Source organism: Ursus arctos, unplaced genomic scaffold (genome assembly GCF_023065955.2).
Source record: "Ursus arctos isolate Adak ecotype North America unplaced genomic scaffold, UrsArc2.0 scaffold_34, whole genome shotgun sequence".
NCBI lineage: Eukaryota > Metazoa > Chordata > Mammalia > Carnivora > Ursidae > Ursus > Ursus arctos.
Genome location: NW_026623030.1, coordinates 20047192 through 20117187, shown reverse-complemented (window position 1 = coordinate 20117187; position 69996 = coordinate 20047192). Strand labels below are relative to the sequence as shown.

The 69996-nt window shown below is 51.8% G+C and overlaps 1 protein-coding gene and 1 long non-coding RNA gene across 3 annotated transcripts; one reads left to right on the top strand and one right to left on the bottom strand.

Annotated features, from left to right (window-relative positions):
- Positions 1–18850: 18850 nt before the first annotated feature.
- On the bottom strand, positions 18851–31876 carry TBX3 (T-box transcription factor 3). 2 transcript variants are annotated; one of them, XM_026514948.4, is made up of 8 exons: positions 31312–31876; positions 29415–29682; positions 28372–28431; positions 27955–28101; positions 25946–26022; positions 24737–24894; positions 22646–23322; positions 18851–20927 (listed from the first exon to the last, which is right to left on the bottom strand). In XM_026514948.4, the coding sequence occupies exons 1-8, from the start codon at positions 31698–31700 to the stop codon at positions 20466–20468; spliced, it is 2238 nt and encodes a 745-aa protein (XP_026370733.1). In that variant the 5' UTR covers positions 31701–31876; the 3' UTR covers positions 18851–20465. The 2 variants fall into 2 exon arrangements, with proteins under 2 accessions (XP_026370733.1, XP_026370734.1); XM_026514949.4 differs by lacking the exon at positions 28372–28431.
- A 513-nt stretch (positions 31877–32389) lies between these two features.
- LOC113267003 (uncharacterized) lies at positions 32390–49085 on the top strand. Its single transcript, XR_008957033.1, has 4 exons — positions 32390–32473; positions 38563–38732; positions 45509–45571; positions 47958–49085. It is a non-coding gene; the product is annotated as an uncharacterized LOC113267003 (long non-coding RNA).
- Positions 49086–69996: the final 20911 nt, after the last annotated feature.

Genomic DNA, 69996 nt, shown 5'->3' with positions numbered 1-69996 from the left:
AAGGGAAAGAAATTTGATTGCAAAACAACAATATCTTTACTAAAAATAAACTGCCAGACTTGTGCTAAGCGCTTTCTGATGCATTATTTTATTAAATCTTCTTTTTGTCTTCAGATTAAAAAGAAAGATCCTGAATTACATTTTAATGACAACAAACGGGGAAGTTATCGGTAAGGCGTTCTGATTTTGATCGGAGCCCTTCCCCTGGCTGTCTTTTGTTGTGAGATGCCATGGCCAATGTCATCTCCTCGAGGCCCTTCTGCGGGCTCGGCCCCTCCCTGCCCCCGTCGGTTCCTGCCTTTGCATGTACCACAATCAGTCTTTATCAAGTGCATTTTTCACTTGGTAGTTCTCTCTCCTGCCCCCTTCTGCAATGTGAGCGCTGACCTTGACCGTCTTGTTCGTGCCCTCTGTGCCCTGAACAGCCATACATAACATATAATGTGATGAAGGGCAGTTGGTTAACTCTTGTAGAAGAAAGAAGTGGATGAATGCATGCACGAGCGAGTGCATGAGTGAGTGAATGAAATTGGACTTGGTGGGAAGGACCCTCTAAGCATGACTCAGCAATGTTGGACTCTCCCAGATGCGGTCGCCGTATATAGGGATGGTCAGAATGTGAGTGACAGATGGACATCCCAAGAGTCTGGAGGCCACCTCCCCAAGCCCGTCCCCCCTCTCAGCTGACCCTGATGGAGTAATGCCAGCAAAAGTGGGTCTCTGGCCCCAGGGAAGGACCTCTCACGAGTGTGTGGCCTACACCACCTCACCTCCTTTGGCCCTTCACGACGACCCTTGGGGACAAGTATTATCATCCCTGTTTCAACTGATGAGGATACAGAGACCCAGAGGGGCAAAGTGTTTTGCTCCCGTTCACAGAACCAACATAGGTACTCCAGGCCTCACCCGCCTCTCGGGTCAGAAGGAGGGAAGGAACAATTTTCCAGAACCTTTGTCTCATCCGATCCGCACAACAGGACCTTCGCTTTCCAGCCACATTCTGGACGGAGCGGGGGAGAGGCAGTGAGGAGCCAAGAAAGAAAATCTCAGGGAGGGAGCTGTTAGAAGCTCACAGTCTGTGAAATGCTCAGGACAGGTTTGCTTGTAGGGAAAATGAACGGACAAAGGAATGAACAGAGGGAAGCGATCAGGAGTGTGCACTCAGGGGGTCGGCCTGGACTCACGCCCCGGCTTACCCACGCGCCTGCTCCCGTGTGATCATCGGCGAATGACTTTTAATTTGTCTGAGCCTCAGTTTCTCCCTCTGAGCAATGAAAACCAAAGGCTCGCCATGGTAGTTCACTATCATGGCGCTCACCGGGGTTCAGCACGTCTGAAGACTTGGGGGGGTCTGTCTGGAGTGGCGGTCAGGAGCCCTGTGAGTTGCTGCAAGGGAGTTATTTTCATTTTTGTTAGACTAGCTCATTAAGAGCCTGTCTACGCAAGACACCGTGGTGTAGTGAGGGAGGAATCCGGGAAACCCAGGTTGAAATCTCATTCGCTGTATTAGCTGAGTGACCGTGGGGGACAGCGGGGGGGGGGGGGGGGGGGCTGCCACCTAGCTTACCAGACCCGTGTCCTCATCGGCAAGGTGGGGAGTACCCCTCACAAGAAATGCTCAAGCTTCCCCGGGATCATTTCCAAGGTACCGCGCACATCTCCGTAGGTAGTGAGCTATGGGACTGGGTGCATACCTGTGCTTTATACATCCGGGAAGAGTTTTGCCCCCACACCCCACCCCGAATCAATCAGCCATCGCCCCTTCTGAGAACGCATGCCAGGAGCTCACTCCCTTCACTCTTGCTCTAATGCAAGAGTGGGAGGGGGGAATATCATGGCTGCCCTGCCCCCCCCGCAAAGGTACAGACCATGGTTCGAGAAAGGTCCCATCCTGAAGACACACTGAACCCTCTCTGTTCCGTAAATGCAGTTTGTCCCTAATCCCAGACATTTATCATTTCTGAGTCTGTTCCTTGGCCCAAACACTTCACGTCTTGAGATTTCAAGGGTGGGGAAGGGTGGTCTTTTTTTTTTTTTTTTTTTTTAAGAGTGAACAGTGTGGATGCTTCTTGATTCCCCGTCAAAGCCTCACGCCCTACCTCCTGGGGAGCCCCGCCCCACTTCCCCCTTGCCTTTCACTCATCTCTGGAGACTCAGGGGTCTGTCTGAAGTGGTTGTCAAGAGCCCCGTGGCTGGGGAGGTGGCCCAGGGGGCCCACTTGAGCCTCCCCAGCACGGACAAAGGCCCTGCATTCTTACCCCATTTCCGCCCAGCCAGCGCTCTCTCCTGACCCTCAGAAAAGGGACTGAACACAAGCCCCTTATGGGGGGGGGGGCTGACATTGTCATGCCAGCCTCTGTGGCCTTCCCAGTGTCAGCGGGATCTGCTTCCCCCCACCCCCACCCCTGCTCTGGGGCACTTCCTCCCCACTCCCATTAACTGATGTCAGTTCAGAAAGGATGGATTGTTCTCTGCCCGCCCCGCGGCAGAGTGCACAATCCAAGCCTGGGAGAGAGAGAGAGAGGGTGTGGAAGCAAGGAAGCACCCACCACCCCAAGACGGAAAACTCATTAAACGTCCTGCCAAAGACGCCCCCATGTGCGGGCGCCGATCCCGCCATTCCACAACAAAGCCAGGCCTGGCGTCCCTCATGAGGGAGGGGACCCGTGTCGTCCTTGCTGAGCTCGTAAAATGAATACTGCCACGGAAAGGAAATGGCACCGGGGGTGTTTTTGAAGTCAAGAGGAAAGAGCACAGGATCGTTACGGGGTTCCTTGGCTATAAATGTGTGCCTTCGTTTTTCTGTCGGAGCTCTCATGGTGGGCAGCCAATGAAACATGGAGCTCCATTGGTGAGACCAGAGTTTGGGGCTAAATATAACCAGCCTTCTAGAAGCAGCAGCTCACTGATGTGGGCACGACACTTGGCCTTGAATCTTACCGTGATGCTGTCGCCAAGAGCTTTGGGAATCCTACTGGTCGGGCGTGCCCATCTCGCAGGGACAGCAATGGAGGCTCCAAGGAGAGGAAGGGCTTCCTTGAGGCTGCCTCCCTTAGCTGCACTTAGTAGATTCTGGTCTCCTAAGGTGCAACGGCTGCTTCTGCCAACAGGCTCCTTCTACCCAAAGCTCTCTGTCACACTTCATGTTCTCTGTAGAACAAATCTGGGGTTCCGTCCGATGGTGATGGTGACACACGGGGACGCAGGGTGGAGCAGGGGCTCTGAATTTTAAGCTGCTTTATAACCATGTGACTTTGGACAGTCGATCTGGCTCTCCCAATTCCTGTCTTCCCACGTAGACAAGAGAGCTGCTCTCCCACCTTCGCAGGGTCATTGGGAAGGCTAAGGGTGGCGTTGTGACAGGTGCACCCAGCACCCCGCGTGTTCATTCACGAGGGCTGCCGTCACAAAGTGCCATAGACTGGGCAGCTTATGCGACGGGAATCTAGCATCTTGCAGCTCTGGGGGCTGGAAGCCCAAGGTCAAGGAGTTGGCAGCATCGGGGTCTTCTAAGGCCTCTCTCCTGGGCTACTAGACGCCCACCCTCCTGCGTCCCCACGTGGTCTTCCATCTGTGTGTATCTGTGTCCTAATCTCTTCAAACGCGGACAGAGTCCTACCAGAGTGGGATGCAGCCTACTAACCTTATTTTCACTCGGTCACCTCTTTAAAGGCTCTACCTTCAAATAAGGTCACATTCTCAGGTACTGGGGGCCAGGACTTCAACACTGGGATGTTAAGGAGACACAGTTCAGCCCATAACACTCAGAAATCCCTATAATTCAATAATTCTTTTTTTTTTTAAGTAGTTTCCATGCCCAGCATGGAGCCAAATGCGGGGCCTGAACCTACAACCCTAAGGTCAAGACCCGAGCCGAGATCAAGAGTTGGGGGCTCAACTGACGGAGCCACCCAGGCACCCCTAATTCAATAATTCTTGAGACACCCCCAAATCACTTTACCATAAAGCTATCATTCAGAGATGTGACAGTGCTTTTGAAATGTTACCACAAAAGAGCTAATTCCATCCTCAAAATGTGGATTCTTCTAGAAAAGTTTGTCGAACTAAAATAGGCATCATGGGGGCCCCTGGGTGGCTTAGTCGGTGAAGTGTCTGCCTTTGGCTCAGGTCGTGCTCCCGGGGTCCTGGGATCGAGCCCCACGTCGGGCTCCCCGCTTAGCAGGGAGTCTGCTTCCTCTCTCTCTCTGCCCCTCCCCACCACTCATTCTCTCTCTCTCTCTCAAATAAATAAATAAAATCTTAAAAATAAAATAAAATAGGCAGCATGCCACCAATTTGACTATGACCTGCTGGCTGAGAATGGTCCTTACTTTTTTTTAATGTTTGGAAAAAGTCAAAAGAAGAATAATATTTCATGACATGTAAACATGATATGTAATTTAAACTGTATGCCTATAAATAAAATTTTGTGGGAACACAACCACAACTGTTCATTTACATGCCGTCTACACCCGCTTTTGCAACAGCATCATTGAGTAGTTGTGTTGCAGGCTATGTGACCCACCAAGCCTAAAATACATGTACTCCCTATCTGGACATTTGCAGAAAACGTCTGCAGACGCCTGATTCTGAGAATCACCAAAGGCACTAATTTCAAATTCAGATCTTCAGGATTCCTGTGAAGAAATGCTGACACGGGCTTTGAACGAGGCCCTGGAATTAGCATTTTTGTAGTGGGGAATATATCTATGAGAAGGGACTGACTCGCAACCCTGCTGAAGTCAGACGTGTCCACAGAAATCCACATTATCGGGGCGCCTGGGTGGCTCAGTCGTTGAGCGTCTGCTTTCGGCTCAGGGCGTGATCCCGGCGTTATGGGATCAAGCCCCACATCAGGCTCCTCCGCTGGGAGCCTGCTTCTTCCTCTCCCACTCCCCCTGCTTGTGTTCCCTCTCTTGCTGGCTGTCTCTCTCTGTCAAATAAATAAATAAAATCTTTAAAAAAAAAAAAAGAAATCCACATTATCAATCCACAAGGAACTTCACAGGTGCCAAGGAAAGAAATCTCTCAGGTCTCCCTGAGCAAAGCATCCTCTTCTTGGAAAAACTCATGGGGGAAGGTGGGATCCTTTCAGCGAGTTGAACGGATGAAGTTGTCCAGTAATCACACACTCAGAGCATGGAGTCAGGTGGACAAGTTTAGACGGCACCACGGCTCACAGGGTGACAGCCTGGGTCATCACTTTCACCTTAGAGATATCCTCTAAGTCCAACAAAGCTCTTAAGCATCTTTCTTTTTCTTTTTTTAAGACTTTATTTATTTGAGAGAAAGAGAGAGAGAGCACAAGTGGGGAAGACAGGGAGAAGCAAGCTCCCTGCTGAGCAGGGAGCCCCACATGGGACTCGATCCCAGGACCCTAAGATCATGACCTGAACTGAGGCAGACGCTTAATCGGCTGAGCTGCCCAGGTGCCCCAGGAAGCGTATTTCAATATACTTAATCAAGTATTTGATTTCCTTTGAAATCCTATGTATTCCATTCCATGTAGGTTTATACTCATCTGTGTGTTTTCTTGCTTAATGACTGTCTTCTGTAGGCTGTAAATGCCATGAGAGCAGAGATATATCAGCTTGGGGCATCTCTGGATTCCTAACCCTTAGCTTAATGCCCGGCACAGAGGAGGGGTCCGGTAGGTAGCTGCTGGAGGGCTGGAAGGACAGATGGCTATCAGTCAATGATACAGGGAATATGGAAGTGGACGTGCTCAGCTTGGGGCAGTGGGGAGCAGGGATATTGGATTCAGGTTGAATCTACCGCTATTAAGTTATGATTGAAATGTCTAGGTAAAGACACTGAGTAGGTCCATGAGCCTGGATCTCAGAAGAAAAGTCTGCCCAGAGAGGGACCGGTTTCGAAATGGCCAACATGCGAATGACTAGGGAACCCTGGGAACAAGGAAAAAAGCAGAGGAGGGCTGAGGGGGAAACTTGCGAGGCTGCATCGTATAACAGGTGGGCGAAGAGGAAGAACTCACAGGTGCACACAGCCCGAGGATGGGCGGAGATGGAGGGGGGAACCAGAGGGCCGTGGGGTCAAGGGACCAGAGGGGCTTCAAGGAGGCATGGGGCCAGGACCATCAAAGAAGGTAAGGCCATGGCCTAGAGCAGGTGGGCCCCGTGTTGGACATGACGGCAGTGGATTTGGTGGCATGAGACAGGGTTTGAGCCCCCTCCCCAATGTCTTTCCTGCAATATATCCGGTTTGACTTCCTTTTGGCGCAGTGATTTTTAAGCTTTTAAGCTATCCACTTGCTTTGAGCATTTGATGAAAACCGTGAGTCATCTTTCTAGAAAAATGGACATCTACACATCATCAGCAAACTCTGCAAAGGACTCTAAGGCATCAGGGACCCACTGAAGATAGACCCCAGGGAAGAAAATTAATAAATGTTAGGGCTGGGGGCTTAGGTCTTCTCCCTTGTTCTTTTCAATGCATCTTTTGCCTCGAAAAGCAGAAAAGATTAGTTTTCAGTTTTTCACTCCTAAAAAAATACCGAGGCCAGGGCCTAAACCCCCAAGCCCCGATGCGGCCAGTGTGGGGTGGGTCCTCTAAAAGCTCCCCAGGGTGAATCTCATGGCCAAGCAGGATACGCGCGTGTGTCCGGAGTGGGAGGCTGGCATGGCCACAAGGGATCAGAGACAGTACACCTGTGTGAGTTTACCACGAAAATGTCTTTATCCACAATCAACATTTTCCTACTCCCCTTTGCTTGCTGCGTTGGCCTTGTGTTTACGGAACGCGGGGTTCTGTGGTCCTGACATGAAGCCTTGACCCTCCCGGGACTTCATTTCCTTATCTCTCACCAGGAGCGAGCCTGCCGACCCCCTGCTGCCCCGACCAGGGCTGGGGGGACGGTTGCAATAAAGGAGAACAGAAACAAGAAGCTTTATGTACGCGGGGCTCCTGCTTGTACTTGATGTCATTGGACACCGGTTTGCTTTTCTCCAGAGCCTGTTTCGTTTGAACTAGGCTACTGCAGTCTATAAAACTTTAATGCACGGATTTGCCATTGTTCGGGTGTCCGTGGGGGCACATGCTTTCCTGTTTCGTCGGTGGTGTGCTGACCAGGAAAGAAGCCGGCTGGGAGGTCCCGGGAGGTGCTTGCCTTGTTTCTAGAAATGCATGTGATTACGTTCGCGGTAGCAGCTGGGACCTCAGACCCCATCGGTAATAGCAGCAGGCACGCATCAGCCTTCCTGTGTGCCAGTCCCGGGCTCTCTGCTGGATCTGTATTCGCCTCCAACAACCCTATAAAGCAAGGGTCATTATCAGCCCTGTTTTAAGAGGAGGGAAGTGAAGGCTCCAGGAGCTTAAGCTTTTCTCAGGGTCACGGAGCTCGTAAGGAAATTGGAAGCATGGGTCTGGGTGGGGGAGAAAGGGGGGGAATCGTAAGTACCTGACTCCAAAATTCATTCTCTTTTTCTAGAAATTATAGAAGACCTCATTTCGGTGTTTAAAAAAACAATTCTCCTTTAGCTGCTTGATTTTTTTTTTTTTTAATGCAGACACACATGTGAACACCCACACTCACTATGGCTTCTTTGATGTTTCCTACGTTGGGAGCGTGTTTGGGGAATAGAACGGCTAGGGATTGAGTGTGCCTCCTGGATGGGGTTTTTATGGAAACACAAAGGTTATTGACCTCAAACACAAATTGGCTCGGCCCTCCAGAGTTCGCCCCGCCACCCGGCTCTCCCGGAGTTTTGTTCAGCCCTCTCTCCTTAGCTACCAGCCTTGTTCAACCCGGACAAAACAAACAGGGGTTGTCGGGGGCGAATTGCCTCTTCAACCTCACAATGAGAAGTAGGAGTGGAAACAATTACTCCAATAATTCAGACATGGATGTTAAAACACTCACCACACAACCCCAACGTTTACCTAAATTATCTGGGTAATTGCCTCCATTTTCAGCTTGGATTTGGGCTCTGTAAATCCTGGGGCTTCAGATGATAAATAAGGAGACTCTCGTGAAGGCCGAAGCGGAGAGGGAGGCAAGGCATCGTTAGAGAAAGGACACAGAAGGGGAGGCCCCGGCTTTGTGACTCAGTCCCGCCTTGGATGCAGAACCTTGGGGGAGTCTTTTAGGTTCTCTGCTCCCCGGAGTGAAGGATGTTACCTGGGATAGGAAGGGGAGGAAGGAAGGAAGGAAGGAAGGAAGGAAGGAAGGAAGAAAGGAAGGAAGGAAGGAAGGAGAAACAAGGAAGGAAAGAAAGAAAAGAAAGGAAGGAAGGAAAGAAGGAAGGAAGGAGAGAAAGGGGAGAATGGGAGAGAAAAAAGAAGAAAAAAATTCGAGAAGAAAATTGTTGCAGCCTCTTTTGTGCTCTGAATTGCTAAAGCATTAGTGAAAGAATAAACATGACTTTATGTTTCCTCCTTTCAGCGAAAAGAAAAGCAAATCCCCCCAAAAGTCATCCCTGGCGTCTCGGTGGCTTCATCCTGCAGCTTTAAGCACTCTGCTTTTACTTCCTTGAGAATGGCATCGACTGCAAAGCCGCTTCCACCTTGAGCCTGCACAGAGCCCCCCCCCATTCACTGTCCTCCGACTCCTACGATCTGTTGTTTAACCTCCGTCTTGCCTCTTCTCCAAGATTCTGGGCTCCTGCCCTCAGAGGCGACCTTTTGTGAATGAACAACTATTTTATTTTACTTTATTATTTTTTTAAGATTTTATGTATTTATTTGTCGGGGAGAGAGAGTGAGAGAGCACAAGCAGGGGGAGGGACAGAGGGAGAAGCAGTGGGAGCCCGACGACGCTTAACGACTGAGCCACCCAGGCGCCCCTGAACAACTATTTTATTGAGGCCCTACTAAGCGCTGGATGTCTTCACATCCTGGAGCTTGCTTGCATTTTGGGGCAACTTTTAAATGATTATTGGCTTCATTTAACCCATTTGGAGTCCAGCCTTCAAGTAACTGCACCCCCTGTCTACACTTCCTGTTCCCCTTTGACGTAACAGAAACTGGACTCCAGACTTCCTTGGGATGGGTGGCTGTTTTCCAATCGGAAAACTGGGAGCAGTAGCCATGCCTCCCTTTAGACTTGGGGTGGGAAAGCATCTTCCGCCGAAGGACACACAGTAAATATTTTGGATTCTGTGGGTCATACCACTGACTCTGGCCTCGGAGCGAGCAAGCAGCCGAGGCTGGTATGTATGTGAATGGGTGTGGCTGGATTCCAATAAAACTTTATTTATGAACACTAAAATTTGAATAGTGAGTCATTTTCACATGTCACTCAAAGGAGTTTGAGTTTTTTCTTTCTAACCATTTAAAAAATACAAAAACCCTTTCAAGCTCCCAGGCCATATGAAAGCAGGTGGCAGGGTTGGACTGGGCCTGCAGGCCAGAGTCTGTGGACCTGGTTGACACCTGCTTTAGACCATCGAAGCCTGGAAGGACATCGGAGAGAGGCTGGAGTGACAAGTGAAAAGGTCCCAATTGCCCTTAAAGTGTCCAGCAGGTGAAACTCGGCAAAACCAAACTTTGAGACCAGCCTTAATCAATAGCACATAATCATACCAGAAGCCTTTATTAATTGCCTATTATTTGCAAGGCCTCCTTCTGCTGGGGAGCTCAGTGAGTAAGACCCAGAAGCTCAGTAAGGCCCTGTACCTCTGGTGACTTCCATTCTCTTAGGGGAGAGAAACATGAAAATAAAATTCATTATCTATGTATAATTGTTTTCTGCTCAATGGAAGGGGCATTAGGGGCTCTGAACCCCTGCCACTGGGGGATCTAATCTGGTCTGGGAGGTCAGGAAAGGCTTTATGGGAGAAGCGGCATTGATCTAGGTGTTGAAAAGAAACCAAGGAGAGGGGCACCTGGGTGGCTCAGTCGTTAAGCGTCTGCCTTCAGATCAGGTCATGATCCCAAGGTCCTGGGATCGAGCCCCACATGGGGCTCCTTGCTCAGCAGGAAGCCTGCTTCTTCCTCTTCCACTCCTCCTGCTTGTGTTCCCTCTCTCCCTGTCTCTCTCTCTCTCTCTGTCAAATAAACAAATAAAATCTTTAAAAAAAAAAAGAAAAAGAAAAAGAAAAGAAACCAAGGAGAAAGATGGCAAAGGCATTCTGGCTGAGGCAGTGGTTTTCAAAGAGGGGTGATTTCAACCCTACCACCCCACCCCAGGTCACTTAGCAATATCCGGAGACATTTTTGACTGTTCTGACTGGAGGACAAACAGATAATTATTCAATTCAAAACATCAGCAGTGAGGGGCGCCCGGGTGACTCAGTCGGTTCAGCGTCTGCCTTCGGCTCAGGTCATGATCTCACGGTCCTGGATCACACAGAGTGGTACTCCCCTGCTTCTTCCTCTCCCTCTGCCCTTCCCCCACCCCGCCCCTCACCCCACTCACTCGTGCTCTCTCGCTCTCTCCAATAAATATATAAAATCTTTAAAAACAAAACAAAGCAAAAAAGCCAAATGTCAGTAGTGAACGAGATAATTCACTATTAGGGAACAGGGTGTGCAAAGACCTTCAGCTGGATAGAAGAAGTAGAGTGACTTGGCCATTATAACTTGATTTTCAAGAACAGGGCAAAGTGACGTTGGAGAAATGGGTAGGAGTCAGACCGACCAGACATGTCTCTTGGTGCTATGGGCCAGGCCGTGGGCATCACCGAAGCTGAAGCCGATGAGGGTCGTGGGGCCAGCGGATATGAGGGGAGGCGGGCAGGAGCAGGATTACCGCAGGTGAGGAGGGATGGTGGCCGTCGCTGCATTTGCGATGGTCATTGGGAACTACTCTCCGTACCTGTGTGAGCTGCAGGAGGGCCCAGAAAGATCTGCCTCATCTCGTTCTCCTTGGACTCTTTTAAACCCACACCCAGAATATTCACTCAGTAAGTATTGGTTGAATTCCACTGCTGTTGATTGTGTAGTAGAGGTGAAGGGAGCAGTATTCCAGAACAATCCAGAGGGAAGAAAAACTACCTACATGAACTCTGCTTGTGTTGAAATTTAGTCACATGATTCCAAAAAGGGAAGATAATGGGAATATTGATGGTGCAAGTGCTTTGCAAATATTATTTGTCCTTTGCTCTGCCCAGCACACCTGCCTATGCGTGTCATTATTCCAGTCTTACTTTAAGGAACTGAGACCCAGAAAACTGGAGCTGCCTGGCCAAGAGACACCCAGCGAGTAGAGGGCAAATTCAGAATTCTAGTCCCACTTCTCTGCCTCTAAATTACCTTGCTCCCTCTGTATCTTACTTTGAAGGAATGGCCATGAAGCTTGCTTTACTGGAATGCAAATCTCATGAGAACTGAGATCGTGTCACAGCCACGACTATTTGCTGGATGAATTAAGAATGGAAGAAAGGAAAAGAAGAAAGGAAGGAAGGAAGGAAGGAAGGAAGGGAAGGAAGGAAGGAAGGAAGGAAGGAAGGAAGGAAGGAAGGAAGGAAAGAAGGGAAGAAAGAAAGAAAGAAAGAAAGAAAGAAAGAAAGAAAGAGAAAAAGGAAGGAAGAAGGGAGGGAGGGAGGGAAAGAAAGAAAGAAAGAAAGAAAGAAGAAAGAAAGAGAGAAGGAGAGGAAGGAAGGGAGGGAGGAAGAAAGGAAAAAAGAAAAAGAGAGAGGAAGGAAGGGAAAAAGAAAGAAAGAGAGAAGAAAGAAAGAAAGAAAGGAAAGAAAGAAAGGAAAGAAAGAAAGAAAGAAAGAAAGAAAGAAAGAAAGAAAGAAAGAAAGAAAGAAAGAAAGAAAGAAAGAAAGAAAGAAAGAAAGAAAGAAAGAAAGAAAGAAAGAAAGAAAGAAAGAAAGAAAGAAAGAAAGAAAGAAAAAGAAAGAGGAAAGTCTCCCAGAAGTCCTGGAAAGCGCGTGCACTTCCCCAAAGAACCAGCAGATGGCGGCAAAGGAACGGCCAAGCAAAGGTGCGGTAGGAAGTTGGAGTTCGCTGCTTTTATTGACGCATCCTCCCTTCCCGAGCTCTGCAAAACAGGTAGCTCGATTTTTTTTCTTTTTTCTTTTTATCTACCCCCCACCCCAAACCCTGGGAGGAACCTCGCGTTAGTGTTGATGGACTGCAGTTCCCCTTTCCTGTTTACGCTCTCACCTCAGATCTCTGATCAGAGACCAGGATGGATCAAGAAATCCGGGAAATAACGCCAAAAGGGCTTTCATGTCGAATAAAACGAGAGCAGAAATGGCCCGTTTATCAACAGAGAAACAGCGCCACGTCCTCTTCTCCCTGAGACAGATCCAGGTTGCGGTCACGCACTGGCCTCACCATCATCCTCCTGTCGTCTTGTGATCTGCCTGGGGGGGGGGTAGTTTGGCTGAAATAGAGGCTGGAGAAGGATTTGCTGATTTGGGGGCTGAGATGGTGGCGGCGAGAGTAGTAGGGAGCCCCAGCTTACAACGCCTTGTTTGAAATCAATCTTGTCTTGACGCCAGGAAGAAATCCATCCCCAAGTGGCCAAGGACGACCAAAGAGGATTTATTTAGGCAGGACTAGGGGTGATGAGGGGCTTTCCCTGGGGATCCTATTTTATCAGAGGAGAGGAAGGAGGAACCGTTCCCTCTCCCCTTGAATATTTTGCAATGTCTAGGATGTTCCTTAGAGTGCTTGTGAATTTTCCTGTGCCGTGCGGTGTTTGCCTGAGTAAACAAATGAAAGAAATCAAAGAGGGACATATGATAGACATGCAGGGGTCTTTTAAAAATATATCCACTCCAACCTCTGCCTTCCAAACTAGTGGGGTCCCTGAGCATGTTTAGATTTGACCCACACACATGATCTGGGTAGATGTCTACGTTGTTCTCGGCTGTGCTGGGCACTAAAGTTAAAAAGAATTCTCAGCATTGAATGAGGTCCCAGCCTTCACCTTCTTAATTTTTGCCCTGAAAAAATAAAAGGTTCAGTCAACCCTCAGACTCCAAAGGATCCCCCTCCAACTCACACATCTATATTCCAAAATTCAAGCCCCCCCCCCATTCCACCAGATGTGACTTTAATGAAAAAGCGAAGTAAATCCTTCTGGCGATTCCAACAAAGATGAAATCTGACCATATAGACCACGGTATCACTGTGATGTAGGGGGAGGCAGCCAACGAGGGGGTATAGAGGTCTCGGAGCCCCCAACCTGGACCCCAGCAGTCTCTCCGCAAAGGGCACCCCCCCTACTGCTCCCCTCACCCTAGATCCTGAGGTGGGAGGGATGTAGTAAAAACTAATTGTTTTATGAAAAGTGGTTTCCTTTTATTGCCCGTGAGAGTGCAGTGGGGGTAAGCCTAGCAACAGGAGATGAAACACAGAATTCATTAGGGGTGATAATGATTGTGCATAATCATTTGGCTGATGAGTTAATATCATTAATTAGCCAACTAATTAGACAATGCCTGGCTGGGGCCCTGGGGGTCTGGAGGCTTAGCTTCAAAATACGCAAGGGAAAAGTGTCTTTCTAGAAGGTAAGAGATGGAGCTAGTCGGGAAAGCTAAATTCGACCTGGCTAAGACACAAGTCTCCAGAGACCACCCTAAAACGTCCTATCATTTCTTTTTGCCCCCAGAGCAGTGACAGGGTCCTAATTTGGTCGGGCTCACCCATCTCTGAGAATCTGAGCATAATTGTAGGGTTCCCCTTGCCCCCAGATCCAAACGTATGCGCGGTAACAAACTTCTGTGTAGGATTTCCGCAGATTCACTGAAGTCCTGAGCTCTGGCCTTGGTTAGAGCACCCACCCTAGGGAATCTCCCAGTAGCTCACCCGTGCTAGCCTTCGGGGGAGTGGGGCACCCCAGGGAAGGCCGGGCGGTGACCAGGATGATGGGTACACTATTTGGCTGGGTCCCCTAACAGGCTCGCACCTCTGCTCTCAGCCTGTCACTGGGAGCCTGGGGGCACGGGGGTGACTAAAGTAACGCCCCCAAGACAGCGGGCGCTCTCCTGGACCTACCAACAAAGTGAGTTAAAGATGCCTGCGCTGTGGACCGGGGCGAACCGCACTGCAAAAGTGGCAGAAAAGAAGTCGGCGCACGCGTGTCAGTGCCATGCTTGGGTGTCCGTGACGCTTTGGGGACCTCGCAGGGGCGGGGGGGCGCACCCTCCGGTGCCCACCGCACGGGCGGGAAGAGTGCCTAGGCGAGCGTGGGCTGGCGCGGGGCTTGAGGAAGCAATCCTGTCCTCCCGATGCGACTCCCCAGCCCGAAACCAGAGCCCGGGTCATTAGCGGGAAACCGAAGTGGCTCGGGGATCGCATTTCAAAAGCTCAAATAGACTGGCTGACTCGGGACGTTGGACTGGGCGGGGGTTGGGGGGGTGGAGAACCGGACAGCTCTGGATGGTACCAATGTCCCCCTCGCTAAGCCCTCACCGCCCCCCATTCCAGGGACTGCACCCAAGCCGAGCAATCCAACACTCAGAGGCCGTTTGACTTCACCTCAGCTGCCCGGGCAGAAAGCGCTTTGCGACTTGGGCCAAAGAAAAGGGGTCCCTACTCCCTACCCAGGCAGCATGTTGTGTCACCCCTGCCCGACCTGCAGCCCGCCCCGGGCCCTGGCTCTCCAGGTGCGTGGGGCCTACAGCTGCCCAGGCCGCAGGAAACTGGGCCGCACCGCACCCGGGCACCCTCTTTCCTACGCAGGGCTGTGTGCTCTCCACACCCCTTCTTCTGGCTTCCCAGCAGAATCTGGCTCCCCACTGGCCTAGCTCCCAGCTGAGGCCAGAGAGTTGAGAGTAAGAGGGCAGGAAAAACTGAATTCGCTTAGGGTCCTGGAAGCTGGGCAGGGTCGAAGCAGGAGAGAAGAAATGGTCCTTGGGCGGCCCGAGTCCCCACTGCTGTCCCTGGCCTTTGCGCCTGGACAGATGGAACACAGCAGTGGAGGGATGAGGATTCAAGGCGAGGGGAGAGGGTGGGGGGTGTCCGAGTCCCCTCTCCCACCCCACGGGAAAGGGACCCTCTGGAGTTAGCGGGGTCGCCCTGCCCACACTGGCACATCGCCGCTGCCTCCCGACTCAGATCCAGGAGGAGAACACGCTAACTGCCCCAGCGCCCCGCCGCAGGCATTTTTAAATAGGGGTATTGTCCCCAGGCCACCTCTCGATTCCTCCGCCTGGGAACAAAGGCCCCAAGCCTCGGGTCTTCGCCCCGACGGGTCCTTCGGGGGAGAAAGGGCCGGGGACTGGAACTCCAAAGTAGGAGCAGCACTCTCCCACCGCATGACCGATGCCGGGAGAAACGAAAGGGTTCTCCTATGAAGAGCGCGTGAGACACACACGAAAACCCGGAACACGCCCCTAGATTTCTCTACATCCGGGACATATGTATTCCAGGTACGTACACCTCCACCTGAACCAGGTATGGCGACTAAACGCGGCTTCTGGAGGCCCCACTTCGGCTGGAATTCTGGCTTTCCCTGCTGCTCTCGGTTAAGTGCCTTAACGGTTCTGTGCCTCAGTTTCCTCCTCTGTAAAACAGGGGTAAAAGTCATACCCACCTTATCGGGTGAACTGTGAGCATTCAAAGAGGTCACTTCCGTGGGGTGCCTAACCGAGTGCCTGGCACGTGCGCGTGCCTCTTCTACGCCAGCTGTTTTTATTATTGTTGCTACGTGTACTTTGAACGCCGACATCTGCAACATACACATCTTGATTATACGCATCTTGATTGTAAAACAACCAAATGCATCTGCATCCGGAATGTCTGCAGCATGCACTTCTAAATCTCGCACAAGTACCCCCACACACGCATCTCCTTCTGACACCTGCAGGTCCTCGCCCCGGCAGGGAAGCACCCAAAGCGCTCCCCTTAGGTGCGCACATCGACAGCTCTGTGTATGAGAGCCCACCACGCGGCCTGGCACCCACGCCCAGCAGCCTGTCTCTTGGCTGGTTGCCGCGAGGTCGAATTTGGAAACCGGCGAGGCAGAAAGCGCGCGGACGCCAAGCGTGTCAAGCCTCTTGCAGCGCCCGAAGGCGGCTGCCTGTCTGCTGGCTTAGGGGAAAGGTCAGAACAAGGGTTTTCCTTCTTGGATGGAATTTTTCTTTTGAGGGCCTACGCGCCGGGAACTTTCCCCACAAAGAAAGAGTGGGTTCCGGCACCGCGCAGACCCAGAGGGAGGGGGTGCGCGCGCGCGCACACACACACACGCACACACTCCCGCACGGCCGCGTGCACACACCCCGCTCCTTGGGGCTTGCTGGACCCGGGAGGAGGGAGCGCACAGGGTCGTGACCCCTGCCTCTGCCGGAGCGCGCCCTTCGGCCCCTGCAATTAGCGCCGGGAGGTCAGCAGGAACCCGGACGCCTTTACCCGCGGCTCAAAGCACAGCAAAAGGCGACCCCACCCCCGCCCCTCCGCCGGCCTCAGACGCCAGGGCGCAGCCGGGCTTGGAGCCGACCTCCTCCAGGGGCGGGGGCCGGAGGACTCAGGCCGGCACCCGCATTTGTCACCTTAAATCTACAAATCACGGAGTCGCTCGGCCCTGCAGGCTGCCGCAGCTGACCCCCGCCGGGGGCCTTATGGAGTGCTGCTCCCTCGAGCCTCGGCCTTTGTCCCTGTAGACGCGGCCAGTGTAAAAACCGAAACATTCCAGAGTTCTAAAGTAAGAAAGAAAGAGAGCGCATCCAGGCAAAGAGAAGTCGCATCCAGGGTAGAATTTGAATTATGTAATTTGGGGGGGCAGGGAATCCTTCCTCCTTCCATCTGCCCACCAAGAACGCGCAGGTTATCCCCTGCCCCATGGGTCGGGGGAAGTGCTGGGGATTTCTACGCCAAGCAGCAGGGTGCTTGGCCAGAAAATGATGAGAGGGTCCCCTCCCGGAATTTCCTTACTCTCTTTGGAAACCCAAAGACGGGAAGGACTGTTTTTCTCATCTGGGGCCCAAAGAGGAGTGAAAGTGATATCCAGGAAAGAGACCACTGCTTCTTCCGATGCCGAGGGGTGGGGAGGGGGGTGTCCGAGAAGGAGGGGCGCGTCGGCTGGGGTGGAGAGGATGACAAGGGGCAAAGGTGAAACGCCCAAGTTCCGGAACCCGGGAGGCGCTGGAATGCCGAGCCAGCGGCGGCGACCTGGGCGCATTCGTGGGCCAGACAGATAGGTGGCACTCGAAGCCCGGAAAAAAGCCCAAGGCGCCGGCCCCGAGTGGCCTCCGCGGCGGCCGCCGCCACCATAAAGCCCGCGGCGAGATTGCGACCGGCGCCAGGTGAGTAATAGGCAACGAAATCCAGAGAGATTGCGAGCGGTTCACCCCCCGTCCACCAGCGCCGCAAGAGTTACTCATTAACTTCACTACATACAAATAAGATACACAGGAGATTAAAAGAGGGGGCAAGCGGTGGGAGAGGCTGGCCACACGTCTGAGCACTGTCCGAGAATTTGGGGGGGGGGCAGATGTGGGCTGAGAGAGAAAAGCCTTCCCTCCCTCTCCCAGGCCGAGGCTCTTTGCTCCCCCACTCGAGAGGGAGAGCGCGCCGGGCACACCCTGCCCACGGCCACCTTCCAGGGGCGCAGGCTCGGCGCCAGTGGGCGCGCGCCCTGCAATTCTCCCGGCCCTCGGGGGAGCTAGCGCCCCAAAGGGCCCGGGCCCTGCAAGCCCCCCACCCACCCACGCAACCCCCGCCTCCGACCCTGGCTGTTTGACCTCTCATCCGGGGAGACAGCCCTGGAGAGGGTGTGGGGCTCCCCACGTGCCTGGCTGCAGATGCGAGGGACTCGGCCCCCCTCTCCAAAAGGTCCCGACCTCGATCCCCTTCCAAGTACGGGATGAGGGAGGGGAGGAGGATCCTCCTCGCCGGCCATTCAAGAGGCCCGAAGGTGACAGGGACTTGGGGCCGGGCTGGCGGGCTCCAGGGAGGGGGGGAGGGAGGCAGCCGCCAGGCAGGCTCCGGCTAGGTCCTCACGTCACGGCCCCCAGGGCAAGAAAAGGCCTCGAGAACCTTCCCTTGCCCCCTCCCCTCCCCCCCCCCCCCACAAATACACCTCCGCTGGGGGTGGGGACGCTAGGAGACCAAAAGACGACGGTCGAGGCCTCACTCTTTTTTATTGAATGTTTCAAAAATAAATTGAGCTTCAAAAGGCAACTCCCCAAATAGCCTGGAGGCTGGCTGGAGGGGAGGGCCGGAGGAGGGTGTCAGCCTCCTGGGTGACTTTTCCATGGGAGGGGGTCAACTACGCGCCCTGGAATTACCTTTCCCTTGCGGGGAAAACCTGCCTCCTCCCTCGCGAGACACAGCTAAGTGTGCGCGGAGCTGGCCGCACTCCGCACGCGCGCTGGGGCGTCTCGGGTCAGCAGGGTCCGAGCGGAGGCACCGGGGACCGCGGGGGGACCTTCAGGCCCGGCCGTCTCTCCCACAACCCGGAGGCTCGCTGCCTTGCCAAGCCGGGTCTGGCGGCGAGGAGATCCTTTTTTTTCCTACCCCCCCTCTTTTTTTCTTTTTTGCACACTAGTGCAAGAAGATCATTTTGCCTTGTATTTCCCACATCGACGTGAAAAGGGAGAGCGAGCCTAAAACGAAAACGTCCGCAGTCCTCGAAACGTATTTTTGGTCGGACTCGTGTGGGAACCGCGGACTTAGGGGAGCAGAGCATTCTTTTTCCATTAAAACTTAAGTATCTGAAATTGCTATTCTCCCCAATTCTAATCAGCCCTCTTTCCGTCTCTCGTTTTGCTCCCTAATTTAAAGGAAAAGTAATTTCAGATTGAAGCGGCTCCCTTCGCCCCAGTAAGGGACTTTTGTTTTTAGCTTTGTAACTTGAGTGACAGCTCATTTGGGTTCCGTGGGGGCGGTCTTAATTACTTAAAGGCGAAGGGAAGGGGGACAGAGGAAGCAAGGACAGAAAAGACTCCTTTTGCAGGAAAGTTTTCTAAAGAAAGCACTTAACACAAGGCCCAGAGACATTTCAATAAAAATTTATTGAAATTTCAATGATGTTTTTAAAGAGAGGGGAAGAAATACAGAAAACCAAAGAACTCATCAATTATAACACAAAATATACCTTCATGAATTTTTGTCTTTAAACCATCTCTCAGCACCTGACTTGTGAACTGTGAATATCTCTCTATAGGCACCAATTCAAAACACCATCAATATTGAAGACAGTAGTCAATTCCACTTCGTTTTGAAGAAATCAGACTAGCAAATACAAATACAAAAGAAAAATTAGAAAGTCAAACCACAGCCTCTGCACTCCCCACCCCCCCCACCCCCCAAGCAATCTCAGAACCACACTTGGGGTGTTATACTTTAAGGAAATTTACGGTGAGCGGGGAAGTGGCTTCACCTCCCCTCTTTGGGGTGAAATGGACACTAAAAAAGAAACGATTTTTTTTTTTTTTTTTGCAGACAACTCTTTGGAAAGTGTGTTGGTGTCGGTGCAGAACGTGTGTTTTCTAGTTTTAAAAGCGATCCTGTGACCTTGAAATAAAACTGACGAAAGGAAAACAAGAACACACAACCTGACAGCTGCGACCCTATTTACATAGAGCTATGTACAACGTCAATAAATTAAAGTTTAATTTTCCGAGCATTCATATTCCACCTATTTACAAGAGTTATCAAATAATTACATAAATACTTTGTCTAATAGTCTCGCTTCTTCTTTATTATTTTTCTTAAAACCTTGTTATTGCATATACAGGAAAGAGAACTGTCAAAGGAGGACATAAATCCTGCTACAGAGCTTAGATAAAATAAATTCATTTTTTTTGTGTTTTCCCCACCCCTTCCCTTTAAATCCTCCCCCTTGGGGTGGCCGATTGGAGGGCAGAAAATGGGGGGGAGGGGAGAAAGGTGTGGGGTCATGTTCTTTTTCTAAAAGCAAGCAAAATAAAAACCACAAATACATTACTGTGGAACATGCAAGAAGAGACCTATAGCGGCTCTTAAAACATCACAAGAATATTAAAAAGACACAGATTTCCTTAATAGAGACCAAACAAGGATGGCAATGACTTCCCTCCCCAAACAACGCTGCTCCGTAATTTATTTAGAACTGATATGCAAGTCACTATAAAGTTTTTAATCTTCACAAACAGAATCATGTTAATTAATGTACTCATTGTCCCCAGTATATATTTTTTTAATTTTGTTTGTTTTTGTTTCTACTTGACACGGTGAAGGAAAAAATATATAAATCTGCACTGGGGGAGAAGCCTTTCAACACCTCCCCTCCTGGTGGGCCTGGCTACCTTTTTCTTCCCACAGCTCCCAGACCAGCCTGGCTGGAGGTGCTCTGGCCATAAAAATGTTTTCACTCCCACCCCAATAGCTCAATGCAACAGACATTTCTGAGCCCCAGAATCTGAGCCAGATCCCGGATATATAAACCACGCCAAGAAGACAGGGCCTGTTTCTAGCACATTCTCTAGAGGGAGTCCGGCACCCCTTCCCAGACAGGACTGCACAAAGGAGGGCCAACCCCACTGCACGCCCGTGGTTTATTTTACATCCAACAAAGTGCACTGCAGACTGGACTGGACTGGAATGAAGAGATTTTTCTGGGGAGGGGTTTACGGGGACCCGCTGCGGGACCTGTCCGGCTTGGCTTCCAAGCCGCTGACCAGCCGCTGTATGCTCTGCAGTTCGCTGGTGGCCCCCTCCTTCTCCGGGCAGAGTTTGGGCGACAAGGACACAGAGCTGGAGGAGAGCGTGGAGGAGCGGCTGTTGAGTTCCGAGCCTGAGTCCACGGCTACCGAGGCCGGGCTGGCGGCCAGCGCGGCGACTTTGCCGTCCAGGGGCCCCGCGGCCGCGGCCATGGACGGCAGGGCGGTGGTGAGCAGACTGCTGCCGTCTGGGACCGGCACGGGGATGGAGTAGGGGCTGTAGCGCAGCCGCGGGCGCATGGTGTTCAGGTTGAGGAAGGGGTGGCGGTGCACGGAGCTGGAGGCCGCGGCCGACGACGCAGCGGCCGCCGCGGCCATGTACGTGTAGGGGTAAGGGAACAGGCTTCCGAAGGGCGACATGGCCAGGCCCTGCGAGGGAGGGGGGGGGAGAAACGCAGGATGTGAATCGGTCGGTCGAGCAGGGTCTGCGCGATGGGGAGGAGCCAACCTCGCCCGTCCATCTCCCCTTCCCCCCACCCCCAACCCCACCTCCTCTACCTTGGGACCTCGGGCAAGTGGGGGAAACACTCCACTGGACTCCCTATGCCTCAGCTTTCTTATGGGGAAAAAAAAATACAGGGAAATATTAAATAGCTCATATACTGATCGGGACTTGGGATATTAGATGAGCTGACTGTGTGCACCTGGCCAATAGAACTGCTAGAAATTCTCCCACTGGGGGGTCAGTTGTTGCACCTGTTAAATGGGGCTGCAGTCTAGTTCAGCCACAGCTAAGGTAGCTGGGTGAAAATCACGGGGCATAAATTATGGGGCATGCAATTCTTTCATTCTTCCTCCCCCACCCCCAACACTGCCCTCCTACTCTAATTCCAGAAGTTTCTCAAATGAAAAAAAAAAAAATTCAGGGACTATTTTTGAGCTAAAGGAAATTGGGGGTGGGGGCAGCAAAAGGCGTTTGCTCTCAACAGAGACAAAGAAATCATCCAGCCTGATACACTGGTATTACAGGTGGAGAAACTGACGTAGGCCCCAGGGGTGCAGGAAGTCCCTCAGTGGCAGAAGCAGAATTTAAAATGCAGGCACCCCAAGCCTGGGCTAGTTCTCTCTGTCCCTTGCCTTGGGGTACCATTAACACTTGTGTTCCCAGGCAGCCCCTCGCCCACCTATCACCGAGGACAAGGTCTCCAGGAGGGGCTCGCAGAGAGGACCGCAATGGGAAAAGGCCAGAAGCCAACCCTGTTCTCAGTTCCCTCCTCCCCTCAGAGGGGAGGACAACCCTGCTTCTTGGCTCAGAGAAGGGAGACGAATGTGCACAGACAAAACAAAGGCAAGGGCGTGCAGAAAACCCCACAGAACCTTTTCGCCGGGTTCAGAGCGTTTCCAGCGGCCCGGGACTTCTCCCCAGCTGCCCTGCACCCCAGCACAGCTGTCTGAACCACACAGAGGCTGCCAGGCCTGCCACAGCCGAAGCCTGCCCCTGTCCTCTGACATTTCCCACACGGGTGCAAACCGTTAACCCTTTGGGAGACAGGGGACAAGCTCCCACTGGGAGGAAAGGTTCAAGACTCAACTCCCACCCAAAGACCGTCAGCGCCCCTCCCCAGGCCGGGGGCTCCCCCTTGTCCGACTCCTGGTGGCTGGCTGGCTAGGAGCCATTTAAGAGATAAGAGACATTTCCACTTTGAAGCTAAAATCAGGCCCTGGAGTCAGACTGCCTGGGGTAGAGTCTCTGCTCCACCACTTACCAGCTGTGTGGCTTTGTATAGTTACTCAACATCTCTGGGCCGCCACCTCTTCATCTATAAACTGGAGGTGACAATAGGGCCACTGAAGTCAGAATAGACCAAGTGCAGGTAGAGCTTAATTATCATTATTACCACCTACCTACTCTACTTGAAACAGCCCTGAACCTAGGGAAATTTTTTTAAGTTTTTGGGCGGGGTGTGAGGTTATGCTGAGTCAATGAGGTAACCCCCGACCTAGCAATTATTACTGGTACTACTGCGATTATTATTCTTCAAAGCTCCCCAGCAAGGGGCACTGGGTGAGGGTCTGGGATCCCAGGACAGGGAAACCCGAGTGAATGAGGGAGGGTCCGGAGTGCCCGGCGGAAGACCCCTAATTACCTGAGAGGCCAGGACGTGCTGCTGGAGGTGGAAAGGCAGGGTGGCCGCCGACGCCCCCGACAGTCCCTGCGCCGCGGCAGCGGAGGCCATGGCCGTGGAATCCAGGCCCGAGACGCCGGTGGAGGCCCCGGACACGGTGGCCAGCAGGGGCCCCATGCCCGCTGCCATGCCGGAGAAGGCGCCCCCCATGGCGAACTGGCCGGGGTGCAGGAAGAGCGGGTGCCCGTTGAAGAACTGCTGGCCGGCCAGGCCGGGGGCGAAGCCGAGGCCGGGCAGGGGGCCCTGGCCCAGGTGCGCGGCGGCCGCGTCCGTCTGCACCGTGAGCGGCGCGAAGGCCTCTTTGCCCGGCAGCGCGCGCGCCTCCTCGGCCTTGGACGTGGCCGCGCCGTCGCGGCCCGGGCTCCGGCGCTCCTCGGCGCCCAGGCCGCGGGTGCTGGACGAGATGGTGGCCGGGCTGTGGCGCGAGTCGGGCGACGCCTTGTCCAGCCGCCCGCTGTCCCGGGGCCGGCCGCCGGGCTCGGCGGCGAAGAGGTGCGCCTTGACCGCGGGGCTGCCCTTGTCGCGGCACGGCTCCTCCGACGTGGTCGTGGAGATCTTGGCCGCGTCGCAGGCCTCCGGGCCGTGCTCCTCTTTGCTGTCGGCCTCGGCGTCGCTCTCACCCTCGCTGGGACACAGATCTACCATAGGAGGAGCACACAAGCCAAGGGGAAGGGCGTGAGCTCCAAACTGGGCCAGGGGGAACTCCGGCTCCCCCATTTACAAGCTGTGTGGTCCCCAGCACGCCCCTTAACCTCTCTGTGCCTCAGTTTTCTCATCTGCAAAGTGGGAGTGATGACACCTCACAACTTTAGCGGGATGTTTCCATAAGCTAACAGTGAAGGAATTTAAAATATTTAGATAGACCTGAACCCCTTCTCCCATTGATCCCTTGCCCCAAACCGCTAGTGGAGTACTATTTTTTACAATCATCCATTGAGCTCCTACTGTGTCAGACAAAGCCTTTCCCTGCCTTTTCCCACTCCACTGCATTTACCTGGTTTTTAAAAAAAATAATATTAAACTCATCCTCCAACTCACTTTGGGAACACCTAGTTACTATCCAGAGTCTTTGTTCAGTGAGTGACCACAATTAACACCTTCCACAAATCTGTGAATTCTTTCAGAAGGATTTGTTTGAACCCTGGCATCCGAATTGGTAGTGGCAGAAACGAACACCCTCCCCCAACACACACACTCAGTGGAACCTTCTGTTTGCCCCTGCCCCGCAGACAGAGATGGGAGCAGCCCGCTCACTGCCCAGAGACAATCACAGATTCTCTTTTGCTGTCACCACACCCTCTGTGGGTGTCCTACCAGAAAAAAAAAAAAAAAAGAAAAGGGGATCCTATTTTATGTGTAAGGTTTAAAGGGATTGAAGTCATAATGGACTTTCATTTTAATTCACTTAAAAACAGGTTTCTTCCCGTTGAGAGAGAGAGAATGCATGTCTTTCCAAATAAATAGTGCTTGCTCTTTAAACACAGGAACTAACTGGGGATTTGAACCATCTTGTCCCCTCCCACTCCCCCACCCTCCCTACTCAGATCCCCAGTGCTCTGTCTGCTCTCCCAGTACCCACCGCTGCTCTATGGCTGGATGTTTCCTCAGCCACCTTCCCTGCTCCAGGTGGCAGAGAATCCCCTTGCCTACCCCCCGCCCCCGCCTTCCAACACATTTTAATCTAGAGCTCAAAGATAGTAAAAAGTCAGCAGTTGCTTGGTTGAAAGAGAGTTGAGGGGCAGAGACAGAGAGAAGTGCTCTACGCAAGTTTTCAAGGGTGTCTCCACCAAGAAGGAACACGCAGACACCCCACCCTCAGCCAAATCAAGGTTTGGGGGAAGGAGTTCTGAGCTCTCCTTTATACAACTTCGAAGAGAGACACACCTGGCCACCCTTTTTGAACTCTGGCTCCTGCTTAGGGGCTTCTAGAAGCATCTGATGTTTTTTTGAAGGGCAGGGTCTGGGTGGGTGCCCCGCCCCTAACTCTCCCAGCCACCCCCCCCCCCAGTCCAGAGTCCTGGAGTGGGGAAATCAAGAGGTGACCAGGCCTACCTTTGAGGTTCGAGGTCCCTACAGTGGAGACAGCTGGGGAGGAGGACTGAGCAAAGCAGTTGAAGGCTGCCTGTTCACTGGAGGACTCATCCGAGGTGCCGTTCTCCTTTTTGTGTCTGTCATCGAACACCCTCATGGACTGCAGGGTAAGCTGCTTTCTGTGGCAGAAGCCCGCACCCAGTGTTACAGAACCGAACGGACATTTCCCCTCTCTGTTTGCCTCACCCTGCCCACCACCCACGGACAATACAACACCAATACAACACGAGTGCTCTGAAACCTGCTTGCCCCAAGGCAGCCACAGAGACCCAAGCGTGGTTCGAGACCCCGTAACTAGGCTGAAGAGTGTGGCAAGGGAGTGGGGTGTTGGAGGACCGGGGCTTCAGGACCAGGGGCTCATCAGGGAAAGGGCACGGGCCAGACACAGCTGAACTCTGAACGGCAGGCCTTACAGGACGGACCTGGGTGCCCAAACTGGTGAACACGTGAACACGAGCAGCCTACACACTCCCCACTGGTTGCTAAGACTGGGAGGACGTTGCTTATTTCATGGGGCACTTTAAATGTTTTACCAACACATAACCGGAGTTTAAAAAAAAAACATTTAGATGTTAGAAATTATCTGATAATGCTCACCCCTACCCCACAAGGGGATAGGTTCAAAATGTGGCCTGATTTTCTGGATTTTAGAAATTCTTTGAAAGCTGGGGGGGGAGGGGAGAGCATCTTCCATGTACTACCCAGCTGTCTGCTTCACGCAAAATGATATGTAGACCCATGAAGGAGGGAGCCACAGATTTCTCAGGGGCCTCAGTTCTGTCTGACGGTATCTGCAAGTCAAGATTGCAAAAATTCCGAAGCATTTTGTGAATGGTTTAGTCCTTTCCTGGGATCTGCCCGGAATGAACCTCAATTAATTAAAAATTAATAGGCGTCCGTATATAATCTGTTACCCCTGACACTTTCCTTTCCAGAGATGAACATGGTGTGGCCTAGTTCATCTCCTTTAAGGTAACTTGGAAGAAGCAGACAAAGTACAGCGGCCTGAAGGCCACAAGCAGGTGGCAAAGTGGCAGTAAATTACTTTCCACCCCCCACCAACTTCTTAATAGAAGGGCCCGCATCCCACTTCTAGTAGTTGAGATCTGAGCCCTAGAGAAGTGATTCTCCAAATTATCTGAGAAAATAGTACTAAGTGTCTCCGCTCACCTTTTTTCTCTCCTGCCATTTCCAGTGTCCCGGAAACCTTTTGCAAAAGGGTTGTTGTCTATTTTTAGCTGGGTTATCTAGAGGAGGAGACACAAGCAAGAAAGAGACATTGGCCTCATTTTCTAGAATGTTTTGGGGGTGTTTTATCCCCCAACTCCGTCTACTAGAAATCTGACTGCCAGAAGAAGTTACTCGGCTATGCCAGGTTAAAGAGAAAGGGAGAGGACGTCACAGTGTTCAGTCAGAGGGGACCGAGAGAAAAATCAAAAGAACTGTACCCATGGCTTGCATCTCCCATAGGAAGCCAAACCAGGGATTCCAGACCGAAATTAGACTGTCTGGGCAATGTCTCAATCTGTTCTGTAGGCAGCCTTGAGAGCTTGCATTTAGAAATGGAAAGATTGTCAAAAGCTGTCAAAAGGGACAACCTGTAGACCTTAAAATTGTGCTTTCATTTTTTTATATAGTGCAATTAATCATAAAATATGTTACGGCATATTTCCTACCCCAAACACACACACACACACACACACACACACACACACACACACACACCATACACTCCAACCTTTTCTGTGAATCTAATGAAATGATTTATGGGGTTCTCGCTACCCTTGTGCCAGAGTGGGTTTGATTTTTTTTTTCTGGGTTTTGTGGGGAGGGGGGAGGGCTGAGGAATTACAATATTGACAATTACAGATGTCAAAGGACTGAATGACCACTGGAAACATTTGTTTTCATTTACATGCTCTGCCACCGCCATTAGGTTGGAGAAGGCCTCTGGCCTCTTCGTCTGATCAAAAATGGTACGTTTTATTATGACATTAACAACTTACATTCACAGGGTTCTGGGTCTAGAGGGAGCATGCATTTTGCACGCTGGGGCAAAACGCCATAGTATATAATCTTTCAAATCCCTTCCCTTTGAGGGGGGGGAAAAAAGATACATTCAGAGTTCCCCCGAGGTGGGAAAAAGGCCCCATGGTTGGATTCTTGTTTCTTGAAACAAACTCCCGAATGCAAGATTCCAGGGAGAGGAGGTCCTAGTGTCTTAGTCTCTGGATTAAGGCAACATACCTGAACACCCCAAGGGCCAGCCACAGGACCCACCCACGGTGACAGTGAGTTCAAAACGCAAGGTGTTGTCAGATAAGCTGGAGGGAAGAAGAGCAGGGGTTCTCAGGTGCTCTCCACCCCCAGAACTGCTTGCCACACTGGGAACTGGGGAATCAGCAAGAGTCACTTTCTCTGTGTCTCTCTGTGCACATGCCCATGACCTTCAGGCCACCACAACTTTATATACCAGGTGCTGCCTGTCGTTCCATTTGGGGGGGACTCCTAATCCACGGCCTGAGGCCCAAGGGAGGAAAAACCTTCAAATGAAGTGATTTTGACTTTGGTCATCTCATCTCAAAAGCCTCAGACAACTCGATTAGCATGACCCTGTGATCAGAGAAGGTTTTTCCAAACACACACACACACACACACACACAGACCATAAAAAACACAGCAGCATAAAAGGTAATAAAAACCAGACCAGCTACTCGGGATTTCTGGCTAGGGGAGAAAAGCTGCTCTCCAATGGGATTCTCCTCCCAAGATCCCAAATGGCTTTTGCCTTCCATTTTTAGCTGGTTCCTTTAGAACCTGGAACCTGATTTTTTGATCCTTCTCCCTGGAGGAGAAGAGGCTGACCCTCAAAAGAGGAGAAAGCCCCGAGTGGGGAAGCAGAAGTCAGCAGTTCCAGGAGCAAAAGTTAGTCTGGCATCTTTTCGCTCCGCGTTGGATGCCTAGCTGGTCGAGTTTTTGTTTTGCTTTGTTCTGGTTTTTCCCTGCCTCTGTGATGTGCCAGACCCCCTTTCCCCAAAAACTCCACGTGAGGGTCAAATCACAGAAGAAACACTCAGACTCCCATCTCCGATCTTTTCTCACTGTCTCCACCTCACCCGGAGCGGCCTAAAGGTGGGAGGGAAAATATCACCATTAAAAAGAAAAGCGCCTTTGGTTACCTTATCGTTCTGGTATGCCGTCACAGCGATGAATTCGGTTTCGGGGAACAAGTACGTCCGAAATGTACTATAAGGAAGTTTCAAGATGTCATTGGCTCTCACGATGTGGAACCGGGGCTGGTATTTGTGCATGGAGTTCAATATTGTCTGCGGGGGGGGGGGGGCAGGGAGGAGGGGAGACACATCAAAGAAAGATTTAGTGGGACCAACGGGGCCTCGGGACCCCTGCCAGGCTGACGTCTAACCCACCGAAGGGTACCACGCTTATGCCGAGCCCACCTCCTCGGAGTACCTCTCTGGGTACATTCCGCTCCACACATATCCTCTTCTGGAGAATCCAAATTGCTCCTCAATTTCCAAAGGGTCCCCCCCACCCTCACCACCTAAGGTCCCTTCGTACCTTGAACCCTAGCCTACCTGAGTACCAAAACTATAATTCCCCTGCCACGTTGCGTGATCACTTGGGAAGGCCAAAGTCTTAAAAGATAGAGAAAAACATGCATTTTAATTTACAAAATGATTCAGTCCTTTAAGCGCCCACTAATTGACGAGCCCAATCCACTTAAAGCCCTGAAAGGTTGAACTCTAGAGAGGAATATTTATGCCTTAATCAAATCAAGGGCTTCAAAGGCAATCCTTGCCCGCTGAAGATACTTCCGTGCCATTCACGTCTTCCTGGGCCTAATCTTTCTGCTGATTCCTCGCTTATCACTCGGCTTTATTTTATTGAAATGTTGGGGAGGGTTGGGGCAGGGGGCAAAAGGTAATTTTGATGGACTTTTATAAGCAATTCTGGTCTCCTAAAAATTTCTAAGGACTTTCCCAGTGAATCCAAATATACACTCCCAACACACACACACACACACACACACACACACACACACACACACAATTTTTATCCTGGAGAGCTCAGCCTCATTTCTAGTAAACCTGACTTTCACCTCAACCCGGTATTCTTTTTTCACAAAAGAAAGAAATCTTTCAAAAAAAAAACCGCATTCACCCCCTTAACCAATGTAGCCAAGGCTCTGAACCTTAGAACTCCCACAAGAAATAATATGGCTGGTTTCAAAACAGAAGTATGAGAGCTCAGAACAAATCCCTGGCACACGCGTAACTTTAAAATTGATTTTGTATCTTAACGATTGGTTTTTAACTTCACTGTCAGCCGTTTACCAAGATCTGGAACTGCCACGGAACGTGAGCGGTTAGTGTTATGGCCCTCATTTTTTTTTTTTTTTTTTTTTTTGAGAACGCCAGGCCTTCCATTATCCGAAGAGAAACACCCCGGAATCCTCTCTCTGGCTGTTTCGGATCGAATAACTTTGCTATGCTTAGCAAAAGAGAGCAAGGGAGAAGTCTGAGCAGAAACTGGTGATTTTTGCAAGGAGAGGGGAAGCACTGCCTTCCCTAGGGTGAAGAAAAGAGGAAATTTTACAGACGGGAGCGGTGAAACTTACAAATCCATGTTTGTCCGAAATGTTGTTGGTGAGTTTCAGTTTGTGGAAAGTGACAACTTTGGACATCCACTGTTCCCCGGTAGCAGGGCTGTCTGGGTGAATGTACATTCTCTTTGGCATTTCAGGGTCAGCCTTACCCGCGACCATCCACCGAGAATTATGAAATTTATATCGACAGTCATCAGCAGCTATAATGTCCATCAACAAGATATATTTGGCTTTTTTATCCAGCCCAGAACATCTTACTTTAAATGGAGGAAACATTCGCCTACAATTGGAGGGAAGAGAAAAAAAGAAAGAAAAAGAAATCACTCAGGACTCTTGGGTTTGATTCTCTATTTACCCTAAAATATTTAAATCAAATTTAAAACTTTTCTACTGGGATTGACTGATGGGGCTTCCGTGTCAGTGTTAAGGCCACTGAGAGCAAAATCGTATTCTTCCACGGCCCAAGCATTACATATGCTCAGTTTCTCTATCGGGAAACGTCCCAAGGTTCAAAACAAGTGAATTGTGGCACTACAGTTCTCCGCAGCGTCTAAGACTTTCACCACAATTTTTTTCCCTTGTAGGACTTCACCGATGGCCCTCTTTACAAAAGAGAAATTCTTGCCTGTGCTGTTCCCTGCAAGTGTCTACTTCTAAACAGCTTGGGGCAGGATTTTAGTAAAGTGGGGTCAGTCAAGGCTAGAGTTTTCCACCACCCCATTGATGAGAAAATGTTAAACTTATCAAGGAAATAAACCTCCATCCAGCCTGCTACGGAACAGGAATCCCGCCGCTGGCGAAATGAAACCGGCCTTGAGTGAGTTCTCAAAACGAATTTTGTAGTTTGGGGTGGACTCCTAGGCCTGATAACCAACGGCCCAGCACGCTGCTAACCGCATTTCTCCTATGGCTCAGGCCGGTCCCCCACTGCAAGACTGTACCACCAAACTGCCTCTTTATTTCCCAGAAGTGTTGGCATTCTAGCGTCTTAAAAAGAAGCACTCTGCTGTGAAACTGAGGCAATGTCTTCTGGGTTTGAGGATTTTCTGCCAAACTTTGGCCTCATTTAGCTAGGAAAACACGGAAAGCTCAAGACATCAAGCGAGGGATTTTATTTTTATTATTCCAACGTTATGCCTTCAGAGATTTCAGAGCCATAAAAAAAAAAGCAGTGATTTTAAGTGACAGGTCAGTCTCGGTCAGACAAGGACCTTTTAAAAGTGATATAAAATATGGTTGATAAGGTTCACACGTAAAAAAGCAGCATGTGTCTCTCCACTGGATCCTTGGATCTGCAAACATAATCTTAATTATCCAGAATTGCCTCAACTGTCCCTCAGATTACAGACACGTGAATCGTTGTGGACAAACGAACCCAAATGCCCTCCAATTTCTCGGTGACCCTGCCAGAGGCAAGCTCAGGCCCCCCTGCAGACCCAGGGGCTAGGCTGGAGGGCAGAAAGGGCAAGTGGAGAGCTAGCGTCAGGTCTCCCACAACCACACAAAAGAAAAGGGCGTTAAGTTGTCTCTCTGGGAACAAAATGAAACAAACCAAACAGAACATCAACAAAGGCACGAGGATGGAAAGGTTTGCAACAGTGACTTTCCTGGGGTGGTTTTCTTTCTTCTAGCAAAGGTGCCTATGCTCCCTTGAAAAATTCTATCTAGCCTGTAGGGAAATCCAGGATGCCGATCTAGGTAGGAGAAACTACCCCCTGCAGACGCCCAGGTAAGCTGAAATTTCCTGCCACTGGAGCAGGGCCCGGGAATGCCTGTACACAGCACCAGGGGAACTAAGTTTGTCTCTAAGCCCAAATTAACTGGCAAACGGACTGTTCTGGGAAGAGAGAGATAAAGGGGGGGGGGACCTCCAACAGCTTGGGGGGAGGGGACCCTGCTCTTGGCTTACCTTCCCGACTTGGTAATGACCATCTCGGTGCCCCGCTTGTGGAACTGATCCCAAAGTTCTTTGGCCTCGAGGTGCACCTTGGGGTCATCCTCCACCTCTTCTTCGGGCTCCATGGTCTTCAGAGGCCTCAGATGCGCCTGGGGCCCCAGGGACGAGAAAGGGATGCCGGTCTCGGCCGCCCCCACCAATTGATCCATGATCGGCTTGGCCAGGGCGCCCGGCAGCGAGAGCGCCGCGGCGCCGTTGGGAGGCAGCGTCAGCGCGGGGAAGAAGGGCGGCTGGTGACCCAGCACCGCGCTCATGGCGAAGTCCGGCGCCCGGTGAGGTAGGAACGGATGGTAGGCCATGCTTGTCCCAGGAATTACCGGATCTCTCATGGAGAGGCTCATCCACTCCAGGCGGGGCGCTGGGCTCCAGCCGGGGACAAGTCCGCAGCTGCTGTTTGGTTTTGTTTTTGGTTTTTAACAGCAGCACATAGTTTGAAAAAGGAAAAAAAAAAAAAGGAAAGAAAGGAAAAAGGGAGAAAATCACCACTCAAGCACCCTAGGGAAGGGGGAGGAAAAGTGTCTTTTGGGGAGGGGGGATGCCGCTTTTAAAGAGGGCAAGGCGAGAAACCAGGAGACATGGTCGCTTGGGTGACTGTCCTTGTGCCTTGCGTTTTTCAAAAAGCCGCTCCTGGAAGTCGGTTTCACGGGCGAGAGGAGCGAGCAGGGTCTCACCGGTGCCCGAGCCCCGCTGCTTCGCCGAAATAGACACGGCAGCCCCTGGTCCCGGGAATCGCTCCCCAGCCCCCAGTTCTTTGTTGCAAATGCGAACGGCTCCACTCGGAGACTTTTTACCTTTTCTTCTCCTTCTTCCCCGCCCCCCCTGTCTGTCTTCCTCTCCCTCTTTCTCGCTGGAGGCGTCTGCAGTTGCGCTAGACCCGGCTTCACCAGTGAGCGAGAGAGCGGAAAAGTCTCTTGCCTTAAAAAAAAAAAAAAAAAAAAAAAACAACTCTCTGATTTAAGCTCTCTTCTACCAGCGCTATCAAAACTTGAACTGCAAACTGGCTTCCGTTCGCCCTCCTCCTCCTTCCTCTGCTCCGAGCCTCCGGAGGGTGTCTGGGTTGCAATCCGAGTCTTGCCGTGCTCTCCTCCCGCGCCTGTCTTCCTTGTCCTAAAACGTGAGCGAAATCGTTTCCTAATCTGCGTCCAGACGCGCAGGGCAGGGAGGATTTACGGGGGGGGGGGGGGACTGAAAAGGGGAGAGGGGGAGAGAGAGAGGGAGAGAGTGAGAGAGAGAAACAGGAGAGAGAGAAAGGGACGGAGTGGGAGAGGGAGCGCGAGGAGAGGGAGGGAGCGAGAGCGAGCGAGCGAGAGCTCCGCGCCACCCTCCTCCGCCTCTAGAATTCCCCGGGCGTCTGCTCGGCGGCTCTAGAAGGTCGGGCTCTGCTGTGGGCTGTGGGGAGCCGGAGGCCTCTTGATTGGCTCTTTGACGCTTTCGGACCAATTGTGTTGCTGCATAGGCGTGGTTTTCACAGGTCGAGTGCTGAGGGATAGAGCCGAGTTATAAAAAGAAGGTGTCGGAAACTGTAACGTCGCAGCGCCGCATCGGTACTACTGCCTGTCCTGTGAATATGTCAACATGATCAGAGGGAGGGCGGGGAGCCACTGGGGAGCGCGCGCAGAGTCGCCTCTAGGTGGCTTATCGAGAGATCGCTGCAGCCCCAGAGCTCGCTCGCCGGCGCTGGCTCAGCCCACGTCTGAAATGCCTCAGTCATCCAGCCCGGGATCAAGGGAGGAGGCAGGGCCCGGGAGGAAGGGGGAGGAGGAGGGAGCGAGCGAGCAGGGCCAGGAAGGCGGAGAGCGCGCCGGGCGCCGGGCAGGGGCGCTCGCCTCTCGCGCGCTCGGCTCGCCTCGCCTCTCCGGCCGCCGCCGCCGCTTCTCTGTGCGGCTCACCCTCTCGCCGCGGCCCTGGGAGAGCCAGGCGGACGGCCGAGTCCCCCGTGAGCTGCTATTCCGCCGCCGGGCGCCACAAAAGGCGGTGGCGGTGGAGAGGCGAGCGCCGAGACTCCGGGCTTGCGCGCTCTCCAGCCCCACGTGGAGCCAAGCTCCGCCCGGCCGCCGCTAAAGGGCTCCCGAGCTCGGGTGGCTCTCAGCGCCGGACTCCCGGCATCGGGGCTCGTGGGCTCCCGGGACACACGCGTGCCGGGGGCCGCCCGCTTCCTCGGGCGGCACCCGAGACTGTGGGCGGAGACCCAAACACCCCGGCGCTCCTGCGCGCCGACACGCGCCAGCACCCTGGGACCCAGCCACCCGCGGGAAAACACGTACACGCAAACACGTACACAGCCTGCGCCGCGGGCCCTGGCTGCGCTCCCCCGGGGATTTTTCGGAAATGCATTTACCAGCTCTTTTAGGTCTTGTCTTCTATCTGAATCCGGGCTCCCCGAGTTCCACCTGAATGTGTGCGTGAGTGTAGAGCAGAGAATGGAGACCGGGACAGAAGGAGCGCAGCGAGGGACTAGGTTCTGGGCCTGCCCCCGCGGAGCCGCTGCCCTCACCTCCCCGGCCAGGGGCGAGCTGGTCGGGGAAGGTGCGCCCTCCTAGTATCTTCTCCAGGCATCGCACTTATCTCTCCGTGCACCCGGGGACTTATCTCACCAGAAGTCGGGGGTGAATTTGTAAAACAAACCGTGATACGCCCCCACCCCAGAGGCGAGGTGACTGGTGCAGTTCAGGTAGGGTGGGGGCTTCAGCTCAGGGTGAAGGCGAGGGAGGTAACTTACGAATCAGACCTGTCGCCGAAATGATATCCGTTACCGCAGGTCCCTGTCTGGGTCACAGGATTCCCCAAACCCACATTTCTCGCTTTGGGGGCGAGGCAGTGAGTTGGGCGTCCCTGCTTAGATGGAGGGAAATCTTGGGTAGAATGTTCTTTTATACCCTTCCTGAGTTGAGAGCTTCCTCGAGTGGAAAGGAAAGGAGAAAGGGCTGGTTTTGGGGCCTAGGGGGTTAAGAAACCCAAGGCTTGATGTGTGTGTGTGTGTGTGTGTGTGTGTGTGTGTGTGTGTGTGTGTGTCTGTGCGTCGACAGCCAGAACCGTCCTTAGTTTGCCTTGTGGACCCCCAAGCCCCCAGCCCCCAGACTCCGAAATGGGAGAAAGTGGAGGGTGAAAATGCACTTCTTTTGTGGGCAACCGCCTCGAGATAGGGGCGGAACTTTTGAGGCGACAAGCTTTTCCAGCCTCGCATTTTTGACGCACATGGTTAAGAGCGCTTGGCGCCAGCGCTGAGAATTCCCTGAAGTCACCAGAGAGAATGGAGTGGTTCTTCGAACTCCGTCTGGCTCGCCATCTCGCCCCTTTCTTTCCCTTTCGGCCTGTCTTTCTCTGGCGTCCTCTCGGGGTCTCTCTGCCGGTGGTTGAGAAGAGAGAAAGAGAGAAAAAGAAGAGGCGGCGGGGGCCCAGGGTGTCGGCTCACAACGCCCCCCCATCCCCCGTCCTTAGCGGCCCGATCCTGGAGGGTGCGAGAGGCCAGGCCTTCCCCCTCCTTACGCCGTCCACCGAGGTCACCGCAGGGTTTCACGAGTCTCTGGAGGCCCAAACTCACCCCCCTCCCCCACATTGCTCGCCGCCTGAGCCCCGGGGCAGCGCCGCGGCACTTTCAGGAGCGGCCCCAAATCCCCGCGATCTGGTTTTGCCTGCACTCGCCAGCCAATCTCTGCCCGGCCGCTCCGAGTGGAAGGAAAGCAGTTCTGCTGGCAGAATGCGACTGACCCCCCTCCTTAGTCTCTCGGTGCCCCAAGCGTCCAGATGCTCGGGAGAGAGACATTTTCACCAGGTCCTCCGCTTCCGGGCCTCCCTTCAGCCTCGGACCTGGGAAGGGAGCTTGCTAATTTCGCTTGTAAATATCTCGACTTGCCTTTGGCCCCAGAGTGGACCGAGCTGGATCTCTGGCCCTCACACCGCCCCCTCCCTCAGATGCCTGTTTTTGCCCGCAGCTCTAACTTAACCCCGGGGTCACCCCAGTTGCCACTCCACATCCTCACTCCTATTCTTGCTTGCAAGGGGTGGGAGGGAAGAGAGGAAAGTTTGCGGGGTTCTGATTCGAAAATGTCCACGTCTTGCTAATGGTCTGCAAACTTCCGCCAATTATGACTGACCTCCCAGACTCGGCCCCAGGAGGCTCGTATTCTGCAGGGAGGCCGCGGTAACTCGGGATCAAAAGCGGGAAGGTGCGAACTCCTCTTTGTCTCTGCGGGGCCGTCGCGCCCCCCTCCCGGTGGGTGATAAACCCACTCTGGCGCCGGCCGTGCGCTGGGTGATTAATTTGCGAACAAACAAAAGCGGCCTGGTGGCCATCGCATTCGGGTGAAACATTGGCCAGCGCCTTCTGGAGACTTGTGCCAGGCCTGGCAGCCGGGGGAACGCACAACTTTTGCGCGCCCCCCGGCCGGAGGCTTTAAGCTCCAGGCGCGGGGTCTACACGGCCTTCTCTCTCTCTCTCTCTCTCTGTTTGCAGACCCCCTCCATAGTCTCTGCCCGCCGCTGCGCTCAACAAAAGACATTCGGGAAACATTGAATGAGTCTGCCCCTCGGCAGAGTCTGAGGAGCGGGCGGGAGAAGGGAGCAGGGGGGCTCAACTTTGGATCTCAGGGGACCCACGGAACTTCTGATGTCCCCCAGATATTCCCGCACCTTTTTGCAGGCCTGATTTTTTTTTTAATTAAAAAAACCCAACTCTCCGTATCTGTAATGCCTACAGTGTTTAAGGCCAAGCGAGGTGTGTGTGTGTGTGTGTGTGTGTGAGCGCAGATGGTAAAGTGGGGAAGGGGCAGAGCAGACTCAGAACAAATTTCCTATACAGACACACAAACGTGAAACCAAGCCACCACCCAGGCCACGGCAGGAGAGAAGCCAGCCTGGCTGCGGAATCGCCCAGGAAGCCTCTGCTGGATCCTACTTTTCCCCATGGCACGGCCTGCCTCAAACTAGAAAGGGGACCAACCGACCCTTTGGTGACCGAATAGTGTTTATCTGCAGTTTACAAAAAAAGGGGGGGAGGAGGGGGAAAGGATGGTGGGTAGGCGGGGTGGTTTACTTTGGCAAGTTTGCTGTAAATATTCCCTTCAGCATGTGTGAGGTCTGGCGAGGGACTATTACACGCTTATTCCCTCTTAAACTTTCACCCCCGTTGGCCGCCCAGCTTTTTTCAGTCCGAGGTGTCGCTAAATTGGAAACTCTGTTGACATAAGGACATCCGTGTTTCTCCAGGGGTCTGAGGCCTAATTAAGAAGTTTCCTAGGGTGGTCGGTCAATACATAAACTTTTACTGGGGAGGGGCTCTCTGGTCGCCTGGCAGTGTAGCGATGGTTCCCTCTTTCTGCTCAATCCCCCCCGCCCCCCACTTTGGATCTAGCCCCCCCTTTTTTTAATTGACCAGCTTTGAAACTAAGTGTCTGCTTTAGGGCTCCCATCCTCCTGGGCTCTCCATTCTGCTAACTGGGGACTTGATTTTCTTACCGCGGATCCCACCCCCACACCCCGGGAACTTTGTGTTTGTGATTCCTGCTGCGAAATGCTGCTAGCACCCTCCTCCCCACATTAGCACTCTGGTGCTACCCCAAGCCTTGACTCTGCTGTATGCAGTTCTGAACCCAGTGGAGGACCTCTGCATAGACCAGGGAAGCTAGATTTTCCTGCTGGAGCTTTGCATTCACTGGACACACACACACCCCCCCACCCCAAGCTTGCTTTAAGAGTTCAGTTCCTCCCTAGCCAGGAGTCTGCAGGATCATTCAGTTTGATGGAGAATTAGCCTGTCTTTCCTCCCTCTGGGGACAGGTACAAGCCTCTTGGTTGGACCAGACAGAGTACCCATCTTTTATTTCTTCTCTTTTCTTTTTTTTCTTTTTTTTTCTTTTCCTTTCTTTCTTTCTTTCTTTCTTTCTTTTCTTTCTTTCTTTCTTTCTTTCTTTCTTTCTTTCTTTCTTTCTTTCTTTCTTTCTTTCTTTCTTTCTTTCCTCCCTCCCTCCCTCCCTCCCTCCTCTCCTTCCTTTGTTGGTGTCCCTGGCTCTCTGTACATCTTTCACTGTACATCCGTTCTTGCCCTGTTTCCCTTGAACTTGCTCTTCTCTGCCTTGCATCTGTCTTGTTCTGTTTCCCCTTCTTGTCTGTCTCTACCTGCCCCCCCCACCTTTAACTTTTCTTGTTTCTTCTGTTTCTGATTTACTCTCTTTCCCACTCTTTCTGCCTCTTCTGTCTCTCTTTCTAGTTTGTCTGGCTTTCTTGACCCTCTCTGAATTCTCTCCTGCTTTTCTGTGTTTCAGGATTGCCTCTGTATTCCCTCCCCCACCATCTTTGCCAGTAACGAAGACAGGCTGGAGCTGCCTCTTCTTAGGGTTCAAGCTGATACCTCCCCCTCATGCCCTTGGCTAGGAAGAAGATAAGGTGTCCTGAGAGATAGAAAGGGGTCTGGGCCCATTTGTGTAGGTCGGAAGTATCACCTTCTCCTTTTGGGATCCCCAAAGTCAGCCTCCCCCACCCCAGAATCTCTCCCCCTCCTTTCTACGTCCTTTCAAAGGCAGGAGCCCAGGGTGAGAGGAGGCATGTCTACCCTACAGCCTCGGCTCCTAGTCCCTGCCTTGCCCCAGCAGCACAGGGCTTTCCTGTAAGGCACATTTCCCTGTCCTCTGACAGCCCTCTAAATTATTGATCAGGGCGATTCAGTGCAGAGTCTGAAGTGTGTGTGTGTGAGAAAAGATTGTCAAAGTTGTCTAGCTCGGGGAAGCAGTATTTTTAGGACGGAGGCTCACTTTGGCGCCAGTTGGTTTCTGCTCTTTCTAGGGCACCATCCGTTATTCGCTTAATCCTTGCTTATCGTACCTCCTTTTAATGTAAATATGGTTTTGGCAGAAACAAAATGGAAAGATTTCATCCCCTGCATTATTCTTATTAGCACCTACCTTTCATCAAAGCTGATCGCCCTGGAGAATGGCAAATTTGTACATGGCTAGTGATTTAGATAAGTTGGAAGGGAAACGGGGGTGGGGGGATGAAGTGTGTGTGTGTGTGTGTGTGTGTGTGTGTACGCGTGTGCGTGCGTCTGGGGAGAGTGCCTTTCATACACTGTGAAGGGTTTCTCTCTCTCTCTCTCTCAGGAAAAGGAACTAATTGTGGTTTCCTAATTTCAAACCAATCTACATCTTCAATGTTCCCTTTGTGTGTTTTACCCAATTACTTAAAAAAAAATAACGCATGGACTTTTCTTAGTCCAGCAGAAATGAATTCACGAGGAAGAGGCCGGAGAATTTTTCCTCTCGTCTTATCTGACCCAGAATCAGCAAGACGCAGGCCAGAGCTGGCTTGGCCGTCAGGCACTTTTGACCACCCAACACCTTTGTTTATTCAACATCCTCTTTCCAGATTTTCAGTCGAGACAGGTAAGGGTGTCCATGGTCCCTCAGCGATTAATGCCAAGAATCTGGCTTGTGGGGTGGGGGTCTAAGGGACAGAATACTTTAAAAAGCTGGAGGAAAAATACCTCGGTATGCTCTCCCATCCCCGGTGGCAGACTGGGGGTTCCTCTGAATGGGAGAGGTGACTTCCAGGGTTCCCCGCTCCTCCCCGTTTTTCGGCACCGGTGGTGGTGTTTGGTGCCAGTGGCTGGGGGGCAGTGGGGATGAGGCCCAGGGAACAGGGAGGTGTGTCAGCGAGGGGGGCACGGCTCATGACATTCCGCTACTGTCAGGAAGGTTGGCAGGGCCAAGAAATATCGGCTCCTCCAAAGCTGAACTAACTGTCCCCTCCTAGCCACAGACATGTTTTCTCAGTTGGAGCACAATATCCATTACTATTTCCCGTACTGCGTTTCAATTAAAGAGGGTGAGCGCGGAGAGGGACTGCAGGAGATAAATGAAAGAGAAGAGTGGACACAGAAGTGTGTGTGTGTGTGTGTGTGTGTGTGTGTGTGTGTGTGCGTGCTCCTTGTCAGCCCTCCATACAGCCAAGGTAATGTTTCCATGTCTCCCCAACCCAGAGCAGATAACACACCCAGAGATTCATATCCAGCAAATCCCCCAAATGTAGCTGTCCCTGGGGGAGCTATGGCTTTGGGGAGGGGTTTGCCTTCCCTTGGTGGGCATGGGGTTCCAAGGACTGGAGGGGTGTGAGCATTTAAGGTTCCAAGTCTTACTGTCACATCAGAAGCTGTTAAAACCCCTTCTCCCTTGTACAATCCTATGGGAAATGGAACTTTTTGGGGTTCTAGGACACAAGGTGGCAGGGAGGGATTTCACCTGCTTCTCTGGCCTGCCTGGCAGGTAGGGGCCTCTGACACCTGCTGCGAAGGCTAGGGTACGAGCCTTAGATTCAGGGTCCTGACTCCAGGCCTGGTCTGTCCCCCAGCAGCTGCCCCGCACCCAGGGAAGCTCTCTGGCCAAACTGTCTCCTCACAATTTGGAACCCAGCCCCAGCTCCTCCACCGCTCTGTCTTCTGTGATCACTGACCCTGGACCAGGGCCACCCAGAAAACGGGTGTGGAGAGGGGGCGTCGCTGTACCCCAGCGTCAGTCTTCATTACCTGACAATCTGGGTAGCCACCCCCTCCCCTGTGTGGGTAAAAGAAACTTGAGGCCTCAACAATGTATCTTTAAGCCGGAGGTGCCTTGCTCCCAAACAAATCATCCCTGTCTGCAAATAGTGCCCAGCGAAATCCTGCACGATTCTCTCTCGTAGAAGATCCAGGGAGCTGGGGGGTGGGGGAGGGGGCAGCTGGAGGGACTCTTCTCTGTCTCCCAACCTGAGCTCCAGGTCTGGGTGACAGTGTGACCCTGGCGACCCCAGAAGCCTTTAAAAGTCTCCAGCTTGGGGCCTGAATACCTGAGGGCTCGAGAAGTCTCTTTCTCTTTTCTTTTTAAAATTTTATTTATGTTTAAGAGGAAGAAGAGCGAGGCAGACACACACACACACACACACACACATATACATAGAAAGAGGGAATGTTTGGAATTGTCAAAGCGCTTTTCCTAAGAGTTGCTTTTGCTGGCGCCCAGACTTCAGTTCATTTCATCTCCAAGCCAAATATTAAAAATCCTTCTTGCAGGCGGGCGGGAGGGCAGAGAGGAGCGGCCTTCCAGATCTAGGAACCTTTCCTAGCAATGTCCTTTCCAACTTTCCCTCGGAAAAGGAAAACTTGCGCCCCCTCCCCACCCCGTTCCCCGGCAATGAGTGTGAGGCAGCGACAGCCCAGAGCTCCCCGTCAGGTCCTCTCGGCGATGGAGTCCGCCCCGGGGTGCTTCCCCTACCCCAGCACCAGCCTTACCCGGGTTCCAAATACGGAAGCTGGACGTGTTCCGTGCGGCTCCAGGCCTCGCCCAGCGCGGAACCCGAGGAGGCGCTCGCCGCCTCGGATTACACCCGCACCCGGGGGGTGGCGGGGTCGAGGCTTGGGTCCGGCCCGGCCCGCCGCACCGGCCCGCAGGGGAGCAAAAAGGGGGGGGGGGTCCCCGCACCGGCTGGCCTGCCCCGGCCCTCGATCGCGGGGAAGGTCCCGCCAGGCCCAGGAGTCCCCGAACCGCGCGCTCCGGCTCTCGGCGCGGTTACCTGCTCTCCCTCCGCAGCTACCGGGGCGGGGCGAGCAGGCTCCCGGTGCGAACGCAGAGAGCGCGCCGGCCCGGGCCGCGGAACGCAGGCCTTTCCGCTTCGAGAGCTCAAACTAGGGTTACAGGGGTGCGGTAAGGAGCACCCCCTCTCGCCCCAACACCCAGCGTCCAAGTTGTCTTTTTTACAACAGTGATTCCCACCTCCCCCTCCACTCCTGCTTGCAAAGGGCAAATCCGGGGTGGTTAGTAAAGACCTTCGGCGCGGGGGGTGCGGGGGTTACCAAAAATCAAGGAGAAATGTAGCACTCTCGGGCTCTCAAAGTGATGGAAAAAAAAATTGAAAGGAGATAGTCTCCTGGGGAGAAAAACAAGGCAACCGAGCTGAGTCCGGAGAGAATCTTCGTGTACAAAGAGAGGGTGGGGTGCGAGGGAGCGTTCTCCTCTCCCACCGCTGGGGTGTGTTTTTACATGTTTTCTTAACAGCAAGTTCTATAAACAGGTCAGCCCTACACTGCCAGCCGAGGGAGTTTGAGGCCGTGTCTGGCTGCGGGTGCAGACGCCTCTCTTTCCCGCTCGCCCCCCTACAAGCCAAACGCGCTGGGGGCAAGGCCGCGGAGGGGGCGCGCTACCTCCCACTTCTGACTCGGAGGGTACAGTTGCTTTTGAAATAACCCCTCTTGTCTTCAGACGGTAAAATATGAGTTCCCCACATGTCTGACGCTGGTCTTCTGGTACCTCAAGCAGGGTTTGGGGAGGGGGGGTGGGGGGCTGCTCTAATTACCTCTGCGCTGAGTGGGGGTGGGGGGGATTCTCTCTTTTCAGCCCGGCCCTGCTGGGGTGCCGGGGCGCATTATTAAACCCAGACGCTCCGTCCAGGAATTGGGGCCATGAGGAAAAGATTTACAATTAAGCCAATTGGGGCCGAATACAGCCATCCAAGTTCGCAGGTGTAAATAATGCCTTGCATTTTTTTTTTTTTACCCTTTGCAAGGGACTTCATTTCACCGTTTCCCCCCCTCCCCCGCAGCTCCCACCCCTCCACGACTCGAGTCCTTTAGAGGAAAGTGCGGAGGAGGAAGACGGTGGGGGCAGAGTTAGGATTTTTCTATTAGACGTTAAAATATGATGATGCACGCACTTTTATGTCGGTGTATTAATGCCGTGAATAACCAGGACGACTCCTCTATTTCATTTCTCCGTCTAGAATTGGAGAATTGTTGGAGTCACTGCAAGGCCTCTTGAGTGTGGGTTATGATTTATTTTTTATTTTTTTATTTTTAGGGAATGAGACAGATTTCAATAACGATAATGGAGTTGAATTATTATAAACTTTTTTAGTTGGGGAGATCAGGTGAAGGAGAGGTAAGGGGCCAAAAAAAAAAAAAATCCCCTTTAGTTGGAATATCAGAAGATTGCCCCAGACTGAATCTGGAGGAGAGGAGAGCCTGGCTTTCTGAGCTTTCTAGGGCTTCATTTTAGACCTGCCTAATGTTCGGGGAACTTGCTGAGCCCTGTATGGGCCCAACTTTAGGGCTATATTCCGTTGCATTATTTAAATGTAATGGAATATGCATGTGTGGTTCAAAATGTTCCATGTGGGTACACGTGTGTACATACGGACATTCCAAGTAGCCCCAAATATGAAATTAAATCTCAGATTAAAAAATGCATTGCAATCACACCCCACGGGTAGACTCCCATTGGATCAATATAGACAGAGTTAAATTTGTTTTGCAGCTTCGCAGCTACTCCTTTTCTCTCCGAGCAATACAGTCTGTTACAAATTACGAGGGAATTGGAGAATATGCCCCCCGCACGCTGTTGTTCGGTATTCTTAGTCTTGCATTAACCCGCTCAATAATATATGTAATATGTGTGTACACAGGCACTTTTCCAAAAAATTAGCGATAACATTCCGGGTGTATGAAGAATGGTGTTTTTCTCCCTTCGCATTTAGGATTCGGTGCGCGCGAAATTGCCACTCCGGACACCCATCTCGGGGGATAGTCGCCCACGGAGATCGCGGGGGAGGAGGATTTCCAGGCTGGGTTGCATGCAAGGGCAGGGAGTCAGAGCGCCTGACTCCAACCAGGATAAGGTCATAGGTGTAGAATTAAGGAGGCAGGATTTAACACGTCCGTTCGCAGCGAAGGGAGAGCAAGAGTCACAGGATGAACCCCCCCTCCCCCCGCAGCCGCCACAGGAAGGTTTCCAGCAATGGCGGTGCAAACACCTTTCACATTTTTTCTCCTTCCTTCTTTTCTTTCTGCTCGCCCTTAGAAAAATTCCCTGTGCCGTGCCTGTGTTGGGCATAAATAAAAGGGGGAGGGTGGTGTTGAACGCCGGGTGAACCCGAATCAGCCTCAAGCCGCTCGGGAAGTACGTGGGGAGGCGAAGGAGATAGCTGCGCCCTCATCTCCGGGGTAGGGGGAGGTAGGGGGTGGAGGGAGGGACTGCTTCCCACTTGGAAACCTGCGCTCCTCGCTTCTGGAGAAGCTCGCCGGGAACCTCTGCGGAGGGTGTCCCTGCCGTCTCGCCGCTGGATGGCGCTCGGGGGAGACGCGGCGGCGGACAGCCGTCCTCCGAGGGCCCCGCAGGGCCTGAGCCAATCTCCACTGACGCGCGCGGGGTTGGGACCTCAGTTTTGAGCTACCGCAGTGGCAGTTCCGGATGCACCAGGAGGCCAAGGCTGTTCCTGGAGGCTGGGGCGGGACAGGGTCCCTGGAAGTTGGATCCAGAGAGGCTAGGCTAGAACCGGGATGTGCGGGAAGGGGGTTCTTAGCACAAAGTAGCGCCTCATTTCTAAGGCGCCACCGGTACTCGGTCTTGTTTACCGGGAAAGGTGTGTGTGTGTGTTGGGGGGGGTGTTTCTGGAAAGGAGGACAGCCAGATAGGTGTGGAGATGCAAAACGGGTACCCGGTTTGCAGAACCTCCCGATCCCCCGCCCCCTTTTGCAAAGGCCAGTCTTGTGCTCCCCTGGGCCAGACAGGCTCGGTGGAAATCGGAGTGGCTGGCGGTACCAGCCTGAATTGTACCTGGAACTGGGAATGTCAGGGTTGGAGTTGTACTCCGATCTAATGGAGCCCTCATTTGGAAGTGTCTCTTAAGGCTCCAAGACCTCTTGCGCACACAAAGGAGGAGCTGTGGCTGCCGTATTGGGAAGAACAAATTCATCCAGCACGTGTTGAGCTTTTACTGTGTACCAGACACTGCGTTAGACTTTATGATCTGGTCAAAGTTACTTAAAGAGCTAGAAAGGAAGAAAAAAATCAACCATAGCCAAAGAGGTTTATTGGCCACATGGTCCAGCTAGGAGAGTCTAATGTTAGGTCTCTATTTTGTAAGCTCCTAGGAGAGGACTGACTCATCCTATCTTCAGCTCCTATCACAGATCACAGTGCTACCTACAATTGGTAGGTGCTCGGTGAATAATCTTCCAACAGAGGAATAAGAGTCAACGAAGAAGGGGAGAAGGACAAAAGGGGCTTTTCCGTGCATTTGGAAACAAATGACCACTCCCAAAGTGCATTTTTAGAAAACCAGCATCAATCTTATTAGATGCTCCCTAAACAGATTCTGATATGTAAAGCGAAACAGTGAAAGGATGGTAGTGGGAAAAGTTTGGTGTAATGGATAGAAATATCCACTAGATCATCCCACAAATATTGGGTGACGGGCTTCTCCGTCCAGGTAGTCTGCTAAGCGCTGGAGACACTGGGTCCTGGCTGGCCTGATGCTCATTCATTGCGATGAGTATGTATACATATGAATTTCCATTTTAAAGATGAGGAAAGTTGAGGCCCAGGAAGGGTAGGGTGGGAGAGGGCTTCTGTTCAAGGTCTCGGGCAGGAAGGCCAAATTCAGTCCAGCCTCAGCTTTTCTGCCTGCTGGGGGACATTTGGCTGGGTGGTTTTCTGTTCCGAGGAAGAGGCAGCAGTGACAGGGAGCCCTGAAAATCCCGATGGCCCGAGACCTCATCGCGGGCTCCCGGCAGTTTTCAGGAGTAAGGAGTCTACACCCCATCGAGGCTTCGCAAAGGACTTTTCCCCAGATCTGCTCACCGCAGCTGCGAGCCCGGGACTGTGCTAAAGGATCTAACTTCTAGACTCTTCCATCCGTTTCTACCAGGCAGCGCCTACACCTTGCTAGGACTGGACAGTGTTGTCACTCTTCACGGACAGAGAACTGTGGGAAGGAAGATAGCTAGGGAGTCTCACCCAAGGTCGCATTGCTAAAAAGTGACAGCAGAGAAGCCTTTACAACCCCTTCCCCTCCCCAGGATTTTACGTTTCTGGGCAGACCCCCTTCCTCATTAGTACCCCAGTGACCAGCGCAGTCTGGCACGTTCAATGTGTTCATCAAGTGTTTGTTGATTGAATAAACTAATCCTTCTTTGTTTTTTTGTTCTCAATAAAGCCCAGAACTAAAAAAAAAAAAAAAAAAAAAAAAAAGGAACAATGATCGAATAAAGGAGAGTGAGGTGAGAAGCTCGGTTTCCTGACGTGCTGCGCGGGGGTGGGGCTGGCTTGGGTCCCCTGTGCGTTCTGGCCCAGCCACTTCCCACTAGCTTTACAGAGACGGCTGTGATTTCCTTGCATCTATGTTTTAATCCTAGATTTCGTTCGGTTGATCGATGAAGGAGACAAGTTGACCCACCGTGAGGTTGACCCGCCGTGAGGTCAGTACAATCGATGAAGTCCCCACAACCGCTGGGAAATCACGGCTGGGGTGGCACGCTGGGTTCCCACCAGAAGCTTTCGGGGATTTGGAGTCTCTCGATCCCTGCAGTCGGTATTGAACCGGAGGGAGGATGGGGGTAGCTGGGCGGGAAGAAGGCTCCAGCCGCATCCGAGTAAGCCTCTGGGTCCACCAGGCCAGGAGAGCGCTCTGCACTCGCATCCAGCCCGGCGGAGCGCTGGGGAAGCGCACTGATAGATTTCGTTCTGGAGCGCCTTGGCCTTGGAATCAAGCACCAGGATCGTTGCGCAGCAGGTCTGCGCTCCGTAGCCCCAGCTTCCTCGTCTGCGAAACGGGGTTTTTATGAAATGCTGTTTATTGAAGACGGCATTGTGAAATGCTCAGGTGGGTGATAACGTTGTAAGAATTTTCCTACCCATCCGCTCATCAAATACTGCAATCGGAGGAGGCAGGAGCCTTCTCCATGAGCTCCATTCTGCAGATGAGGAAACTGAGTCATGCGGAGAGATACAAAGACTTGCCCGCAGTCCCACAGCCAGTATCTTCTGGAGCTGGGATTCCACCTGGGGATTGTGTCTGTTATTGTCTGGCTTTGAACCTCGAGGCAGGAGGGGCCCGGCGCGCACACACAGTAGGCACACAGGGCTCACCTGTCCGCTTTACTTCTTTGCCCTCTGTGGGGGAGAAATTCCATTTAACCCTTTCCCAGGCTAAGCTGGAAACTGCCTTGGCCCATGGGTCCCTTCTTTCTGGAAACTCAAGCCACCGGTTGGGCGGGGTGGGGGAGGAGGGAGTGTGAGTCTGACAATCCTTAAACTCTGGCAATCCTGGGCTTTCAAGATTTTTTTTTTTTTTTGGTACGAAGGAAGAAGTGTGTGTGTGTGTGTGTGTGTGTGTGTGTGTGTGTGTGTGTATGTGTGTGTGGAATCAATATGGTCCAGACAGCCCTTCACAAAGGGGCTCCAGTCGGGCGCCTCAGCCTCGCGCCCCCGCCCCACCGCCCGCGGCGAATTAATTGGGCCCTGAAAGAAGGGGCGACGTAGCTTCCAGTTAATTAGTCAAGAAATGAATCAAGCCCCAGCGGCTTGGCAAAGGCCCCTGGGGCGTGGGTTTTGTGCAAGCCAAATCAGTCGGTGGGGCGCTCCCCTTGGGCTCGGTAGGGCGCGGTGGGGAACCGAGCCGGGGCGCCTCTCGCCGTCCTGCGCCAGGCGCCTTGGGCAGGGAGCGGGTTCGCGCACTCCCTCGGGCTCTCGCTTCCGTTCTCTGCTTCCCTGTTTCTGCATCTCCTCTCTCGCTGCTTTTTTCCCCTTTTCCATCCGGGCCAGAGCCTTCTCCTGTTCTCCCCTGCTCCCTGAACTTTGCTTGGGTTTCCTATCCCAGCTCTCGCTTCCCCTCTCCCTGCGGCGTGGCTCCCCAGGTTCTCAACGGAGACCGGTCGTCTCTCTCTGAAGTCCCATCTTTGGGGCACCTGGGTGGCTCAGTCGGCTTCATGATCTCGGGGGTCTTGGGATCGAGCCCCACGTAGGGCTCCCTGCTCAGCAGGGAGCCTGCTTCTCCCTCTGCCCCCTGCTGATGCTCCCTCTCACTCTTTCTCTCTCTCATAAATAAATAAAATCTTAAAAAAAAAATAAAGTCCCAGTCTCAGCCTAGTAGGATCTGGAGCTGGGTGGTGTGAGGACAGCACTGGAGATGTTGAGAATCCTTGACTTAGGGAGACCGGGTAGAAATGAGCCCCAACTTTGGATCCCTGAGGCCTGCTGTGTGTTCCTGGGGACACGACTCTTCATCCTGGGGTCACCTTGGATGGGGCTCTGAACGGTGGTTAGGAGAGACTGCTAGGTGGTTTTGAAAGAGCTTGGTAACTGGTCGTCTGTGTCCCCATATGATAGGGACTTAGGATTAAGGCAGAACTGCAACACACAAGCAATGATTGGGTGCCTGCTGTGTACATTCCTTCCACAGGATCTCCAGTCATTCCCTGTCAACCCAGGCAGGGAAGACCAGGGTGTTTTCATCAAAAGCAGTTCTGTTGCAGGGAAGGGAGGGGAGGCACAGATCGTAAACCCAATTATTTCAAGGTCTTTTTGTGCCGCGTGCCAGCTTCCTGCACTAAAGGTATGGAGGTATGGAACTCAGGGCTCAGAGCCAGGTAATGGTTTTCCCGCCCCGCCAGGCGAGGCTGAGGGTTCCACCCTCTAGGGAGGCGATCGCAGGGCTACCGGATCTTTCGTCCTCCAGGCCTGGCCTGGCTCGGGATGCTTATGCACAGGCCGAGGGTCGCCAGCATCACCTCTCCTCCTCCGCTGGGCGCGAAGGCCTGAACCCCTCCGACTCTGTATGTCTCTCCCGTCTTTTTGTCTTTGCAGCTCTGTCTCTGCTTTAGTCTCTCACTCCCTCAGTTGCACCTGGAATCCGGACTCTGAAGTGGAGGTCAGAACGTCCAGCTGCCGCCTCCCGCCGGGATCCGAGCCGCGGAAGCCAACCGAGTGGATCCCATGCGCTCCCTGCCGTGCCCAGCGCCCAGCCCCTTCCCAAGCCGCCTCCAGGAGGTCCCAGACGCCAGCGGATGATTTTGGCGAACGCCTGCGTTCCCCACGGCAGCCCGGACCCGCATGTTTTCTTCCTTCTTTTGCCGACTTGGCCGACTTCGGCTTCATTCGAGGCTCAGAGGTGCCTGCGCCGTGCTTGGCTCGGCTCCCGCCGCTCGCAGGAGGCCCGGGACTGCGGTTTCGGCTCGCCGCATCCCTGCCTGGCGCGCACGCAGCACTTGGCGAGCTTCCCGCTCACGCGCTTGGCGCCAGCGGCTCTGAGCCTCAGTTTACCCGCTCCTTTCCGGTTAGGGAAGTGACGGTCACGTGGTTAGAGGAGGAGGCATGGAGAATGGATTGGCTGGTGGTGGGAGCGCAGTTGGTGTGTGTGAAGAGGGGGGAAGTCAAAATGAGCCATGCTTCCTTTCCCGCTCCCCTTCACCGCGGACTTTTACCCACCTCCAGGCACAGAAGAGGAGACGAAATGCTGGTGCTGTCTCGCTTCCCACCCTAGGAACGGAGCCCACCAACGCCAGGACCCCAGTCTTCTCTAAGGGCCACCCACAGCCTGTGCGCCTGTGTGGGTGTGCCGGGCTGTAGGCGAGGACAAGCCTGGTCCTCGCCAGCAGGTGCACGCTTGGGGGTGTCCGGAGCGGTTCCTCCGTGGCTGCCTGCTCTGCTGGGACTGCTGCTGCTGGCCTTGGGACATTTGCACACCCAGCTGTGGTTCACTGGGGCAGTGTTGACGCAAGTCCTACCGAGCTTTGAGAGGTGGCCTATCAGAGCCTTAGAACTTCGGATGAGTCTATTAGCCCTTCTAAGCCTCAGTTACCTGAAAACCAGGATAACAGGTCCTGCCACAGAGGACATGGCAGGGGGGAAATGACATCAGGTGTGTGCATTGTCCAGCCACACCTTGGCACATAGTAAATGCTCATTAAACAGTAGCTGTTTGGACACCCTCAACTCTCTGTGCCCAGTCTGTATCTCGTCTACTCTTAGTATATGCTTAGTATAAATCATATACGTTTGAGTACTTAGAAGTTTTTATCTGTATATTTTTAGAAGACTACCTAGCATATATTGAGCCCTGATCTCTGTTAGTAATACTCGTGCCCGGGTCTGTTCCCAGCTCTTCCTGAAGCTCCCTTTCTTGCTGTCCTCCCAAGTAGACACCCTGGTGAGATGCTTTCTCAAGCTTCCCATTCAAAGCTTAATGCCTCTTGCGCCCCCTTCCCAAATCCCAGGATCTCAAAACTGCAAGGGATCCTTAGAGTGCTCCCTTTCTCCTGTTGCATGGGAGTTAGGGTCCCAGCTGGGCTTAGGGACCAGGTGTCCTGAATTCAAATCCAGGCCTTCTCCACCACCCCAGCCCCGGCCCCAGGCCCCAGGTCTTCTCCAGCCCCCGGAGGTGAGGGAGGGTTTCTCAGATCTCTTGAGGAAAAAGAGTTTGTGGAGGATGGAGGAACAATGTTATTGGTGGTGGGGGGGGGGGTGTCTTGCCCTCCATCAGAGAGGCAGGGCTGCATGGGAAGGCATTTCAGGCTCAGGGTGGGGCCCCAAAGGCCTCTGGGCTCTCAGTGTCACTGTGCGTGACTCCCAGGCCCAGGCTTGTAATCAGCAACAGGAGCCCACCTTCCCCTTCCCTGGTCCTCTGGGATCCTGCAAACCATGGCAGGGGGGCAAACCAGCCTGACAACTCCGCGGTGGGGAGCAGGGGGTGGGGGAGGAGAAAGAAGAGAAAGAAGGATGGAGAGGTGGAGGACAATGACAGGGAGAGAAGGAGGGAGGGAACACTTGGGGAGAAGAGGGAAAGGAGAGAACAGAAAGAGAAAGACAGGCAGATACTGAGAGACAGAGCCCCTTACATGCCTGGAGGGGCTGGGGGTGGGTGGGAGGGACCTGGAGGAGAGCCAGGGAAGGGGGAGAGAGGCAGTGTGGGAAAGAAGGACAGGAGACAGGGAGACCTGGGTCAGGTGGGGTTGCAGTGGGGGCGAGAAGACAGAGAGTAGGAGCAGAGAGAGGACCGAGTGCAGAGACAGAGGGAAGCGCAGAGATCCAGAGATGAGAGGGACACAGAAGCTGGGAGAGGCAGAGAAGAGAGACAGTGCGGGTTGGGGGAGCAAGGAAGGCGCGTGGGGAAGGCTGAAGCTGCTGGGGAGCGCACAGCCCACCACACCCCTGCCGCCCTCCTTCTGTATTACTTAACATTCAGAGATTATCTAGCACCATATAAATGCCTCCATTAAATCATGATTGAGCTGCTCCAACTGACGGGTTCCCGAAGTAGCCTCCAGCCCTCAGGGAATATGGTTTTCAAAACCATATAAAGCATCAGATACCAGCAACATAGCAGATAGGTTATCATTCATTAGGGGTTTCCAGGGGCCCCCCTACAAGGCCTTGGGGTGGGTGTGGGGAGAGCCTGCGAGCCAGCAGGGTGCAGGGAAGATGGTTGTGTTTCCCTCTTTTGCCCACTGGCTTGGCGTCCAAGCCCCTCTCCTCCCCCAGCGTGCAGCTCCTCAAACCCACAAGGAGGGTTTGGTTGGTGGGGTCTAGTTGGCCAAGAAGAGGAAGCGTTCCTCTGGAGTCCTCCAGATTCCCAGAGTGCATTTGTCGGGATGGGGAGGGGCAATGCAATTCCCTAGAGGCTCCCTCTGGAGAGGGACGGGGTGCGGATGGCAGGGAGCAGCCCCCGCTACTCCTGGGAAGACAGCTTTTTGCTCATGGGGTGGGGGGCCGGGAGGCAGGAGGCGGGGGGTTCGTACTAGCCAGGAGGCTGGTGAGGGTGACCCATCACTCCACCAGGAGCAAATAAAGCAGAGCTCCCCTTCCCCATAACCCTGTCTCCTCCCTCCTCCCGCACTGGCCTCCCAGTCTGCCCAGAAAGGTATTTTGAAAGAACAATTTAATGGTAGCAAATAAAAGGATTTCTTCTCCTTTTTTCCCCTCTTTTCTTCCCTTTTCTTTCTTTTTTTGTTGCAAAGGCTTGTGTTTGCTTTGCTTTAACAAACAGCTGATAGTTTGCTTTAAGGGAGCTAAAAAAAAATGTACCCACAGGGCAGGCGGAGCATTAACTGTGAACACGCACATTTGTGTGTTTGTGTGTGTGTGCGTGCGTGTGTGTGTGTGTGTGTTTAGGCCTCTTGAGCGGGCTTGCAGTAATAAATGGGACCTGCTTCAGGTGCAGAAAGATGGGAGGGGTATCGGGAAGGAGTGCATGGACAGATTTACACCTGTCCCTCCAGCTGCCCTCAACAACACTTACAGCCTGCAGAAGTGACCCTTGGTGCCGACTTGTCTGGAAGCCATCAGGGTTAGTTTTGAAGCAGGAATCCTCAAGTGGACCAGAGGGTGAGCTTGCCCCCCCCCTCCGCCCTGTTGCGGTCCTCAAGTGCTGCCCAGTGGAGTAGTCTGGCTGCCTCTCTCTCCCTCTCTGCCCACCAGCCCCTCCCTCCACATTTCCTCTGTCAGACAAATACATCATTGACTTTCAGCTGCCTTTGGTCCTGCCGCCTAATGAGGGCTGGGCAGGGTGCAGGATTCGGAGCCAGCGAGCATCACGGCCACCCTCCTCCCTCCTCTCAGGAGCCGGGTCTGGCCCCAGGAATCTGTGTGGGATTTCTAACTCCACCTTCCAGCCAGTTTCTGCCCCCTGCCACCAGCCCCACCCGACCCCACTGGCCAGACAGTTGAGTGACTGATAATATCCAGATGCCTCTGGAATCTTGCTCCCAGTCCCTCCAGCACTCTGCCTGGTCTGTGCAAGTGGGGGCAGCGGGCAGCAGACATCCTGCCCTGAAACTTGTTGCCACCTCTCAGAAGCTGATGAAAGCCCCACTCAGCTGGGCCCTTCAGGACGGGGGACCCTGGAGCCAGGACACTCAGAAGGCATGTTTGACACCCATGCTGGGAACTTGGAGTCCCTGGCTTTCTACCCCCGGCCCCACAGAGGTCTAGGGGACTGAGAAGGGGCAGATGGCAGGCCACGAGCGGCCAGAGAACGTCCGCCACAGGGAAAGGCCCTGCACTTTGCCCCGAGGAATGAACGGGCACTGGGCGAGTCTCCGGCCCCAGCTCCCCTCCTGGTAAAACTGAGGGTGGGAGGGGGCGTTGTCACAGAGCACACTCTCCTTTTACAGATCTTGGTACCATCGTCATAATTATTTCCTTAATATGTATTTTTATAATCGACTCGCTTTTTCTTTTTCTTTTTTTCTTTTTCAAGATTCTATTTACTTTTTTGAGAGCGAGAGGGAGCACAGAGGGAGAGTGAAAGGGAGAAGCAGACTCCCCACGGAGCAGGGAGCCCCATGTGGGGCTCGATCCCAGGCCCCTGAGATCATGACCAGAGCTGAAGGCAGTTGTTTCGCCGACAGAGCCCCCCCAGGCACCCTGTCGACTCACTTCTTCAAAATACCCGATTTGTTGAAAATGAAATCTTTATCTAGGTAGCGTAAAAAAAAAAACCCTCCTGCCTCACTTCCCAGAAGTAGAAGGGAACCGGACCGTGAAAAGGAGTGAAACCAAGGCAATGTTCCGGGGCCCGCTGTCTTCTCCGTGCTGATGCGGGGCTGCTGTTCGCAGGGCGTTCAAGCCCGCTTAGCACCCGCCTAAGACTGGACTTCACGGGAGGGTCTGGGGAACAGGAGGAGAGGGGACTTGTTTTCTTCCCCTGTGATTCAGAGCCATACAAAGCCACGTGCTGCTCCCACACGTGTACCCCGTGGACATTTTGGGGGACACCTCTCAGTGTGCTTTTCTGGAGCTTTCTCATAACACAGTAACATTAATGGTCATTTCGGGTTTCTGGGCTCCGCTACGGTCTTCCTTTCCGTCACAGTCAGGCCTTCGCTTCATTGATTCCATTGCCAAGAAGGCCTTCACCACCTTGTGGGGCCACGGACCCCGGGGGGCATCTGGTGAAACCTACAGATGCTTCCTCAGCATAAGATTTTTAAAAGGCATAGAATTACCGGTAGTAAACATGCACGTGTAAGAGCACACGGGCTCCTTCGTGCATTCAGTAACGCAACCTGGCAATGGCTCTAGCCCCATGCTTTTGAAATCAGGATGAGCAAGACAGCGTTTCTCATCACACCTGGAATGTGACGTGAAAATAAATACCTGTGGCTTCACTGGGGACCGAGGCGCAGTCACTGCGAATCCTCCGGGTGTGGTCACCTGCATTTATAATGGAAGAAAATCCTCATTTCACTTGGAGTTGAGGACACATGAAAGTTGAGTGACATCCCAAGTCCACAGACCCCCGAATTGGACCCATGGGCTCCGGCACTCCTGTAGGAGTCTGTTGGAGGACACCGAGGCTAGAATCCCTGAAGTGGAGAGGGAACGAATTGGGCTCTCCGTCTCTGTTGGGACAGGGGAAGGTTCCCATGAGAAAAAAGCTCCGCTTTGAGAGCTGGCACAACTGGCTGGTGCTCTGAGCAGCGAGGAGAGGAAAGCCATGATAAACATTTCAGGGGATATTTCTCAATGGGCCCAGGAGGGAGTGAGGTCTGGCCTAGGGCGGTTTTGGCTCAGAGAGCTGTGCCTGGGTAGGGAAGCTTCTCCTGAAAGTATCCGTCGACACCCCCATCCCAACACACCCACGCTCTTCCTCTGGGGGGACGTTCTTTGCAACTCTGGCCCCTGCTCTTCCTCTGGGGGGACGTTCTTTGCAACTCTGGCCCCTCCGCGTTCCCACCTGGATAAAGGATCCTGGCCTGCCTCCTTCTCTCTGATCGTACCAGACACGTTTGCATCTCTTTTGCCCCAAAGGATCTGTGGACAAGTCCTGCCTCAGCATTGGGTAATCCCTTCATAAAGATTAAGTCGGGGGAGCTGATGTATTTACCTGCCTTTAAACAAAGCACTTAGTCAAGCATCTTTGCTCCGGGAAGGGAAGTTGCAAATGGCCCCAGGAGAGTGGCACTCACTGTCCTTGGTGAAATACAGCTTCTAGACCTCTGAGCTACTGGGACAGGGACGTGGAGGAAAATTTAAGGGAGAGCCAGAATTAAGAAAGCTGGAAACTGTTAGAACTCCCTCAGGTAAATTGGGTGTTGCTTAAAAGTGAACAGAGTAACCTCAGTGGATTCTAAGGTCCCAAGAAAATGAGTACAAAAGCATTTTCGGACCAGCTTCTTTGTGGAAGACCTACGCCCTGTTCTTCACGTGTGTTCAAGGTACCACAGCCGGCACTCAGATTCAGGTATTCATTAACTCGTTCATTCATTCAACTAATGTTTACCAAGGGCCCACTGCGTGTCTCAGGCTAAGGAGATATCCATGAGACAAACAGAAAGATGATTGTCTGCAAGGACCTTTGAGTGGGAGACAGAATGATCACAACCAGGGAAAGCCAAAGTGTGATGGTGATGAGTCAAAGGGAAAAGATCAGGAAAGGGGGTTATGAACGGGGGGGTGGGGTGGGGTGGGGTTTAATCTGAAGGGTCAGTCAGAGAAGGCCTCATTGAGAAGGTGACCTTTCAGGTGCAACCTAGGGGAGGTGGGAACAAGCCTGGGGGATGACTGAGGAAGTGTTAAGAGAGGAGGCAGGTGCCAAGAGACCCATCCTTCCTGGAACACGTGCTCCAAGCTGGAGTCTGAGCCGGACATTCTCTCTGTGCTGTCTTGATCATTCCAGCGCTGCTCACAGGTAGATACTGTTTTCTTCCCGATTTTATTGTTGGGGACGGTGAGGCTCAGAGAGGTGACTGCTCGAGGTCATTCTAGTGGCAGAAGGCAGAACAAGAACTGGAACCCAGGACCCAGTTTCCGTTCTATACCAGGCTGGCTGTGACACATTCCTGGGAAGACAGAAGAAATGGGAAGGGAATGGAAGAATGGAAGAAGAAAACCTAAGAGTAAAATTTCCTTTTATGAATCATTAGCCCAGTCTTGGAGCTAGGGAAGCAGAGGCCCAAGAGGACAAGTACTCGTTCAAGGTCACAAGGAAAAACTTAACAGCTAGATGTCCTAGCTCCCTAGTGGCTCTTTTTCTTGTCTTTGCACCATATGGCAAGTCACTCTGGTTCCCTGAGCCTCAGTTTCCTCATCTGTAAAATGGTCCTATAATGGTCCAACCAATCATATTGATTTTCCACCATTGCCAAACAGGAAAGACAAGATTACTCATGAAAGAGAATTCATTCTAAAGCTTGGCACGGAGTTAATGCCCAAGGAATAGGTTTCTTTATTCCTCCTCAGCCAACCTGCTACTTGGCAGCGTTTGGTCCAGAGTTGAGGTGAAGTGTCTGCTGATTTTCATGGCCTACACTTAACTTTTCTTTTTTAAGATTTTATTTATTTATTTGAGAGAGAGAGAGACAGAGGAGGAGGAGCAGAGGAAGAGGGACAAGCAGACTCTGCACTGAGCACAGAGCCCGACACGGGGCTCCATCTCGTGACCCCAAGATCATGACCTGAGTCGAAATCAAGAGTCAGACGCTGAACCAACTGACCTACCCAGGCTCCCCACCTTTTTTTTTTTTTAATGAAACATTTCCAACATTAAAAAAGTAGAGAGGCTGGCAACGTGCACTCTCACATACCCAATACCTAGCCTCAATCATTATCAGCTCAATCGTGCTTCATTTCTCCCTACAGTGGATTAGTTTATTTATTTATTTTTTTAAAGATGTATTTATTTGACAGAGAGAAAGAGAGCACAAGCAGGGGGAGCAGCAGGCAGAGGGAGAGGGAGAAGCAGGCTCCCTATCGAGCAGGACCTTGAGCCTAGGACCCTGGGATCGTGACCCCCCGAGGCACCCCTACAGTGGATTATTTTAATGCAAATCCAGGCACCCTATCATTTCATTTGTAAACACTTCAGTATGTGTCTCCATAAGATTGAAATGAATTAAAAAACCCACAACCACACACCAAAAGACAATGATGGCACCCTCTTATGAAATATTCAGCTGGTACTCAATGTTCTCTGATTGTTCTCACTTTTCTTCTGATTTCATTACAGTTGGCTTGCTCCAGTCACAATGAGGACAACGTGTCTACACTGTGTTTGAGAATGAATCCCTTACACCCACCTTCCACTTAGTGTTTTCCCTTCAAACATTTTTAAATTGAAATAATGGAATCATTTGGCTCTTACTGTATGCATCTCTGTGGCATCTATTGGTTGCGTTTCTCTGTCCCCTGTATTTCCTGCAACCTTGTGGTTAGGAAGAGATGTTTGAGGATTCAGCCTTGATTCTTTTGGCAAGCCCCGGTTACAGACGGCGGCGTATACGTCTATCGGAGGTGTGTAACATATAATGTTACTTCTCGTTCTTCTGGACCGATGAGTGGCTTCTGATGACCATTTTCCAGATGGATCCAACATCTCATGGGGGGTTTGCAAGAGGGGGAGATTTGAATTCTTTCCTTTCTTCTCCATTTATTGACGGAATACTCCCAAATCTCTTCGGAGGATACCATGTCCTTAAAAATCAAGATTTAAGGGGTGCCTGGGTGGCTCAGCCAGTTAAGAGGTCGGCTCTTGATCTCAGTGCAGGTCTTGACCTCAGGGTCGTGAGTTTGGGTCCCACGTTTGGGCTCCACGCTGGGTGTGGAGCCCACTTAAAAAAACGACCAAACGAAGATTTAAGTCGAACATCCAAGGTCTGTATATTCTCACGTTCCTAAGTTACGTAGCTCCTCCGCTGACTTGACTGTATACTATATATTGTTGAACTGCACTGAAACGGAAATTAAAGAGGATAGCTTTTTTTTAATAATATATTTTTTATTATATTGTTAGTCACCATACAGTACATCCCCGGTTTCCGATATAAAGTTCAATGATTCATTAGTTGCGTATAACACCCAGTGCACCATGCAATACGTGCCCTCCTTACTACCCATCACCAGCCTATCCCATTCCCCCAGCCCCTTCCCCTCTGAAGCCCTCAGTTTGTTTCTTAGAGTCCATAGTCTCTCACGCTTCATTTCCCCTTCTGATTGCCCCCCCTTTCTTTATCCCTTTCTTCTCCTACCGATCTTCCTAGTTCTTATGTTCCATAGATGAGAGAAACCATATGATAATTGTCTTTCTCTGCTTGACTTATTTCACTTAGCATTATCTCCTCCAGTGCCGTCCATGTTGCAGCAAATGTTGAGAACTCGTTCTTTTTGATGGCTGAGTAATATTCCATTGTATATATGGACTACAACTTCTTAATCCAGTCATCCGTTGAAGGGCATCTAGGCTCCTTCCACGATTTAGCTATTGTGGACAATGCTGCTATGAACATTAGGGTGCATATGGCCCTTCTAAAGAGGATAGCTTTTAAAAATAGAGGCGCATGGAAGTTCTTCCGGCGTTCGGAAGTCTCTCTGCACAATCCAGGGGCGTGCATGGCTTTACTAGGGATTCTTTTCTTAAATCAGTCAGGGTGTCTCTTGCAAACCAAATGACAAAGGAGCCTGTAGAAACTCTGTCCATGTGCATCCTTCCGACGATCTCCCCATCGTTCCCTGATGCCGGATGCGAGAAGGAAAGGAAGATTCTGCCAGAGCTGGGTCCTTTTGGGAGGTCCTCTGCAATTAGGCGTTACAAACTGGAAACTGTGTTAGAGGAAGGGGGTGTGTGTATTTAATTTTTAATTTTAAAACCTTCACTCCCTCTGAGCAAATGGGAGGCAGGTCAATCGCTCAGCAGAGAGGCTTTAAACAAACCACATTGCCCGCAGGTCTGCCGTGAAGGAGGGGATTTACTCTTCACCCCTCTGCCTGAGGAGTGTTAACAGCGGAATTAAGGCTGGGGAATCTGGCAGGGCTCGCTTGCTTGGGGGAGGTGTGTCTGTGCCTCTTTGCGAGGCATTAATCACTTGTTTATAGAGGGGGAAGGGAAAAAAAACACAACAGCATCAGGACAGTGTGGGCTGCTGGGTCTGAGGTCCCCATGCCTTCCCCATCCCCCCCCCACACCCCCAATCGCCTGGGACCAGGTCAGCTTGCCTTTGTCCTGGGTTCCAGAGCAAAGCCTGGAGAGGTGGGGAGTGCCAGGGGTGATCCCTGCAGAGCTGGGCATGGGGCTGGTGGGTGACTTGAGCCGGGCCGTCCCCGGGTCTGTGCTACCTTGAAGTATTTAAAGTATATATTAAAGTATAATGTGCTCCTTCTCTTCTCTTCCTCCCCACCTCACATGCACACCCCCTTTCCTATATCTGTTTAATCACTGTATTTCCCAAGATCACACTCTGGACCCATGCTCTAGAAAAGAAAAAAAAACAAAAACAAAACCCAAACTGTTATTTTCACATAAATATTTATCTGGAGATATTGGTTTCCTATGGGGAGCTGAGCTTGAAAACCTGAGCTGGAGGTGAACCTCCTTCAACTATAAACTATTTGGAATTGCATCACCTATCAGAGCATTTGCCATCGATAAAGGAGCAAATTAGCAGGTATTTTTTTCTGATGAAAAAAAGTCAGCAAAACAAATACAAAAACAAAAAAATAATTAGTGAAAAAAGTCAACACACAGTGTAAATCTGAAATCTACAGAAAACCTTGGTCACAAGTCTAATAATAATCACTTTCCTTCTTCCTCTCCCCGCCCAAGCATATAGTTAAACAAAAATACTGTTTCCTCTTCAGTAAGTTATAATATGTACAGAATATCAACTCTAAGAGGTACAAAATGGTAAATGAAAAGTAATTCTCTCAAAACTCATAAGCCATCACTGATCTCAATGTGTTTCTTTCTAGTTATGTTAATATATACATTACTATGTATGTATCCTTCTAGTAATGTTAATGTATAGTACATATTATAGATATAGTATATTATATATACTATCCGTACATATCATATAGAATGTATATAGACTATATTCTGTTTGTATTATATATAATGTATATGAAATATTTACAGATACATATGTATATCTATTTCTACACATACCTGTACAGTTTCCCTGATGCATTCGTTTCTTTTATTTTCTGAAATATATTATTCATGCCAGAACGTATTATGTTTTATATGAAGGATGACCTTTTATTGTGAATTTACATATGGGGAATATATTTTTAATAATTCATACTGAATTTGACATTTAAGGAATCATCCCTGCAGAAAAAGAGACACTAAGTCAGACAAAATGGGTACTCTGCAGAAAAATGGTAGCACGTGGCAGCTAGGGGAAAATCACGAATACCCGTTACATAAACAGTAAGTCTGTTGGGCCAGGTGTTACCCTAACGCAAGCCATTTTTCCTTGGCCTTTATTAATAATAAATGCACTACCCCATCAACTGGACCTCAAGACTTTTGCCTACACTGCAAGCAGATCTTGCTAAATGGACAGAAAGTGCCAGGCTGAGGGAGTGTGCTAAAAACATTTACGTCTTGAAACCCTCAGCAATTTGGCCATGTGTTTAAGAGCACTGGCCTTCGAAGGTTCCAGCTGAATCCTTCGTGCTCTTTTCTGGCAAGGAGTGCCACTTTATGGTGCCCGTGATGTTGGATGGGTCTTAAAATGAGCCTTCCACGGTCCCTCCGTGGTCAGTTCAGCCCACTACTCGGCTGTCTCAAATCCATTTGCAATGGCTGTAAAAGGCTGTCAGGCGAGGCTAGCAGTAAATCTTCCCCTCCCATTCAAAAAGGCTGACAAGAGAGAAGCTGCTTGAATTTTCACCCTAGCTTTGCAAACTTGCAGTCCTGCTGTGCTGGCCTTGTTTCTTGCGTTCCACTAAAGCGACTAAGCGTGCTCCTTTATCTCCCCCATGGTGGCCTGGTGCAGACCTGAGCCATAGAGCTGACGCATGGTTTCATGGTCATGGAAGAAAGAAGGTTAGTCTGTAGTCCTTGCTCCTCAGGCTGATGGCTGTTCAAATCGCACGGCCCCCTCTCTTTCTGTGTCTTTGCGAAAACTAGTGACATTTTGCTGGCAAACAGGTTTTTCTGGCTGATTACCCATAAGATAGATGTTTCCCTTGACTGAGGGAAGCCAGGGACTTTCAGGAATGTTTGCGGGGAAAGGAGGTTCAATGGTGTTCAGAGGAGCTCCAGGATGCGTTTCTGAACACACCTCTCGGGTAGTCACTGTCCCCACTGGTCAAACTGTTCTAGAAAACACAGCATCAGCTGGACTCGCTGATGTAGAGTTTTAAGACAGGCAAGCTGGTGGAAAAGCCAGCTTGGGGTTTGAGTGCAAAAAACTGGCTTTAGACTCATCGATTGTCTAAAGCTGACATTGTGAACAGATTGGACAACTGGCTGGGCAACCTCTCCACCCCTTAGTACCTATCAAGGGGCTGAAGCTTCCTGCTCGATCTCCTGGGGCCCGAGGATAAAATCCTCAGTGAACTTGAAAGTACAGAACGTTTGGAAGCTGGCTTGTTATGATGGAAGTCCCAGCGATAAGGGAGGCAGCTCCTGGGAGTGAAATCCACTGGCATTTGTCAAGCATGGGGAAATCTTCCTGTTCTCCATGTTGGAAGAGTGTGAAATTCTGGGAGCTCTAGAGATGGAGCAATAGAATTGTTGTTTCGCTAGATGTACAGATAAGGTCCTCTTCAGATGCGTGGAAAGATAAATCCTAGGGCGTCACTTTCTCCAAGGGAGGACTGGATGTATAAATGTGCAGGCATAGGCGCTCACATGCCCCCACACACTGAACACACGTGCAGAGCTGGAGCTATAGGACATGTGGGATTTTTCTGTTATTTTGTATTATTTCTGACTTAGTATTCCAGTGTGCTCCCCTAGAATCACCCAGAGGATGATTCTGGAACCCAGAGAGAATCGTTTATTCGCCACCATGCTGTGTATCTTCCGTAGCTCCCCAATGCTCCTCAGGGAGAGACCACAACATTTTAGATGGAATTCTGAGGCTCTGCGGGGTCCAGTTCTGCCCTCTTGTCTGATTTAATCTGCTTCGAGTCCCTGGCCATTTTTCCTCTGCCCTTGCCTTGTGGTGAATGGAATGATGGAATCCACGCCTTCACGCTGGTGTATCTGTGTGCTTTGCCTTGTGCCTTGGAAGTTTGTCTCACTTGAGATTCAGGTAACTTCCCTGACCTTGGGCTTTGGGCTAGGTCAGATGACCTGCTTTGGCCAATCAAAAGTGGGCAGAAATGACAGTGGCCAGTTCTGACCCCAGGCCTCCAGAGACGTTCCATGTTTCTCCTGGTCCTCTCACGCCTCTGCTCCTACCCGTGGAATAGGTTTCCCTGAATAGCCATTGCCCCTGCAACCTGGGTCCCACCTGGGACGAACACACACATGGAGCGGGCTGGGCTCCAATTTGCCTCTGGGAGCTAAGCCCTATCAGAGCCACAGCTTGAAGCACAGACGCCTAGCAGAGCCCAGCCAAGTTCAACCAACCTGGGAACACGTGAGAAACAAGTGTGTCTTACTGCCACTGAGGCTAGGGGCTTCCTTGTTTCCCAGCAGTAGCTGACCGATACAAGACACCCTGACTTTTTTTCTTTCATACTCCTTGCCATGTTTCCTCTAGCCCAGGGCCCAGGCCACTGCCTCCTTGTCACTGGAGTGACTCCTACTTATGCTTCAAATCTCAGCTCAAAGCTGACTTCCCTTGAGAAGCGTTTCCTGGCCCTTCAGAATAGGTGGGAACCCCCATTACACACCCGCTCCATCACCTTGTCTCTCTCCTTCATGGCCCTTATCAGAGTTGTACCTTTTGGTTATCGTTCAATTGTTATCTGTCTTCCTCCCTAAAGCCCTGTGAGGTCAGGAACCTTCTGGGTAGCTCAAATTTGCATCCCAGTGCCTAGAACACTACCTTTCCAGGCACATAGTGGACACTCAATCTAGTTTGTGGAATGGATCAGTGAATGAGGGGGTCAAGAGCAATTTATCCAGGTCGTAGATACTCTGAGTCTAAGATGAACAGCTTTTAGGGTCTGAAAGACCAGTATGGAAAGAGAGAATAAAAACATGGAACCAATAAACATTGCTACAGAGCGGCAGGTCAGCAAAAATGACTGGATTCAGGTTGAGAACAAAGAAAGTTTGGGTTGGCTGCAGTCATCATTGATTCATTCAGTGATGGCCCTTAGAGTCTCCACGCGATGCCAGGGGAGACTTCTAGAGTGGGTGGTCCTAGGGCTGAGTCTTTTTTTTTTTTTTTTTTTTTAAGATTTATTTATTTATTTTAGAGAAAGAGGGGGCTTGAAGGGGCAGAGGGAGAGGAAGAGAGAATCCCAAGCAGACTCTGCACTGAGCATGGAGCCCCATGATCCCAAGCTCACGACTTGAGCCAACCGACTGCCACCCCAGTGCCCCTCCTTGGGCTGAGTCTTAAGGGCATGGGAAAGGGTATAGGCTTTTATAGCTGCAGAGGCTCGAAGGAGAGTGACCGCCTAGCTGAAGGGGCATTGAGGGATGCTTCACCGGGGAGAGGACTTTTGAACTGGGCCATGCTGATGAGTCAAAGCCACCAAGTGGTATGTGGCAGGGAGGGGAGATATTTAAGACCGAGGCGATGGCACAAAGAAACACACAGAAACATGGACAGGAGCATGAAAGTATTTAGGGGATGGCCCACTGCTTGATGGTACGAGCCAGGGAGGGTCAGGGTCTGAGTGCCTGGCTGGCTGGCAAATACTGAGGGTTAGTATTTATCCAGGACTTATCCTGTGTTGTGTTAAACACTTGACACATATCATGAGTCTAATCCTGGCCTCACCCACCTCCACCACCAAGGAAGTTGGTGCTGTTGTCTATCCAGCTTGCAGATCAGGAAAGCAAAGCACAGAGAGGTTGATTAACTTACCCAAGGTCCCAAGGGGAGGAAGGGCCAGGGTCAGGATTTGAACTCAGCCAGCCTGGCTGCAGACTCTTGTGTCTGAGCCGTCGGACAGTTCTGCCAGCAGCCTACAGACTGCCGGACTTAGCAGTCAGGAGGCGGCTCTTCAGGGAAGGCAGATGGGGAAGGACAGAGGGGGCAGTGTCGTGGCCGGCTGTGGGAGCCTGGTTAGGGACAGTAGCTCGGGGCAGGCATTGACTAAACAGAAACAAAAGAAAGGGGTTCCTGGTGGGGGCGGGGTTGATGAGTCAACCAAGTGAGAGGTCAATTTAACAAGCAACCACAGCTCTATCGAGAAGTTCTCTGAAGCAGGAGAGGGGAGACTGGCAGCTGCAGGAGAAAATGAGAGACGTAGAGAGATGCTCAGGGAAAGATAAGGAAGATGCAGGGGTGGTGGGGGGCGGGGAGCCCGGTGATTTTTATGCCCAGACCTCAGTGCAGGAGCTAATGGGAAAATATGTAACCTGGGGGTTATGGAGTATGGGCGAGGAGAAGTCAGATGGAAAAGATAGACGTATCAGAAGCGAAAGCTAATGGAACCACACGGGAGACATTAAAAGGCAATAAATCTGGCAGCCTGGATGGTATTCGCCCAGGAATCCTGTGGAGGATTGTTAACTCTTAGAAACCTGTTCACCTGGGGCTGGGGCTGAGCACGGCCGGGGTCCCCTGTGGCCTGGAAACCAGGGCTTTGGACCCATGCTGAGAAGAACAAGATCCCAGAGATGTGTTTCCAGGCTGGGAGCGGCCCGGGGAGTCTCTGGAGACAGAAGGGAGCCCCAGATCGTGGGAGGCTGGGCTGGCCAAGGGGCTCCAACACCTCGTTCGCTGGAAAACATTCTCTGGGAGAGTTAAGGAGCCCGTGGGGAAGGGAGAACCACAGGATGGAATTTATTTACCTACTCCCTGACAAAATCCTTCCCAGAAGGCTGTGGATGGTAATTCTCTGTAATTATATCTCATTCGAGGTTCTGCAGGCTCTTAGACACATTAACTCGTTACTGCTCATAGCATCCCTGGGGGGGGGTGGTAAAGGGAAAGGTGATGACCAACCTCATCAGCCAGGTGGGGGAAACTGAGGCACCTCTGGTGGGAGGCGCAGGGTCAGAACTGCAAATGTTTAAAAGGAGGAGAGGAAGAGATTAGGCATGAGGCCTGGATTCAATCTCTTCTTCCTGTGCTCTCCTGTGTGGTCTGAGGAAAGTCACTCAGTCTCTCTGGACCACGGTTTCCTGATCTACATACAAATTATGAGAGTTGGGTACAGTGGACTCTATGGTTCCTGACTCAAGAGTGTGGTTGGAAGTTTCACCTCCCAGCGACTTATGGAGAAATACCAAGTTCATTGTGTGACGATGAGAGTGGATTTGGGTTAGTGTGTAAGTTGAACTTCGTCATGTTGTCCATGTGAGACCCCGTGATGAAGACCTCCTGACCTTCGGAGGAAGGTAAGTCTCAGATTAAACTTATGGGTTTTTTAAAACAGCATATTCTATTCTATTCTATTCTATTCTATTCTATTCTATTCTATTTTTAGAGAGAGAGAGAGAGCACAAATGTGTATGTGGGGGGAGAGGATTTTAAGCAGATGCCACGCCCAGCATGGAGCCCAATGTGGGGCTCAATCTCACGACCCTGAGATCGTGACCCGAGCCAATACCAAGAGTTGGACGCTCAACCGACTGCGCCCCCCCCCCAAACTTACGGTCTATTGAAGCCATTACTTTTAGGGTGGTTAGTTTCAGAGCAATGGGTGGTTGATACAGTGAATAACTGAGGTTTTCTTGTTTCTAGAAACCCTGATTTTTCTTGCTTCTTGATCCAAATGGTGGTGGCTTCTTCTCTTGATCCAGTTGGCTGAAGACATTTGAAAGGTAGGTCCTTTCACCTATAAGAGTTTCAACTTGCCTGAAGGAATGCAGCAAGAGCCATCAAAGTTCTTTGTGAATCATTAAGCAACCCGAATGCATTGTCAGGATGATGATTTTTTTCTTGCCTTCTTGCTTATTGAGTTAAGGACAGAAGTTAGGTAAAGGAGAAGGGAAGTGAGGGAAGAGGAGGGAGACAGGAATTTACTGAGCACCTGCTATGGCCCCGAGTCCTATGTGATTGCTTTCCATCCATTGTCCTGTGCACTCAACAATCCTGGCAGGTACAGAGCCCATTGTGCCGATGAACAGACTGAGGTTCAGGAAAGATAAGCAGTGGGTCTAAGTTGGCCTCCTACTCAGGCTGTGACAGAGTCAGGATTGGAATCAAGGTCTGTCTGGATACAATGGCCAGACTTTGTCCGTTGCTCTCTGCTTGGATAAAGACAGGTGCTGCTTGAGGCCATGTGAGACCTTTGATCTTTCTTCTTCTTTGACTTCACCTTGGCCTGAAAACTCGTTTTGGAGAGACAGTTAGAAGCCAGCACCTTTTCTTTCCAGTTCCACCTTGTGCTTTAGATCAGGGAAGGCCCTGCCAGGAGACAGCTGAATCTCAGCCTATTCAACCAGGAAAAGTGTACTTTACTATAAGGGCTGCGTACAGAGGGGGTGAGTGGGGTTAAGGAACCCGGCAAGAGAGGCTGGAGCTCTCTGGGGCTGGCAACAGTGAGAGTCATTATCACCTTTTGGGCTGCAGGGGCCAGGTGTGGGGAGTATGGAGCCTGTGAGGGCTGGAACCCCAGAGATGGGCGGTCCAGCCCGAGCCACTGGCATGAGGGTCATATTCAGAGAGAGGTGGAGAATAGATATGCTGACCTGATCTCTCATTCCACTCTCCCTCCTGTCTGATGCCAGTGCCTTCCATGAGCTGAAGCCAATCAGAAGCTAGAGAACAAGGCCTTGGTGAGGAATCTTCAGGGGTTGGTTCCCTGGGCAGCGGGCAGAGCGAAGAAGGTGGAGCACGGGTGTGTGTGTGTGTATGTGTGTGTGTGTACGCGTGTGTGCGTGTGTGTGTGCATGTTGCAGAGCGGGGCTGGGAGGTACAGAATAAACAGCACAGACTTGGACCCATCCCCTGCGCCTTAGGAGCCTCCCTCAAGGTCATAATCTGTGACCTCGAGACTGTTTCCCTCAAAGAAAGGAGACTCTTGGGTGCGTTTCAGTAGGTGCGCTGGGAATTTCCTGGAACTGCGGCGTGCTCACCAAATCCTGCACGAAACACTCTCTCCACCTGTCAGCGCCCAGATAGGGCTCAAGTGTGTGGCTGCCGCACTTGGAGAGGAATTCGGAGCGTGTGTGTCTCCGGGGCATTCTCCAGCCCCTTTTTATCGGGAGTCTTATTTTAAAGATAGTGTTTATTCGCTTAATTCGTTGTTTTTATTATTTACCGGCTGTGTGGCTTTGGGGATGGTGTGTCACTTCCCTGGGACTCTGTCTTCTCATCTGTAGAATGGATTCTAATGGGAATTGAATAACAATAACAATAACAATAACAATAACAATAACAATAACAATAACAACGGTCGGTGTCGGACGCCTGTTTAAGCACACAGGGATTGATCTTTTTTTTTTTCCTTTTCTTTCATATCCTTCCTGCCCCTCCTCCCCCCCTCCTCCTGTTGTGGAGGACAGACACTGTGTAGCAGAGGAAGTCGGGCTGGTGTGTGGGGCGGGGGGGGGGGAGCAGTCATTTGAATTACTCTTTGGACCTGCAGCCATCTTTTCAGACAGTTTACTTATAAAAAAGATGCATTCGTTTGCTCGGGCTGCCATAAGAAAATGTTACAAACGGAGCGGCTTGGACAGCAGAAATGTATTTTCTCACAGGTCTGGAGGCTGGAAGTCCAAGGTCAAGGTGTTGGCAGGGCCGGTTTTCTCTGAAGCCTCTCTCTTTGGCTTGCAGGTGGCCGTCTTCTTGTTTCTCTTCACATTCTCGTCCTTCTGGGCACCCGTATCCTGGCATCTCTCTGTGGGCCCTAATCTCTTCTAAGGACACCAGTCAGATTGGTTTAGGGCCACCCTAAGGACCTCCTCTCCTGTAATTACCTCTTTAAAGACCCTGCCTCCAGGGGCCCCTGGGTGGCTCAATTGGTTAAGCATCTGCCTTCCTGGGATCCAGTCCTGTATCGGGCTCCCTGCTCAGCGGGAAGCCTGCTTCTCCCCTTCTCTCTGCCCCTCCCCCTGCTTGCGCCCGCTCTCTCTGTGTGTCAAATAAATAAATAAAATCTTAAAAAAAAATAAAGACCTTGATTCCAAATACAGCATATTCTGAGGTCTTAGGGGTTACGGCTTCAACGTAGGAATTTGGGAGGCAGGAGGGACACGATTTGGACCATAACAAACATACTTTGAGGTTTTTTTTTTTTTAGTTCCAAAATTATATGAGGTTGAACCTTACAAAATTGCCGATACTCGATTATGTTTGATCTACAACAAGAGCAATTTCCCTGGAAGCCTGTCGTGTGTTGTCCGCGGGGGACAACTGTGTATGTACCTCCTGGCTCTTGCTGTGAACACCAGGGACAAACGTGCAAGAAAAATGGCACGTGAGCACAAGCCTGGGGGGACCACTCTCAGGTCTAGAACAGGGTCTCGCTTGCTGTCCCCCAGCCCTGGCTCTCAGGCCGCAGATCTCCCTGTTCTTCCCTGACATACGCAGTCTGGGCACACTGTGTATCTAGCCTACGCTCTCGCCATACAGAAGTTCACTTTCTTCCTCCTTCCTTCCTTCTCCTCTCCCCCGGATTATCTGTGTTCCAAAGAGGATCTCATTATGGGAAAAGCAGGCAAGCTCACCTGATAGCCTTGGCCATGAGGGTCGAGCATCTTACATATATACATACAAATAACTTTTCTTTTTTTTTGAAAGTTTGGTTTTTTGTGTTTTTTAAAAAGATTTTATTTATTTATTCGACAGAGATAGAGACAGCCAGCGAGAGAAGGAGCACAAGCAGGGGGAGTGGGAGAGGAAGAAGCAGGCTCATAGCGGAGGAGCCTGATGTGGGGCTCGATCCCATAACGCCGGGATCATGCCCTGAGCCGAAGGCAGATGCTTAACCGCTGTGCCACCCAGGCGCCCCTCAAATAACTTGATCCTTAGGTCAGCCCTATTGGGGAGACGTGGTCATTATCCCCATTTTACAGATGGGGAAAATGAGGCACAGAGAACTTCTATACCTTCTCGAGTCGTACATGCTAGGAAATGGCAAAGCTGGGCTTTGAACCCAGGCAGACGGGTTCTAGATGCTACACTCCTGATTGACCACTATACCTTCCTGCCTTTTGCAGGACTGATGAGCCCAGCCGGGGACATCAGAGTGAGAACCCACCAAGCTCTGGCTCAGAAGGTCCCCGGGGACAGCAGCCGGAGTTTCTTTTTCCAGTGTTCATCCAAGGGACAGGACTCCGCGGCTTCCACCAGGATATCTTTTAGTTCTTGCCGTCTCTTGGGCAACCTGCATATCTGTGGCCTCTCCTCGGGGACTGGAAGTGACAGCTGGGACTTGCTTTGTGACATCATGTCACGGGGAATTTGAGAGCCCAGAAGCTTTGAGGTTGGTGCGGTGACGGTAATTACTGGCCTCCCAGCGTGACGGGGAGGATGAATGAGGTAGTGCATGGAAAGAGGTTGGCACAGTGCCGGGCACTCAGAAGGCCTTCCGTGGGGCGGTCAGGGTGGGCCTCGGCCGTTGTTCCGAGCCTGGTAATTCCTAAGCCTGGAATACAAATCCGATGGTTTGGGCATCCCTGATGGAACTTGCTCTTTCAGGAGGCGAAGGGAAGGAGGAATTGAGATTTGCAGGGCACTTACCTAAGCCAGACATCCTGGGAAGCCCTTGACATACATCATCTCATAAGCTTCAAAAACAACTCTAAGGAAAAGACACCCGTTTTACGGATGCAGGGACTGAGGTCCAGAGATGGGCTTGCTCAAGGTCACTCAGCCTGTAAGTGGTGCAACTGGGCTTCTGATGATGTCTTTTCTTTTTTTTTTTTTTTTTTTAAAGATTTTATTTATTTATTCGACAGAGATAGAGACAGCCAGCGAGAGAGGGAACACAAGAGGGGGAGTGGGAGAGGAAGAAGCAGGCAAATAGCGGAGGAGCCTGATGTGGGGCTCGATCCCATAACGCCGGTATCACGCCCTGAGCCGAAGGCAGACGCCCAACTGCTGTGCCACCCAGGCGCCCCGATGATGTCTTTTCTTAACCTTTCCTCCGAAGCATCACTAATTTCTCCCTCTCTACAGTGTCACTTCTCTTAGCAGGCACGTATGTTCTTATAGGTCCAGAACTTTTTTTTAAATTGAGGGATAATTTATATACAGCAAAATTCAGCTTTTTCGGTGTGCGATTCTAGGAGTTTGATAAATGCATACAGTCATGTCACTGCTGCCAAGATCACAGCATTTCTATTTCTATCAGCCCTCTAAGTTCCCTTGTGCTCCTTTCAAGTCAGCCTTGGGGATCCCCCTCTGTGGCCCTGTTTCCTCCCCCTCTCTCTGTCTCTTTTGGATCCTCCTTGCCCTCCTCGATTTCTCAACGCAGGGAGATCTTTCAACATTTTCCAGTTCTCTTCTCATTAATGTGTCCCTATTAGATGCCGCCATGTGGTTCTATGACTTTCGGTAACGGCTATAGGCTAAATTGTGAGCTCCCACCTCACCTGCTGTTCTGGGCTTAGAAATGCATTCTGCAGCCCACCGGCCACTGCACGAGAGCTGACATTTCAGACGTCCAAAGAGAAACTCTTAGCACTCTCCTTTGGAGACTTCTTCCTCTACTATGGCAATTTTCCGAGAAGGACCTCACTTCCTGCGGAGAGCCCAGGCCACAGACATTGACTTCTTCTCTCTGCCTTGTCTCCTGTGATCCAAACTCTCACCTGATTCGGTGGAGCTGGCCTTCGAACTCCGGAGACTCTTTGCCTACCTGGAGACCGCAAGCCTCCTGGTGATTTCCTGCTCCTCTCCTATCAGTGTTCAGAAGGTCTGGAGGCTATACATGTGGGTCATGTTATTCCCCTATGAAAAACCCTTTGATAACTTCCCAGTGCACTTAAAGTAAAATCCAATCTCCTTCATGGGGCTTGCAAGGCTTTCCACAGGTTGGCCTTTGGCAGGCCCTTAGTCCTTACCTGCTGCTTTTCTTTCCCGCACACGTAAGGTTA

Coding starts and splice junctions, on each gene's coding strand:
- TBX3 (XM_026514948.4), bottom strand. CDS start 31,700: ATGAGCCTCTCCATGAGAGATCCGGTAATTCCTGGGACAAGCATGGCC. Junction 29,683..31,311: donor GTCATTACCAAGTCGGGAAG/GTAAGCCAAGAG, acceptor CTCCAATTGTAG/GCGAATGTTTCCTCCATTTA. Junction 20,928..22,645: donor AGCACGTCCTGGCCTCTCAG/GTAATTAGGGGT, acceptor CCTCCCTCGCAG/GGCCTGGCCATGTCGCCCTT.